This window comes from Siphateles boraxobius, unplaced genomic scaffold (genome assembly GCF_051911475.1).
Source record: "Siphateles boraxobius isolate OS27281-9 unplaced genomic scaffold, OSU_SipBor_1 48, whole genome shotgun sequence".
Classification (NCBI taxonomy): Eukaryota; Metazoa; Chordata; class Actinopteri; order Cypriniformes; family Leuciscidae; genus Siphateles; species Siphateles boraxobius.
In genome coordinates, this window is record NW_027509119.1 from 926,170 (window position 1) to 989,888 (window position 63,719).

General features: G+C 42.8%; 1 protein-coding gene and 1 long non-coding RNA gene across 2 annotated transcripts in view; both read right to left on the minus strand.

Annotated features, from left to right (window-relative positions):
• Nucleotides 1-13,080: 13,080 nt before the first annotated feature.
• On the minus strand, nt 13,081-59,142 carry LOC143710808 (cadherin-1-like). The gene is made up of 12 exons (XM_077202000.1): nt 59,091-59,142; nt 43,368-43,387; nt 24,003-24,117; nt 22,846-23,096; nt 15,437-15,577; nt 15,183-15,338; nt 14,704-14,848; nt 14,429-14,601; nt 14,218-14,346; nt 13,945-14,130; nt 13,616-13,860; nt 13,081-13,261 (listed from the first exon to the last, which is right to left on the minus strand). The coding sequence occupies exons 1-12, from the start codon at nt 59,140-59,142 to the stop codon at nt 13,096-13,098; spliced, it is 1,779 nt and encodes a 592-aa protein (XP_077058115.1). The 3' UTR covers nt 13,081-13,095.
• Nucleotides 59,143-63,473: 4,331 nt separating this feature from the next.
• LOC143710610 (uncharacterized) overlaps nt 63,474-63,719 on the minus strand; it is an 862-nt gene continuing 616 nt past the window's right edge. The window contains exons 3-4 of the long non-coding RNA XR_013194602.1: nt 63,706-63,719; nt 63,474-63,621 (exon numbers count right to left, since the gene is read on the minus strand). The exon at nt 63,706-63,719 is cut by the window's right edge and continues 172 nt beyond it. This is a non-coding gene — a long non-coding RNA (uncharacterized LOC143710610). The remainder of the gene's footprint in view (nt 63,622-63,705) is intronic.

A 63,719-nucleotide genomic window follows, 5' to 3' on the forward strand; every position in this document is an offset into this window, starting at 1 on the left:
AGCAAGCCAACACTTCGAACCGGGGTTACAGTGAAACTGGCTTCATGTGTAGGGAGCCTAGGGCTGTAGTCAAGACCACTTTTGTCGAGTCCAAGACAAGTCCAAGACCAGTACTAGTCGAGGTCGCGGCTCATACCAGAGCAAATAAACGGCGCACAAATAAACAATTTTTATGTGTGCTTACTGGGAACATAATGAAGACACCTGGACTCGGTTGAGACCAAAAGCCATATTTGGCAAGTCCAGTGGCCGAGACCGAGACAAGTCTGAGTCCGAATACCAGCGTGTCCGAGACAAGTCCGAGACCATAGAAAAACATTCTCTAGTCCGGACTCGAGTCCAAGACCGGACTCGAGTACTACAGCCCTAAGGGAGCCGACGGGAAGCAGCGGTTTGACACATAGACTAGTTCTCTAGCGAACATGATAGGTGTCGCCCAGCCCCCAACTCTATTAACATCTGATCAGTGAGGTACTCTGTGTCAACGTCTAGGAGGGAGCAATACTCTCACTTTGGAGGAGCTCACCACCCAGGTGGGCACATGCATCCTGGAAAATCACCAAGATGAAGGCAACTACATGTAGTGGGCCAACCTCTACCTGGAAACAGCCTTCCCTTCTGCTGGTCTCCATAACAGACAAGAGCTGGTTTGAGGTCCAGGCTTTGCATTCTGAGCACGTATTACCGCAATGGAGTGGACGGACAGAGAAAAGCCAGGGCTGGGTCTGCTTCCTCTGGGGCAGCGCTTGCAGGCTCATCACCTGGTCCCGTAGAAGAGGTAGGAGCCTTGGGCACATATCCAGGCCGGGGTCTCAGATTTGATGAGAGATAGCCGGCCCGAATTCCAGGCAGGATTCGTTGACTGAAAATAGCCTCGTAACCCACCACCACTCCTCCGTCAAGGAAAGTGAGGGGAGAGGAGCTACTCAGGCCGTTTCTGGCAGAGAAAAGTGCCGTCCCCGACCTGGTAAGTTCTCCATGCACTTTGGGAAAGAAAGGCACTGGGGCGCGGAGCTGAAAACCAGCACGCTCCGAGGTACCAATCATCCAACCGAGAATGTTCGGGACACGGTGGAGGATTCCACTCAAGCCCGACAGCCTCAGTGGCCCGTTTCAGCAAAGCTGACATTTCTGGATCTGGCTCAGGCAATGTTACACTCCCAGAGGGAGATAACGCAGCCGAGTCATCATTTCCAGAGGTCAACTCAACCTTCGATGCTGCAATTGGCATCCTGTCCTCTGGAGGGGCCCCAAATTAAATGGCTGGTTGGTCAATTACAGAGGGAGCAGCTCGATCAACGGGGGCTCCAACGGCTGATTTGTAAAAGAGGAGTGAGGGGCCCACAGGGATCGGTTACCGGGCGGGGAAGCCTCACTATGATCCTCTGAACACCCATCCCACACGGCCCCATAGGGGGGCGTGGTAATGGGGAGTCTCGATCTCAACACCGCAATAGTCATGTTCCGCAATGAGAACATGAAGTATCCACAAAAGCTGCTTCAGCGTGCTGAATATATAAATATATATATATATATATATATATATATATATATATATATATATATATATTATATACATATATATAAATACATTCTTTTTTTTATGTGATGCAACCATTGACCATCAGACGGGGACAGGGAACAACTGCATCCAGAAACGCATGGATGGAATGATACCTTGAAAAATACGCAAACGCACCTGTGTTGCTCTTTCAAATGGGACCCGTCACCAGTGCTGAAGCACACAGGGGAATGAACGCGGCAACACTGAACAGTGAACTGAAACAGTGAAGCACTCACTTCTTTGCCCTCTAACCAACCGTCAACAAACATGTGATAATGTTAAAACAGCAGTTGAGAGCACAGAAGCTCGCAATCACCGCTGCACTTGTGACACACTCGCTCGTTGTAATATAACACTTCAGAGACATCGACATAAAGACCGATCGGCTCCGAAGCGTACGTGAGTGACTACGTCGAACGTGAGTGACTGAAAGGGGACTCACACTAACACATCAGACATTAACGAGAACGGACAAAGACCGAGGGCACGTTTACACGACAACAATATGCTTAAAAGGGGATTTTTTCTTCCTTGGAGTTTTTTGTGTACAGACGATAGCAATGTCAAAATGATCCCCATTCACACAGATCCGTGAAAATGACTAAAAATGCTGTATGATGCTGCCAGGCCATTAGATGGCGATGAAACAAAATAGACTGAACACGTAATACACGTGCATGACGTCATCGTCACGTTTTTGTTATTTTACACGGAGACCGTTTTCAAAAACTTGCACTTTGAAACGCGTTTTCAAAACTTTGCATTTTCAGGCACCCAAAACGCTGTTGTCGTGTAAACAAACGGCCACGACCAACGCATAAAGAGTTTTACGTTGTTAGTTAAAAAATGGTGTCATGTAAACAACCCCTGAGGGAGAACACAGGGTCTAAATACACAGAGCAAACAAAGGACCTTAATTAGATAATGAACAGGACACAGGTGAAAGAAATGGCTAATCGAACAGATTGGGGAAAATTAGGTCACAGAGAAACACGACACAGAGCATACATGTTACAGTACCCCCCCTCCCAATAAGGCGCGTCCTCACGCAGTAAATTGTCCAACTGAGAAGAGAGGGAGGGGGCTCTGGAGGAGGGCGTGGAGCAGGCAAAAAAACAAAAAGAGTTCAGGTTATAAAACAAAAGGATAAAGTAAGGATGATTCTAAGGGCCCCCAAAGAGATCGATTTTATTAATGGAATGGGTGCGGCAGGGGCCCAACATTATATTCTTTCATAGGACCTAAAATTTCTAGCGGCACCCCTGCTGTAGGCACTGGAGCCCGAGGTGTCCTAAGTACAGAGGCTGAGCCGGTGGGACAGAGGACGGAGGCGGAGACGGGGGGAAGATGGAGCCAGACGGAGCCGAAGGTGCAGGTAGGTCGATGGCTGACCAATGCAGAGCTGAGGGAGCCTGGAGGAGCCGTATGGCCAATGGTTTCCATTGGAACTGAGGGAGGGAGAAGACAGGGTGGAGCTGATGGGTTGACAGGCCGAAGTGGAGAGATGGGCCCGGAGGATGGAGGCAGAGACAGGGGATCCTCTGTTCTGGATGGAGCTGGTGGCCTGAAGACAATGGGCAGGTCTTCACAGTATGTAGGAGATGCCAAGGGGAAGAAGGACAGCAGCAGAGGCAGGGCTGAGGAACTGGCTGATTGAGGAGGTGGGAGAGATAGGTTAGGTGGGTATTCTGGAGATTCAAGGGACACTGGAGATATAGGGGATGCTGAAGATACGGGGAAACTGGGAATAATAACTTGGAATAACGGGGAAAAAGGAAACTGTCAATAAGATCTACCTCCTTGAGTTCCTCAACATAAGAGCCAGAGGCCTTGATTAGCTCAGACACAGCAGCAGAATTGTAGACGGGGCTATCATTCCAGCCCTCAAGCTCCAAAAGCACTCCCTCAGCGACGCACGATGTTGCCAGCTCGATGTTGTTAGACTCATGATGACGGAAAGGCTTTGGCGCGTTGACTTCTAACCTTAACTTATCCTCAATTCGGGCTTGTCCATCCCGGCAGGCCTATCTCCATGGTCTCCGGTGGGCACATGCAACTGTGTTGCGTCACTTGCTGGTGGTGGTGGAGTGGGGCTGGTAATGCTGTCATCCGCAGCAGGGCCGATGTTAAATGGCGAGTTGTTGTTTACCAGCACCCACTCCACGAATGCGGCTGGAACACGTGCCTTCGACCGCTCGATCACTCTTACATGGTAAGATATACAGAGCAAACAGTCTGGGTAGTGCGTCTGGCACTCAAGCTGGATAAAATCCTGTGTGTGTTCTTCCAGCGGGAGGTCTTACTGCTCCAGGCACAAAAGCTGGACTGTGGGAAGGGCCTTTGGGAAAAAAACAAAAAATAAACAAAGAAAAAACGCTGCAAAATAATTTTAGATCCGTTCTTCTGTTAGAATACGTGTAGTGAAAAAAGCACGAAGACGAAGGAGAACAATTATAATAGTATTTAATGAATTATCTCGGAATCAGGAACAGAAAAGTCACACTAACAAATCAGACATTAATGAGAACGGACAAAGACTGAGGGAGAACACAGGGTCTAAATACACAGAGCAAACAAAGGAACCTAATTAGATAATGAACAGGACACAGGTGAAAGAAATGGATACATTTCGACACAGAGCTTACATGTTACAATACTGTATCACATTCATGTTATTACACAGTGTATGATTAACCATTTTGAAAATATAAAATATTTCTACAGAAATCTGTAGGTGTACCAAATGATTAATTGATTAGCCATTAAGAACAGATGGATTAAATTATAGAAAAGATATTATACTGATTGGTGCAAATGAAAAGTTTGATAGTAATAGTATTATGGAAGGCAGTTACTGTGAATGAAAAGTATACTGTGTATTGCACAGATATAATTTAAAATATGCTGAAATGTTTGAGTGAAAAAACTGACTTGACCTGCCATGAGAAATATCAGCTATGGTGAAAAAGTAAAAAGTGTCTTTTATTTAGGGTATGAAATCATATGAAGTGTAATGGCTTTCTCATATAACTTCGCTAAACAAGCTTTATGAATATAGGATATTTGTAATAAACCTGGTGTAATTTACATACATAATGGTGTGTAATTTACACACATAATTTTAAAACTTTAGTATGAAAAACACTAAGTTTGACAAAAGTAGGCTGCTGGTAGTGTTTGAAGCTTTTACAGAAATGAATAGGTGTTGTATTTAATGTCAAGTCTGCCCTCTTCTGGTAGTTTTGAAGAATTATATCAAACACACATTGGTATTCCTATCATTACAATGACATTCCATTTTCATAATGGTTTACATACTGAGCTAATGACATTTTCTACCCCCTAAACCTAACCCTAAACCTACCTATCACAGAAAACGTCTCGGGTTATGACTATAACCCTTGTTCCCTGAGAAGGGAACGAGACACTGCGTCGAGAATCGACTCTTTGCGGACGCTCCCTTAGCGTGCGCCTCTGAAGTATGAATGAAACTATTCCAATCCTGATTGGTGTTGCGTCATGACGTAACATGTGACGGCATAACCGGATGCATAAAAGCGACGCCGGCACACACACACACTAGCCTAGCGATGAAGCAAGACGCTCTAAGGCCTCGAGGGGCGTGGCAGGACGACGCAGTGTCTCGTTCCCTTCTCAGGGAACAAGGGTTATAGTCATAACCCGAGACGTTCCCTTTCGAGGGAACTCTACACTGCGTCGAGAATCGACTCTTTGGGGAACGAGTGCTCACTAGGCCACGCACCGAAATAGGCCTGTCCCGGAGTGAAACTGTTTAGGCACTCAGCAAGGACTGAGCACGTGTGCACCAGGCGTACAAGGAAGGTTGAGACTGTAGAACCTAATAAAAGTATGTGGAGTAGCCCAACCGGCTGCCTCACAGATCTCCTGTAGAGGTACTCCCGAAATAAAGGCCCTAGAGGAAGCTATGCCTCTAGTTGAATGGGCCCTCACGGCTAAAGGTGAAGGCAAGTCGCGCAGCTTGTAAGCCTCAGTAATAGCCTGAACAATCCAATTACTAATAGTCTGCTTGGATGCCGGGAGCCCCTTCTTAGGTGACCCAAAAACATACTAATAATTGGTCCGACCTTCTCCAAGAAGAGGACCTCTCAAGGTACATGCTCAAAGCTCTGACGGGGCAGAGCAAATGAAGCTTCTCTTCTTCTGCCGACACATGAGGCGGAGGATGGAATGCCTGAAGGACTGTAGACCGAGCCGCATTAGATGGAACTTTAGGCACATAGCCGGGACTCGGGTGCAAAAAAGCTTTTACTCTGCCTGGGGCAAACTCCAAGCAAGCTGGTGTCACTGCCAGGGCTTGGAGATCTCCCACCCTCTTAAGTGAGGTAATAGCCAAGAGAAATACCAATTTTAGCGTTAAGTCCTTAGGCGAAGCCGACTGCAAAGGTTCGAAGGGGGCCAGGGATAACCCTTCAAGAACTATTGCCAGGTCCCAGGCAGGAACCCTGGACCTGGTTGCCGGTCTCATCCTCCGAGTACCACGGAGAAAACGAATGACCAACTTTTGCCTCCCCAGAGGCCCATCACTCAATGGCGCATGGAAAGCCGCAATGGCAGCCACGTACACCTTAAGTGTGGAAGGGGAGAGACCCGCAGAGAAACGATTTTGAAGAAACTCCAGAACTGAAGCCACTGGGCAGTTAACTGGATCTAACTCCTGTTTTCTACACCAAGTGGAAAATACATTCCACTTGAGGCCATATAATCTCCTAGTAGACGGAGCCCTAGAGCTAAGTATGGTTTCAACCACTCCAGCTGACAGACCAGCATCTAGGTACTGAACCCCCTCAGAGGCCAGACCCACAGCTTCCACAGCTCTGGGTGAGGGTGGAAGACTGTGCCCTCCGCTTGAGACAACAGATCCCTCCTCAGAGGAATCTGCCATGGCGGAGCTATCAGGAGTGATATTATGTCTGAAAACCATACTCGGGTCGGCCACAATGGGGCAACCAGAAGTAGACTGATGCCCTCTTGACGGACCCTCTCCAGGACTGCTGGAAGCAGAGCGATCGGGGGAAATGCGTACAGGCGAAGCCTCGGCCAGGCCTGTACCATGGCATCCAACCCCAGTTGAGCTGGATGCGAGAGGGAGAACCAAAGTGGACAGATGGACGTCTCTCGAGACGCAAACAGATCCACTTCCATCGGTCCAAACCTCTCCCATATTAGCTTCACCACCTCTGGGTGAAGTCTCCATTCCCCGGGCCTCAGCCCCTGCCTCGACAGGATGTCTGCTCCCTGATTCTGAACCCCCGGAATATACATTGCTCTGATAGACAGTATTTTCCCCTGGGACCAAAGAATAATCTGATGCGCCAGTCTGCACAGAGGGCGCGATCTGAGTCCCCCTTGTCGGTTCAGATAGACTACCACAGACGTATTGTCTGATCGTACTAAGACATGGCAACCTTTGATGTCTGGGAGGAAGCTCCTCAAAGCCCTGAACACAGCCATCATCTCTAGGCAGTTTATATGCCACGAATGATGATGGTCCTGCCACAGACCCCTGGCAAAGCGGACGTCAATGACCGCGCCCCAGCCAGTGAGGGAGGCGTCTGTCGAAACGGTTTTCCGGCGACCTGACACTCCCAACACTGGCCCTTGGGATAGGAACCAAGGTTTCTTCCATATTTGTAGAGAATGAAGGCATCTGCGCGTTACTCTGATTATACGAAATGGATTCCCCTTGGGAGAAAACCCCTTGGTTTTTAACCACCACTGAAGGGGCCTCATGTGTAGAAGGCCCAAAGGAATGATGTTGGATGCCGCTGCCATGAGGCCCAGCATTCTTTGAAATTGCTTTACAGTGATGGCCTGGCCTAGCTTTAACCTGGATACCATCGTCAGAATCGACTCGATACGTGCGGGAGACATTCGTGCCTGCATCGTAATCGAGTTCCACACGACTCCCAAAAACATCGTGCACTGGGATGGTTCTAGCACACTCTTCTTTGTATTGAGTCTTAACCCCAATTTCTGAATGTGGCCAAGGACGACATCTCGATGCCGAACTGCCACCTCCCGAGACTGGGCCAGAAGGAGCCAGTCGTCGAGATAATTCAATGTACGGATGTCTTGAAGTCTCAGTGGAGCAAGGGCTACATCCATACATTTGGTGAATGTGCGGGGAGAGAGTGCTAGGCCGAACGGAAGAACCCGATATTGGTAAGCTTCGCCCCCGAAAGCGAACCTCAGGTATCTCCTGTGACATGTAAGGATGGAGATGTGAAAATAAGCGTCCTTTAGATCTATCGTGACAAACCAGTCCTCGGATCTGATCTGACTCACGATTGCAGGAATGGTTAGCATTTTGAACCTGAACCTCCTCAGAGACCGGTTCAAAACCCTGAGATCTAAAATTGGCCTTAACCCCCCATCCTTCTTTGGAACTATAAAGTACCGGCTGTAAAACCCGGACTCCCTGTCTAAAGGATGAACACGTTCTATGGCTTCCTTTAGCAGCAGAGTCTGTACTTCTTGTTCCATCACCTGAGCCTGCTCTGGAACCACTGTAGTCTGCACCACCCCCGAAAACCTGGGGGGGCAGCGCGCGAACTGCAGTCTGTACCCTGATTTTATTATATGCAGGACCCATGCAGATATGTTGGGAAGATGATACCATGCCTCTACAAAATCTACTAAGGGTACCAGCCTCTCGAGACTGGCCTCTGGTGTTTTTCGAGCATTTTTCTCGACTCCCTGAAGCGGAATACCGGCAGGGTGTAGTCGAAACGGTTTTTGTGACCACAATTGATGCTCTTTCTTTGTTATAATATTTTCGCTGGAAAGAGATGCGGCCCGAAGCGTCGTTGATGGCGGGCAACCTACATCGTTTCCTAGAGGGCTCCGCTGCGAGAACAACCTCGGTTGCTCTACAGCGGAGTGGACAGCCTTCAGAGGTCCTACCACTTCGGTTAGGACCTCTTTCCCGAAGCCCTCGTAGCCTGAATGACGTCCCTCAGGTCGCCTTTCTGGCTGGAGGACTTCGATTTCTGAGAGTGTTTCCTCTGTTGCCAAGCTCCAGGAGGAGGGGCTCTAGAGGAAACGCTCTCTCTTTGCTCTGCTCGGTGTGAGGAGCTGGCTGATGGCTGGGGCTGATCTCTTGGCCCCACCCTACTAGATTTAGACTTCGCCTTACGGGGGAGGTACTGCTGGAACGCCGCAGATTGTTTCTTCGCCTCCTGAAACCTGTCGACGACCGATGTAACGGCGTCACCGAACAGGCCAGAAGGCGAAAGCGGCGCATCCAGCAGAAAGGATCTATCTTTTTCCTTCATACCAGATAGATTTAGCCACAGATGTCTCTCCGTGGCCACCATAGCTGCCATAGAGCGGCCAATGGCGCGGGCCGTCTCTTTTGTGGCCCGGAGAGACAGATCTGTGGCTCTTCTCAACTCCGCAATATCCTCAGGAGTTGGCCCCTTCCCCTCATCTAAATCTTTCAGGAGGTCGGCCTGGTATGCCTGCAAGAGTGCCATAGAGTGCAGACATGAACCAGCCCGACCTGCCGCCATGTAAGCCCTGCCTATTAATGCAGATGTATCTCTGCAGGGCTTACTAGGCAGCGCCGGGGTTTTTAGGGAAGATGCAGACTCAGGGGAAAGATAACCCGCTAGAGCCTCCTCCACTTTAGGCATCTTCCCATAACCCAAATCCCGTGCCCCCACTACATTGCTGTAATCCACCACACTGGGATTGGAGACACGGGATGAGTGCGGTTTATCCCACGATCTCGAGATCTCTTTGTGGAGATCGGGGAAAAACGGCAAACCCCGGCGCTGAGGTTGTGATCTGTGCTGCAGGAAACGCTCATCAAGCTTGCTTCTCACTTGCGTTCCCTGCTCATCATGTGGCCAGCTAATGTTGAGTCTGGCCACAGCATGAGTCACAACCTCTACCAGCTCCTCATAACCTTGGCCGTGAACTGGCGCGCCTAGATCACGGTCATCCGCTTCAATACTGAGCACATCCACTTCCTCGGAAGCAGAGAGCTCAAGCATTGGGACCTGATCATGGGCAGGAGGAGCTGCGATGCGGGCTCCTGCACCACTCTCAGGGGCCACGAGATCCTCAGATGAAGAATGAGAAGGTGCCTCAGCAGTCTCAATTTCATCTAAAAGATCCCGCTGCGAACCCCACGATCTCAATCGCCGCGCCGCCTCAACAGACGCGGGACCAGAACCATGGGGAACGCGAGCCTGACCGTGCTTATCAAAGCACGCCAGCCGGGAGCGCAGCACTCTAATGGGAAGTGCTTCACAGTCTACACAAGCAGCCCCCTCGAGAGCTGCTCGTGCATGCTGCGCTCCCAAACAATTCACACATAAAGCATGTGTGTCCCCACCCGTGATAAAACGAGGGAGAGGGTGCACACAAGCTTTAAATTGTTCGCTGGCCATTTAATCAAACATAAGAGCGGAAATAATAATCAACAACAGAAGCAACAATAACAGCATCAGCAACAACAGCATCAGCAACAATAACAGCAGCACTAATAGCAGTGTCAGCAGCAGCAACAATAACAGCCGCAGCAACAATAACAGCAGCAGCAGCAATAGCAGTGTCAGCAGCAGCAACAATAACAGCAGCAGCAGCAATAACATCATTCAGCAGTAATAACACCAGCAACAATAACAGCAGCAGCAATAACAGCAGCAAAAACAACAGCAGCAGCAATAATAGCAGCAGCATTAACAATAGTAGCAATAACAGCATTCAGCAGTAAAAACAGCAGCAGCAACATTAACAGCAGAAGCAGCTGCAATAACAGCAGCAGCAGCGGCAATAACAGCAGCAGCAACAACAATGACAGCAGCAGCAACAACAACAATAACCGCAACATCAGCCACAGTAACAACAGCAGCAGCAACAACAATAACAGCAGCAGCAACAACAATAACCGCAACAGCAGCAGCAATAACAGCAGCAGCAATAACAGCAGCAGCAACAACAACAATAACCGCAACAGCAGCAGCAATAACAGCAGCAGCAACAACAATAACAGCAGCAGCAACAACAATAACCGCAACAGCAGCAGCAATAACAGCAGCAGCAATAACAGCAGCAGCAACAACAACAATAACCGCAACAGCAGCAGCAATAACAGCAGCAGCAACAATAACAATAACCGCAACAGCAGCAGCAATAACAGCAGCAGCAACAACAATAACCGCAACAGCAGCAGCAATAACAGCAGCAATAACAGCAGCAGCAGCAATAACAGCAGCAGCAGCAATAACAGAAGAAACAACAATAACATAAGCAGCAACAACAATAATAACCGCAACAGCAGCAGCAGTAACAGCACCAGCAGCAACAACAACAATAACTGCAACAGCAGCAGCAATAACAGCAGCAGCAGCAGCAGCAGCAGCAGCAATAACAGCAGCAGCAACAACAATAACAGCAGCAGCAATAACAGCAACATCAATAACAGCAGCAGCAGCAACAATAACAGCAGCAGCAGCGGCAATAACAGCAGCAGCAACAACAATAACAGCAGCAGCAACAACAACAATAACCGCAACAGCAGCACCAATAACAGCAGCAGCAGTAACAGCAGCAGCAACAACAATAACAACAGCAGCAATAACAACAATATCTGCAACAGCAGCAGCAATAACAGCAGCAGCAGCAATACCAGCAGCAGCAATAACAGCAGCAGCAGCAATAACAGAAGCAGCAACAACAATAACAGCAGCAGCAATAGCAGTAGCATCAATAACAATAGCAGCAACAACAACAATAACAGCAGCAGCAGCAGCAATAGCAGCAGCATCAATAACAGCAGCAGCAGCGGCAATAACAGCAGCAGCAACAACAATAACAGCAGCAGCAACAACAACAATAACCGCAACAGCAGCACCAATAACAGCAGCAGCAGTAACAGCAGCAGCAACAACAATAACAGCAGCAGCAATAACAACAATAACTGCAACAGCAGCAGCAATAACAGCAGCAGCAGCAATACAAGCAGCAGCAATAACAGCAGCAGCAGCAATAACAGCAGCAGCAACAACAATAACAGCAGCAGCAATAGCAGTAGCATCAATAACAATAGCAGCAACAACAACAATAACAGCAGCAGCAGCGGCAATAGCAGCAGCAACAATAACAGCAGCAGCAGGGGCAATAACACCAGCAGCAACAACAATAACAGCAGCAGCAACAACAACAATAACCAGAACAGCAGCAACATTAACAGCAACAGCAACAACAATAACCGCAACAGCAGCAATAACTGTAGTAGCAGATTTATTCTGCCAGACCTAATATATCAACATTGTCATAATCCATTACATGGCAAACACTCAGAGAGTTGTCATGACAGAAATTCGGTTATCTGTTTCAGAAATTGCAAATCAATTGTATAAAAAAATCTATATCTATAGTATCTGTAGTATAAATGTACTGAACGAGTTACTGATTAAATGTTAAGATCACTTGGATGAATTGTTGGTCAAATGTATTCAAATGATAAACAACAGATGCAAATTAGAAAGTTTAATGTTCATAACATTTTTTAAAAAAAGCAATTGCAATTGCTTTATAAGAAAGGTAAATAAAGATTAAATTTATAAGAAAATAGTTAAAAAGTTACGTTGTAATTTTAAATCTTGTAATACATCAACAGAAAATAATGAAATTACATTTATTTATATTAAAAAAAACCAAGGTAAAGTTAAACAAATTAGTTAAAATTCAACAAAAAAAAAAACCTAAAAAAAAAACATCACAATGGTAATTATAATCACCTGAACTGAATGAAAACAGAATTTGGTGTTTCGTAATTTTAACACTTACTTTAGCCAATTATCTTTGACAAAATTCTGTAACTTTATTATGTATCTAAAAAGCAGACAATGTGTTCACAGCAGAAGTGGGAAAAAGGTTGATGAATGTATCATTGCAGACAGAATGGATTGAATATTAGGCAAGAAGTGTTGTCACAGTCAGCACAACGCACTGTTTCTCCTTCGCAGTGACACACAGTTGCTTGAATGGTGTTTTTCTGATCCAACCCACCCTGATCAATAACTTTCAGGACAACATTATAGTCACCCTGCTCCAATGCAGACTTTGGTGTCAGAAAGACACCGGTTGCTAAAATGGGCACATTATAATAGTTAGACATGTATACCAAGCCAGCCAGATATTTCAATGTGAAACTTATGAAAGAATGAGATTAATTTATCTTTAAAACATTAGTAATTGCTCACATGTGCCATTCATCGAGGTGGACCAATCTTTACTGGTTTCTCCGTGGGTCTCAACTCTAAAAGGCCCAGCGAAAGGAGGTCCATCTTTGTCCATTATAGAGAGAAGCACTGGGGCTGAACCACGATTGCACATTTTTATATTCCTTTCACTGATGACAGGAGCGTTGTCATTTACATCCTCCAATTCAATTATCAGTGTTCCTGTGCCAGTTGCTTGAGGAGTACCTGCACACAAGCACAGACATCAGAAAAAGGCCAGCAAGAATTATTCTCTTAAAAAAGAAAACACAAATTACCATCATCCAGCGCCCAAATGATAGCTCTGTATTTGCCATCTTTGACTAAGTGAGATTCTCTATCCATGAGGCTCTTGACTGTAATAATTCCAGTGTCTGGAGTAACACTCAGCCAGCCGGCAGGATCACTGCCAATTTTATACCTGAAAGGAACCAAACATACAGGTTTAAACTAGAAATGTTCAGCAAGAACAACTTAAGTCTTGCCTGGAAGTTTAAAATCTTTTGCAGTTCAAAGGATATACAGGCATGCTATTATTTGAATTCTTGGAAGAGATATAGGCCTTAATAGGTAGACAAGGTGGTTCTCAGTGGTTAATATTGCTAGTGAGACTGTTTGACAAAAAAAAATCATTAAAAGTCTATCAATCGAAGACTATGTGATTTTTATTGCTCTACAAGATCTTAATCTTTAGAGAAATCAGTCAGAATTTCAAATGGAATCATGACACTTTAGTGGTTTGATCGTCTCAGAGAATGTTTGCAAAATTTCTTACGTTATCTTCTGTGATTTTCCAATGTCTGGATCAGTGGCTTTATAAGTAACCAGTTCACTATCAACTGGTGAATCTTCAGGTTTGTTAATAACCTTCTCCTTTGGATTAAACTCTGGAGGCTCATTAACATCTTCTACATTCACCGTGACTGTGGCAGTGGAAGTGGCCAAAGAACCGACAAATGGATCATCGTTCTCAACAATCACAGACAGAATGAATTGCTTGTTCTTCTCAAAGTCCAGGGGCTGAAAGGAAAAGAAAGCATCTTTTACTAAAGGAACATGATCACAACCAATTGCCTGTGGAAACACATGAGCAACACACAGTACCTTTACAATGGTGATGATGCCCTCTAGCTGGCTGGGTCCAGTACTGACACTGAAAAACCCACTCCTGTCACCGCTAATAATCTTATATTTGATTGACCAGGCAGGAGATCCAGGTTCATCTTCATCAGTAACTGCAAGTCTGGCCACTTCAGCCCCAACTTTATTCTCTGGGACAGATACAGTGTGCTAAAACAAAGAGATGCATGGTGTAAATAAGTATTAATAAAGTTAAAATGCTTATTATAAAATTCTGAATTTATTAATATACATTACCGTGGATTGCTCAAACTGAGGTGCGTTATCATTGCTGTCAGTCACAGTAATAACAGCTGTGCCAGTGGTTGCATAACCATTTCCTTCCATGTCAGTAGCCGTAATTAACAAAGTATATCTGGTAAGTGTCTGAAAAGAAAGATGTTTTGAAGTGAGTTTGTTCACATGAAATTATTCTTCACCAATACGAGATCAATTCATCATTTCTCACCTCTCTGTCCAAGCCTAAAGCATTCACACGAATTCCTCCGGTAACAGAGTTGACTGTAAACAGGTTTGGTTTTGGCAGTTCTGGATCTTGCTTGACGATTAAATAAGTGAAAATACCATTGTGAGTGTTTGGATCATCTGCATCAGTGGCTGTGACTGTCATAAACTCATGACCTTCAGTGAGAGAAGAAGAAAGACTGATTCGGTGGAAAAACTGAAGAGGCATTTGAAAAGAAAAAAAAAACATTTCATTGAGAAACTGCATCATACGCCTACCTATTTCAGAAGCTTCAGGAACATTTCCATTGAATGGATTTTGTGTAAAAATAGGCTTATTATCATTTTGGTCCATCACATTTACAATAATTTCCATTGGATTTTCCCTGATATTCTGACCAACTGCAGTCGCATCAGATATAAGCTAAAGACAGGAGAAGAAATACAGGCACGTTAAGAGAATATCTGAGGTTGTTTGAAAACACAAATAAATTAGAGTTGTATTTTTTATTCCATGTCTGTTATATTTGACGTGTATATTTGCAAGTGTACTTATAATTAAATTTTTAGTTGATATACAAAAATAAAAATATATAAATAAAAAGTATAGTCTCTTTAAACATGAAAAGTAAATTGTGTGTCAAGCTATTTCATGGGGCCTTTTTATCTGAATCTTTATACTTTTTTCTATTTTAACTTTCAAAGAATTAAGTACGAGCAGACAATCCATTGCTGAAATGCACTAAAAATCAACTTACTCTATATGAAGCTTTTTTTTCTCTGTCGAGTGGCCGAGTCACATACAGAATCCCTGTTAATTTGTCTATAGTAAAAGTTCCCTTAGGCTCCAGATTCGCTCCTTCACCTGTGATACTGTAAACCATCTTAACTTCCTTAGAACAGTCCGACTTGATCTGAATACAGAAAGCAATATCAAGAGAACAAAGTCAATATCAGAAAAAACGCTTTCTCATCCATCTAATTTTAAACATTCCCTTCATAACTTTCTCACCTGGACCAGAAACTCTGGGAAAGGACCTCTGCTATTCTCAGGTACATTGAATGGAGGAATAACCCAACCTCTCTTTGCTCTCTTCAGACCCGTTGAAGACTTTGGAAACATCAGAACCTGATCATCAGAGGGAGATTCCATCTGAAAAAGTTAGTAAAATACACTGAGCAACAACACATTTTTTTTTACAATTAAACACAGCACAAAAACCATTAAATAATTGCATCTTTAGAATCAGAATGAACTTTATTGCCAAGTTTGCTTACAGCACAAGGAATTTGTCTTCATCACAGAAGCTTCCAGTGCACAGACAGAAGACAGTGACAAGACATAGGCTATAATAAAAGTAAAATAAGAGAATAAAAATAATATAAAAATCAGTGCTGTCAGCGTAAACACATTAAATAATCATTTCAAAATCCTTAACACATACAAATAATTTAATGCAATTTACCAAAATAACTGACAAGTATGTGAAGCTGTGTCATTAACGTTATATTCGTCACACAGTTAGATCACACTGAGTATCTACAAATTTCTGTAATCCTGGTAGGAGGAAATTTCTATTCTAACCCTTTACACCGATTCTGCATCTGTGTTTGATCAGATCATTTTAAGCCGTTAAACTCAAGTTTTCAGTGATCCAGTAATCAAATTCATTCAAACAAATCAGTCCAAAACAGTGCTAATGTACAGAAGGCCAGGCTGATTACATCAGAGATATCAGAGAGAATACAGACTTACATTGCGTTTTTAGTGAATTATTATTTCCAGTGTGAGCTTTGCTTTAAAACACGAGCTCTGTCATATTCTGTGATTGTTTCTGAAGAGCGCAGTTTTGGTGACATACAGGAATCGTACAGTAAGCGCGTGAGACACTCTGTTATACTGATGCACAAACAACAAACCGCGTGTGTGTGTGTGTTCTCGATACCTGATCGCATGCTGGATTTATGTACAGACACATTTCAGTTTACACACACACTCAGGATAATGTTTGATTTGTCATGTCTGCATTGCTGTGTTTAGTAATTGTATGTTAACTTTACACAGTCAAGGCAAGGCAGTTGATTTAGGATTTTTTTAGCTTCTCCATTCACTCATTTAAAATAAAAACAAGCTCTTTGCTGTTGCTCTGTACTATACATTGTGAATTCTTTAAATGTTTTCTTTTTCTGTAATGTTTTTTTTTTCATGGGTGCTTTGGTGTGCATATTCTTTTTATATAATAAAGTTATATGGAGTTCTTATATGATTTGGTTATGTCCCTTTGGAGTCTCCAATGGTCCTCGAAGCTTGCAGAAAATAGTTTTGTGAGAATCAACCTTCAATCTGATTGTTTACTTAGCTGGATATATAGATATAGCACATTATGACAAAAGGAATGTTAAACAAAATAAATGGCATGTGCTTTATTTCATGATACGTGTGTGATTAATTAGATTAAAAATACAAAATAGACAATATGTGTATGTACAGGTGTTATGTACAAATGCAAGGGAATGTAAATAAAAGGTATTATATGCTTAATAAATATAAGTATAAATAGTGTTGTGCAGTGACGTGCGGTCTGGTAATGCAAAATTCAAAAATAAAAATGTTTATTAAATAATAAACTTGTATTTGTATTGGAGACCGGGTATGGTTGTAACACGGGGAGAGTTGTAACACCACCATTTCTACCACTTAGGGATAAGATAGGAGTCATGTGATCATTTCAGTATGTACCTAGTTCCCCAAAGGTACATGGGACCCTATGCAGTCTCTGGGCCCACAAAGCTTGCACTCCAGGGTTACCGGCATTCATTTGTAAGCACTGTGACTCTGATTAAGAACACACACACACACACACACACACACACACACACACACACACACACACACACACACACACACACACACACACACACACACACACACACACACACACACACACACACACACACACACACACACACGACGCACGCACGCACGCACGCACGCACGCACGCACGCACGCACACACACACACACACACATTGTTTTTTGTTATAAATTATATGTTTAACAAGTATGTAGTTCGTTCAAGTAGACACAATTACATAGACTGTCTGATTAACGTGTGTGTGTGTGTGTGTGTGTGTGTATGTTCCATAGAGGGAGTGAGACTGTTCTTTTATGTCAATAAACCTGTTTTTGAAGCATATCATATAATGTGGCATCCATTTTAGCTTCTTTTGTGTAATTGTTACAACTTACCCCAGCATGTGTTACAACCTACCCCGGTATTGGGGTAGGTTGTAACAAAGGTACAGTATGTATTTGACACCAACTCACGAGGTCTGTGATATTCTTGGAGGGGATTGAATTGGTGCCATTTTTAGTGAACACATGTGGGTACTTTGTATAAAAATTTGAGAACTCTAGCTATAAAATTCAGTGAGTTACAGTTACCGAAGCAAAAAGTGTTACAACCATACTCGGTCTCCCCTACTGTTTATTCTTGTGATGTATGCAATAAGTGTGTTATTTCAATTGTTTAGACGTTATGATGACAAATGTAGCAGTTACGCATAATCAAAAAAAAAAAGGGTAGAATAAGCAGTGCTTTTACTGTCCATTCATTGCAGATGACAAGCGAAAAACCCATGTTGCGCATGCGCACTTCGATCCTGTATTCTTCAACATGTACGGCAAAAAGCACAAATCTGCTGTGCCTTTAGACGTAAATATGTTTTGCCAGTAATCATCTCCGTTACGTATCAGACATGGACCAATTAAAATCGAGATGTTACTGGACATTTGCGCAGCTAACGTCATTACAACACAGCTAGCCTACATGCCTATAGGCTAATCCCCGCCAAATTCAAAGTCAAAATGACAGCACCGGCCGTGATCACAGAGTAAAGAAATTTTTCATTTTTATTTTAATTCATAATCTGAGTTAATAGCAAGAGGGAGGTCTATGCCAGCCTTAAGGCTGATTTATACTTCTGCGTCGGACATAAGCCGAAGCCTCTACGCTATAGAGTACGTGTTGGTTTTCATTTATACTTCTGCGTCGTTGTCCGCGTTGACGCGCAATTACACATGCAGAGGGAACATGTGAAACCCGAGGGAGCGGTTCTAGCAGACCAATCACAGCGATTGCGTCCGCGTAGAATTGACGCGTTAAGGCCTCATTATGCTTCTGCGTCAACTCCACGGCGTAGCTACGCCGTCACTCCTACGGCGTCGTGGCTGTTTTATGTTTCTGCATCAGGTTGCTTGCATCGCGGTGCATCTGACCAATCACAGCCCCTGTGGTCTGCGTCGCCTCGACGCGTAGTTACAATTTTTTGGAGGTGCACGTCGAGCTACGGCGGAGGGGTTGGAGGGGGGTTTCGCGGAGACGCAGAGGGGTCTGCGGGGGTACGCCGTCGATTCGACGCAGAAGCATAAAACAGGCTTTACATTTTTGGAGAGGTGCACGTCAGGTTACGCCGAAGGGTACGCGCGCTACACACAGCCTACGACGTAGCTACGGCGTGAGTTCGACGCAGAAGTATAAATTGGGCTTTAGATGGACTAGTGCAGCAAAACGGCCCAAAAATTTGGGCCCAAAAAACGGCCCAAATCCGATTGTTTCAGACAGACTGGTATGAAAGAAAAGATTGGCTATGTGGCTGTCCTAACAATCAGCGGCTGTACTGCTATCCCTGCCTGCTTTTTTCAACGAGTCAGACTATTTGGACTTCAGCGGGATAATGTGATTTGAACAACCTGCCGATTAATCTACCGATTGGTGAGTCAAAAACTATTTTGGGCTTAATATTGAATTGATAAATGTGGTTGAATTAAGGCAAGCCATTTGCCTTCTTATTCAACTGAGCCGTGTGTGATTTTACTTTTGGTGACTGACAAACATAATTGGCCGCTATGCAACAATTAAAGGGATCGTTCACCCAAAAATGTAAATTCTGTCAGTAATTACTCTCCCTCATGTTGTTCAACCCCGTAAGTTCATATTCAGAACACAAATTAAGATATTTTTGATTAAATCTGAGAGCTGGATCACTCCTCCATAGGCTTCTATAGGGATTGACACTTGCCAGCCCCGAAAAGTTATTAAAGACATTGTTAAAATAGTCCAAGTGACTACAGTGGCTCAATCTTAACCCTTTAAAGTCCGCACCAAGAAAAAAGTGATGTAAAAATGTTTTGTTTGCATTTCTTATCTCATTATGTCGCTAGTAACCACATTCAATGTATTTTTTTTTTGTTCAAATTATTAAAAATATACTTACGTTTTTTCATGGCACCAAGTAACATAATTTTGTAAAGTTAGGGCTCTTTTAGTGTAATATGTAAAAAAAAAATATGCTTAGCTTGCAAAATTTCACCAAAAACAGTTCACATGGCTGGGGTGATTTATTTGTTTCTGACATCCATGTTAAAGAGTTAGTTCACCCAAAAATGAAAATTCTGTCAGTATTTACTCACCCTCGTGTTGTTCAACCCCGTAAGACCTTCGTTCATCTTCGGAACACGAATTAAGATATTTTTGATGAAATCTGAGAGCTGGATCACTCCTCCATAGGCTTCTAAGGGATTGACACTTGCCAGCCCCGAAAAGTTATTAAAGACATTGTTAAAATAGTCCAAGTGACTACAGTGGCTCAATCTTAAGTTTATCAAACGACGAGAATACTTTTTGTGAGCAAAAAAACAAAAATAACGACTTTATTTCAACTATTAATTTCCTTCTCTGTGGGCCTCGAGTCAGTTCACTAGTGTAACAGCGCAGCGCTTCTGTGTTGTACGTCACACACTTCACACACATGACCAGCGGCGGCCAATAGTGAGCCTACGTGTGACGTAGCTCTACGCTATTACACTAAGCTAACTGACTAGAGGCCAATAGAGAAAGAATTGTATAGTTGAAACAAAGTCGTTATTTTTGTTTGTTTTTGCGCACAAAAAGTATTCTCGTCGCTTGATAAACTTAAGATTGAGCCACTGTAGTCACTTGGACTATTTTAACGATGTCTTTAACAACTTTTCGAGGACAGCAAGTTCAATCCCTGAAGAAGCCTATGGAGGAGTAATCCAGCTCTCAGATTTCATCAAAAATATCTTAATTCGTGTTCCGAAGATGAACGAAGGACTTACGGGGTTGGAACAACATCAGGGTGAGTGAATACTGACAGAATTTTCATTTTTGGGTGAACTATCCCTTTAAGCCTGGTTCACACGGCAGGATAATTAGGCCAATTTTAGCCCCGATTTACCCCTTCCGACAATCTTAATGAAGCTCCGACTATGGTATAAAAGGTATGATATGCTACATAGAGGCGGTGAGGTGGATGTGAGGAATCCAAAGTGATTTTGCCAGCCCTTTTACTCACTCTGGATGAGTACAGTTCTTGGAGAGTGGGAAGGGGTGTAGCGATGATTATCTCGGCAGTGCGGACTATCCTCTGTAGTCTTCTGAGATCTGATTTGTTAGCTGAGCTGAACCAGACAGTTAAAGAAGTGCAGAGGACAGACTCTATGGGCCCAATCATACACCCGGCTAATTTCAGCCCAACGCAGTTTTCATTTTCTCGTCCTGCGCCACGTTGTTTGAATAGCAAATGCATTTGAGCCCATCTATTCGCCCATGGGCTGCTGGTCTGAAAACGAGGTGTGTTCAGGCGCATTGTTGGCGCGTTGCTATTTTGAGGTTACTTAAATAGACTGAGCCATTGACCAACTGAAACCTGGTCTAAAGTCAATAGCGTAGTATTTTTTTGTTATTTAAAGGTGGCATTAGTAATATGAGTCTATAGGCGGGTCCACAACGCGCTTACACTCTGCTTATTACACACATGTGCATCAGCACACAAACATGCCAAATATTAAAAGGATTACAATGTGAAAGATTATTATTGTGTACATAAAGATATGGTGGAATCCAGCTTGTCCCGTAGATGGTCTGCTTGCACGCTTTAACCTTTGCACAAATTAAGATATTTTAAGATATTTAAGATATTCTAACAACTGCAGATTAGAACTGCAGAATCAGGTTGAACTTTCTCAGGTCATCTGCAAACTTCAGGAACTTGACTGAGGAGTATTTGGTGCTGCAGTCGTTGGTGAACAGGGAAAAGAGCAGTGGGGACACATCCCTGGGGGGCACCAGTACTGATTGTACAGATGTTGATGTGAATTTTCCCAGTCTCACTAGCTAGCCGTCAGAAAGCTGTTGATTCATTGACAGATTGAGCTAGGAACAGAGAACTGGGTTAATTTGGTCTGGAGGATATCTGGGATGAAGGTGTTGAAAGCCGAGCTGAAGTCCATAAATAGGATCCTCACATAAGTCCCCGGTCTGTCAAGATGTTGCCGGATGTAGTGTAGTCCCATGTTGACTGCATCATCCACAGACACGTTTGCTCGACAAGAGAAAAACTGAAGGGGGTCCAGCAAGGGTTCTGTGATGTGATGTTAGGTAGGCCAACACCAGTCTTTAAAATTAATTAATGACCACACACGTTAACAACTGGTCTGTAGTCATTCAGTCCTGTGATTTTGGAATTTATTTGGGATGGGGATGATGGTGAGACATTTGAAGCAGGAAGAGGCTTTGCACAGCTCCAGAGATCTGGTGAAGATCTTGGTGAAAATAGGGGCCAGCTGGTCAGCACAGGATTTCAGACAAGCTGGTGAAACACCTGTTCATCATATAAAGTAATTGTGTCTTCATAAAATTTGGACTAATCTCTTCGTGAAATTTTTGTGGTGACATAGTGGTAGTTGCAGGGACTGTCAATGGAGGGACAGAAAGCTCTCAGATTTAATTTAAGATATCTTCTCTTGTGTTTCGAATATGAACAAAAGTTTTACAGGTTTGGAATGACATGAGGGTGAGTAACTGACTTTTTTTGTTTTGGGTGAATAACCATTTACTAGATGTCATAATTTATCAAGCACATTTTCTATCCATTTTCTATAGCCGGAAAGAAGAAGAGGAGTGGATGGGTGAATGGTGGTAGGGATAAAAAACAGAGGAAGAGATAGAAGAGGCCAATAACACAGGCACATTTCCAAATGAAATAAAGCCACTACTGTTGACTATGTTTTCAATCATGCCCTTACAGTAACGCTGGGTGAACTCAGAAATGAGCGAGACCTGGATCCAAATGCAGAGTAAGATTTAATGAAAATAAGAGTCAAAATAATAATAAAAACAACAGAGAACACCAAACAAACAGACATACAAGGACAAGACCTAACAATCAACACAAGAAACACTGAGGTTTATATAAACAAGATAACAAGAAGCTAATGAGGAACAGGTGTGAGTAATGAATCACTATGGCAACAAACAAGGCAGCAATGGACACAAAAGCAAACAGGTCAGGCTTGTACTGTACTGACAGCGGTTTCTTGTAGGAACTTGTTTGTACCTGTGGAGAGGAGATGTTCATGACCGTGTCCATGTGATGGTCCTCATGATGATGATGGACACGCTCAACTCTGACAGATACCGTGTGCTTCTTTCCACTGGAGTCCCAAGCGTCCACAGAAAACACATTGTGGCCTTCATGAAGAGTCACTTGTCTCTTCAGTATTACAGTCCCATCCGTGTCCACATCAAACCGCTTGTCAGCGGACTGGAAGAGCGTTCTTGTTCTCCCATCACATGCATTAAAAATTACTGTCAGAAAAGAGATTCAATTGGCACATTTGTAAACCTGGTTCCCTGAGCTGGGAAAAAGATGCTGTGTCAGTAGGTGATACTTTGGAAACACCCTCCAGGTGTGATAATGGTCTGTAATAGTGTTGTCAAAAGTACCAGTAGGTCACCTTTGCAATAAGTCAGGGAATCAGGGTTAGCAAGTCAATACTTTATTTTTCAAAATGTAATGATACCAATCTTATCATACATAAGGGTCAATCCAGTACCCTCTGATAGGCCGTGATCTCGGCTTCATTGTTTATAAAGGGAGCACTCTTTGCTTGCTTCATGTATTTAACCCATTCATAATTTTAATAAAAGTTTGAATAAAAGTGCAACACTGCAAAGTTTTAGGAGTGATAACTGTATTAAAATGCAGAACTTAATCTGAAATTATGATGTTTGACATTGTGATAACCATAGCAACCCTATGGGCTATCTAATTTTAAATAAAGCAACTATTAAAATAAAATAGTTATAATAGTTATTGCTATGGTTCAAAAACTGGTCCAGAGAAGCGTAAAAGTTTACCGTTATTGGTATTGATTACTGAAATTTTACTGAAAAAGACAAGCAAGCTTCCAGTCTTTGTCATAGTTCCTCGTGTAAACTCCATCGAGAAATACACTTCAAACAGTCAGACGAGAACAAGAGAGAAAGGGAGAAATCCATCTACTCGTTCTCTATAGTCTCTTTAGTCTCAAGCTCAACATCAGATCCCTAGGATCCTGGGTTATGTCACGCCTCACAGCCACAGAACTAGTGTGACAATGGCTGATTTTTCACATTTTCATAGATTATTTAGCCTAATACTAAACATATTGAAACAAAAACTGTTCAGTTACTTCAGTGTTATATTTAAAGATATTTGTGAACAGAGCTTACCTCTTCCTAGTCTTTTCCCTTTGTGAAGGTCATCTCTGTGTACTTTAAAAACCAGCAACTCCGACTCAAAGCCTGGAGAACATGAAGACTCCTGCGCAGATTCACACAAAATGACCTAATTTGAAACATATTCAATATTTTAACATACATTTTAATGAAAAAATTCCAGCACAACAACAGTAAATGCGGGCATAACTGTGGGTCATTTTCCATTGCTTTGGCACAAATTGTATTAAATTACAACATCTTTCAAATTACATGAATTATTTTCTCAGTCAGACACAACCTGGATCAGATTATATGTTTGTTGGAGGATTATATGTTTGTTGGGAGCATTTTGTTTCGTAAATGAGGCACAGTCTACATGGAGAGTTCACAAATAAACTTTTGTTGACAGATGAAGCATCATGTCTAGGAAAACTTTCCAATAGAATTTAAATTAATTAGATGTTTCATGTGTAAAATGTAAAGTTGCGTATTATTGGTGTTGAAACTGCACTGCACATTTTTTTTTTATATTTGTAAAACGTAATCTACCCATAGAGTTCCGAAGTTATGACGTCACTTTGTAGGCCAAAACGCGGAAGTGAGTTAGCATTTTAGCACTTCCGGTTCCCTCGCCCTAAAGTCTATGGGTTTTTTGAATGGGTTTTTGCAAAATCGCCTGAAATAAGGTCTGTGGTTAACAAAACCCAAACAAATCTTTAGAATGTACTGGTAACTTCCTTATCATTGTGGCAAAGTTTTACTTTCACAAACAATGGTTTCTTAAGAACATTCCTTTTAAAGATTTCTTATGTGAAGTAAAATATTTAATCAAATCACTAAGAATAATTGATAATAGAAAATTTACTTCTTTTTTGAGGAAATATGATGAGATATTTTATGTACCATGCATAATATCTGTTTGCTGTTTATTTATTTATTTATTTTTATTCTTTGTTTAGCTCTTTCCATTTTTGTGCTATGATTGTGCACAAATGAGTTTACTTGTTTAATATATACATTGTTGGAAATGTTTTAGATTTCTAAAAGATGTGTGTTGAACAGGTTTGTTATTTCAAACAAACTGCAACTTGACACAACAAACAAATGAATGTTACAGTATGAATAATAACAGTGTAATGCAGCCTTTTAAACTTGCCGGGGCAGTGAAGCGCCTCTCACTGCACTGCTCCTCCGAGAGACGCTGGCTCTGAACGAAAACGCGTTGTGGAAAAGCGTTGGCCTAGTTCTTTTTGACCCTCTCTGCTATTATAGTTTTTCAAGATGGCGGAACGACATGGAAGCCTCCGTGGACCTACCCGTCACATGTATATAAAGATAATAAATTCTTCGTTTACGAGGATAAGTCAGATAATTGGCAGAGGTATTTGTACACCATTGAGGACATATTTATGAATAAAAATATTGATTTTAGATAATAAAATACCTAAAAAAACTACACATGAGGTGAGGCACAGACCACGTTCAGTCAGCAGCTGAGCTTTTCTTTTAGACAGTATACGCTCCGTTTTGGACATAGGATGCAAATATTGTAATGCCAATCGGCTGAGGGTGGGTACCAATGATGGTGAATTAAAATTTTACTGAAACTGTAATCATAGCCCTAAGCCACGACCCGTGAGAATGAGACAGATGATTTACAGGATGATAGTGGAGGCAATTAAAGTCAATGAAATAATTTTCAATGCAGTGTCATATTGAAAGTTCGATATGAAAAATGCCAAAATGTTCGAGCTCATGCTTAATTGTTTGCCTTACTGTCCTTGGAATTAACACATTTAAAGCAGTTATTAGTAAAAATGGAGGAAACTGGATCTAGTCCCGTTGGACTTGGGCGTCACCCATGAGTGATATTCCTATGGGCCATGCCCCCCTTGCCCCAGGTGCTTAAACCTCCCCTAAGTACTATAATATGAAAGTCTCCAATTTAGAGAGGCAACGCAATTATGCGTATTATGTACTTGAAGCAACGTTAAGTCACAGCGTGCAGCGCTGAGTAACCCCAGAGTGCAGTCTGGATGATGGGGCGGGGCGACACCTTTAGGCGTGGTGACACGTGTCGCTCCGCCCACACTCGATTTTATTGGTTTAAAATACAGCAATACTCTGGTGCTGTAATCTAACTGACACCAAGGAGAAAGGAATATGATTTATAAAGCGCAATAAACTCCAGCAAGATAGTAATTTTATGCAAACCATAGACCTTCTTGAAGAGAGTGTCATCGTGTTAGTTAGCCTACTGTCGTAACCGAACGCGACGCACTGTTTGAATGCTGATAATTTTTACCTCACATTATGCTATCGAATGACTTTAGAAGTCTTGAAATATAGTGCTTGAAAACTTTATTGTGCTTTACAATGTTTTTTATGCCTTTAGTAGGTCTTAAAAATAACACAATAGTATGCACAGTAACGGCTCTACCTGAGAAGTGATTTTGGCCTCACTGATTTTTGGTGTGGCGGACGACCACGACAGAATGAATGTAGCGGAAACACTGCACTTCAAAAAACAGCCTCTGAACTTGCAATGTAAATTCACAGTGCCTCATTTGAGCTGCATTAAACAGTGTGTAATGTAAGCCAGGTCAGATGCTGATTCTGTGCCAGCTTTACTGCAAAGCTGGGTGTTTACAGATTTCATCAGACTGTCACGGATGGAACAGGAGTCAGACTGGTGGTGGTAAGTGAATAGGTTTATTTCACAGGTTTTGCAGAAGCAGACAGAGATATGGTGAGTATGAAGACAGATGATACTTTGTGTGGTAACTTAGCTGAGGAATTAACAAGTGTCTCTTTTGCAGATGCAGGCGGAAGGTCCCAGGAACGGATGCAGATGAAAGGCAGTAGACTGATGATGAAGGCTGAAGGCAAGGCTTGTATGATGTCCAACGGAAGGCAGGTAAGTATAGCAGGAGAATCTGTGGGTCATGCGTAGACGAGACCAGACGATGAGTGTGTGAAAGGGAGCTGAATATAAAGGGAGTTGTAATGATGAAGTGCAGGTGATGGTGATCAGTACTCAGGGGATAGTGAACGAGAGGGAGGAGTGAGTGAATGAGTGGGAGGAGTGAATGGAGCTGGTGGAATCCTGACACAGACAGCCTAAAGCCTCTTACGTTGTTGATTTAAATAATAATTTAAAAAAAAGAAAATGACATTTGCTCGCAACGTTTTTCTTACAAAAACCTCATCATTTCGCAGGACAATTGTTTATTAAAGTACAACACAGAAAGAAGGGTGCCAGTAAATCAGTGGTTATACAACACGCTTTAAGAAAACTTTATTTTCATCACAAAGTGATCTAGGCAAGGCAAGGCAAGGCATGGCAAGTTTATTTATATAGCACATTTCATACACAATGGTAATTCAAAGTGCTTTACATAGAAGAAATTAAAATAATCAAAAGAAATCAGAGTAATTAAAACAGTTTAGAATAAAAGATAAAATACAGAATAATTAAAACAGTTTAGAATAAAAGATAAAATACAGAAATAATCAAATGAAATCAGAATAATTAAAACATAAAATAGAATACAGTGCAAACAGTCGGAGGAACAGTGGTACAGTGCTCATTCAGTAAATGCACAGTTAAACAGATGTGTTTTGAGTCTGGATTTGAATGTGACTACTGTAGGAGCACATCTGATCTCTTCTGGAAGCTGGTTCCAGCTGCGGCTGGCATAATAGCTAAAAGCAGACTCGCCATGCTTAGAGTGAACCCTTGGCATTTCTAGCTGATGTGATCCTAATGATCTGAGTGATCTGTTGGGTTTATATTCAGTGAGCATATCTGCAATGTATTGAGGTCCTAAGCCATTGAATGATTTATATACCAGTAATAATACTTTAAAATCAATTCTAAATGTAACTGGCAGCCAGTGTAAAGACCTGAGGACTGGTGTGATGTGTTCATATTTTCTGGTTCTGCTCAGAATCCTAGCAGCAGCGTTCTGTATGAGCTGCAACTGTCTTATGGTGTTTTTGGGAAGGCCAGTGAGAAGTCCATTACAATAATCCACCCTACTGGTGATGAAAGCATGAACAAGTTTCTCTAAGTCTTGACTGGAAACAAAGCATCTAATTCTTGCAATATTTTTCAGGTGATAGTATGCTGATTTAGTTATTGCTTTGACATGACTACTGAAACTAAGGTCTGACTCTAGAGTCACACCCAGATTCCTGACTTGATTTTTAGTTGTTTGACCCCTAGACTGAAGGTATGCGTTCACCTTGAGAACTTCATCTTTGTTTCCAAACGCAATGACTTCAGTTTTGTCTTTGTTTAACTGAGGAAAGTTTTGGCACATCCAATTGTTTACTTCATCAATGCATTGGAACAGAGAGTTAATCGGGGCTGTGTGTCGTTTGCATAGCTGTGGTAAGCGATTTGGTTATTTCTCATTATTTGGCTCATTGGGAGCATGTACAGGTTGAATAGGAGTGGCGCAAGAATTGAGCCTTGAGGGACTCCGCATGTCATGGGTGTCCACTCAGACTTATGATCTCCAATACTCACATAATAACCTCTCCCTCCTAAGTATGACCTGAACCATTTTAGGACTATCCCAGAAAGCCCGACCCAGTTTTCCAGCCTGTCAAGAAGTATGTTGTGATCGACAGTGTCAAATGCAGCACTGAGGTCGAGTAGTACCAGCACTGATAGTTTGCTTGTATCAGTATTTAAGCGAATATTGTTTAAGTGTTCTGTTATGTTATGTTTTTAGATGACTAGCCTACTGTAACAGTAACATTAGCTAGATCTAATGTAACGTTAGTGACACTATTATATGAATAGGGTGGTAACTACTATTGCAGTTGTTCCCGGGCTCCATGTATGCCCTGTAATGTTATGGGGCTTTTACACTGGGCTCGTTTGCTGCGGTCCGAGCCCGGGGGCGATTGTTCCCGGCGCCCCCCACAGCGTTGGTGTGGTTTCCCACTCAACTTGATTCTATCGAACTCTGGTGCATTTGCGGTCATCTCACGTCATTGCAAACGTGCACAGCGCATGATAGAAAACACGACGTGGGTCAATATATTGTGGTTTTTTTTATTAATTTGGTGCTATTATTCATAGCTGAGTAAACAACGCAGGTTAACTGTGTGTGTTTCACATAATCTGTCTTTCCGCTGCTTGCAAATGGACTCTTTTGAGGAGACAGTGGATTTCCATTAATTTGTTGCCCTGATTGCACGCACTATGCGCGAATACACTGCAGACTCACTCTTGCTCGTATCCAGGGTAAATCTTCATCCCTTACGTGTGTTTTATTTAGATACATCATAATCGGGTAAAACGCATGCGCAGGATACTTTACTTCCTGAACAAGTGCGCATCCGAGTCCGTGTTGTTTTCACATACACGCGAATCGCAGCACGGTTCGGGAGCAACCGAACTCAGACCACCTCCTCCAGGCAGTCTCGAGTTCGATACCCCAGTGCGCACCTGGGTCCCATGACAGCGTTCACATTAGCGATTTTTCATGCGAACCGTGCCGCGTTCCGAACTAAACTGCCAGTGTGAAAGTCCCCTTAGTATTGTGTTGTCACAAACACGCTCTATTGCCCCAGTAACAAATGAGTGGAGCTAGAGGTAAACTTAGTCACGTTGGTTTTGTTGACGTTAAAAACAACTGTGTCTCAGGTGCTGCGGTTATCACTCCGCCCAAGTAGCAGTGCTTCGCCTTCTGAGATTATAGCTCCCAGTATTTAAACGGTTAAAAGATGTCTGTGTTTCACATGACCTTGTTATTTGTACACTCTGTGACTAAACAAATCACAACATGTAAATAGGAAAATGTTTGCGTTATTTTGTCACTTATTGGGATTAGTATGCTAGCTGTAGCCATTTACATCCAGTCTTTGTGCTAAGCTAGGCTAGCGGTGGGTGCGTCAAACAGAGTTACAGCACGCACAGAGATGAAAAAGGTATGTATGGACTTATCCAACTCTGGGGGATACGGCGAATAAGCTAAAGTCCAAAAAAGTCGGCGTGTTCCTTTAAATCTAATTTAAAAGCAACCAGTGAAACCGGCTCCTGAAGATTCAGGACATTTTGGAGCTGATTCCAAGCACAGAGGCCGCATACTTAAACGCCCCTTTTCCCAGTTCAGTCCGGACTTGAGGGACAGATAACAGTAATAAGTCCTCAGAACGAAGAAAATATCTTCCTGTGCCTTTCTTTGTGATGTAGGTTTGAAGGTATGGGGGAAGCAGATCAAGAATAGCCTTGTAAATAAGAATGTGCCAATGATTACGTCTACCCGATCATACAAAGAACAGGGATGAGTAAGAGCTCTAAAGTTTGTGATCTCGGAGCCCTGAGAAGTAGTTATGGATAGAAGGTTCTGTGACTTTGATTTTGCACTGGAAAACAAAATTTTCCGGTTATGCCGGTGAGGAAATTTCCCACTGATTAGTTAACTTATGACAACACCAGTGTTATTTGTTAATGTCTTCTGTAGATGTTGATCTTTATAAGTTGTTATGATATAGTTTTAATGAAAACACAATTAAAAACAACAACAACAACAAATTACCAAATATAGCCTACTATTACCAAACTAATACCCAAAGTAAAATACCCATATTATAACAAATAAATAAAAGATATTTGGAAATTGCCCTTTAAAAAGACAAAGTCACTTATATTAAACACTTTTTTTTGTTGTTAACAGAAGTTATCTTGCGCCTTTAATTGTCTCATTCTCGCGGGTGTGGTTTAGGTCTATGAATACAGTTTCAGTAAAATTTGATTTCACCATCATCAGTACCCACCTGGCTAGTTTGTTTTCCAATTTGAAACGAAATAAGCAGAAAAGAGAAAACGGCGCCTTAATTCGTTTTTTCGTTTAAAAAAAAAAACAAACTAAAAAACTTAGTTATTTAAAAAAAATAAACCCAATTAAAAAGCTAAACAATTCTAAGCATGACCTCTAGCAAGATCAAATAAGATTTTCATTTGGGTTTATGAAGTGCCTCGGTAAATATACATAGGCTACACATTAATTTATTTATGGGTATAGAGTGGTAGCCTACTAATTGCATAAGCTCCTGTGGTTTTGATGCAATACATTTTATTGACGCATGCATGTTTCTCATATTTTTTGATTATACAGCCATGATTATGATGGGCCGACAGTAATGCAACCAAATTTAAAGAAACTGAGACCAATGCAACTGAGTTAATGTATCGTATTTTCATGATATAATTATGTAATTGGCTTATGGCTGACTTGGTGCCACCTACGGCGGTCTTTCATATTGAAAGTATTGTTACATGTAACTTCATATTTTTCACTGTGGCATTTAATAGTCTCTTAGCATGCAATTGAAATTTATATGTAAATGCACTTACTGTGCCACATTTGAGCTGCATAAAACTGTGTAAATACATCTAAATTCCATGTCAGATACAGATTTCATCAGACAGCCTATATATTAGGCTACTGCAATTGGTGTTGATTAAATATTAAGAAAGTGATGACATTTACAGGTTTAAAAAAAAAAACAATTCTACACTTGCTTACAACATTTTTCTTACAAAAACCCAATTTCGCTGGACAATGTCTATTACAGTATAGAACATAGACATAAGGGTGCTAATAGAGTGATACAACATTCTTTAAGAAATGTTTATTTTCATCACACTGTAAAGTGATTTAGAGGAAAATAATTGAAAAAATTCAAATTCCAAAGATTTAAACTATGTATGCAACACAGCATACTGTACATTAGTTAATACCGCGGGGAGTATGGGTGCTGAGGGTGACCTATGTTGCCAATAAAGGACATAAAAGCTGTCACAAAGAACCGGCAAAATAAATTATTATTAATATGTCAAATACAGTAAGAAGACATTTTAATTGTGTACATTTAAAAAAAAAACAGCGCTAAAATATCTATTAAGGAGTCTTAGACCTTTCCAACGATAAATAGTTTGTCGTGATTAAATTAGGATTTAATAGTAATATTTTGAAGTAAATTTCGGTTGCCCGTATACAGGCAGGTGACAGTTAAGGGGTTAATAAGCAAGTGTTTTTTGTGTCAGTGTTGGCTGCAAAAATGAAGTTGACGATGCTGACTCGCGATCTTCGCAGTAGTTAAAGCGCCAGAGAGAAATGCATATTTCATACTACATAAGCAGATAGTCTGTTTTCTTTCGTTTTGTATTGTCCTGTTTAAAAGTAGATATTTCAATATAGATATATTTCTCAGGTCTGTGAGGCAAGTACGCTACCTTATAAGCTGAATTTCGGTTCATTTATGAGACGAGCTGCAGTTCACGCGCCGGCGCCTCCTGGTCGTGATTATCTATTGTCTGCTATATTTACTTCTTATTTATTAAATCCAGGTAATTGGTTGATGAAACATTGATTAAAATTAAGATACAATTAATACAAAACGAAATTCCCTTTAAAGAAAGGCTTTGTGCTTTCTGTTTGAGGTCTCTGTGAAAGTTTTAAAGTCGCCTTTCAGAGCGGTCACGTCCGTAACGGAGAACTGTCACGTCCGTAACATTGTTTTTTCCTCTTAATGTGAACACGAAAAATTAAATAAAATGAATATTTTATGTTCTGTGGAGGGCCAACCCTTCTTCATCCGGTGGGTAGTATTGCACATTGTAAATAACAGAATTACTAAAACATATTTTGCCACCTAAAAGTTAAAGATTTTTTCTGTCACGTCCCACATGTGTATTTCCCTCATATTAAATATAAAACGCATGTACTGATATTTTTCTAATGTCTGGACTCCTTTATTAAGGAGTAATAAAGTAATAAACATTTTTTGTTTTGTTTTATTTGTAGGCTACTACAAAGAGTGTATATATTTGTTATTTCTTTTTGGTGTTTAACAAGCATAATTTAATTTTACCCAGTTGTGGTCTGTTGAGGGGCAATAGATATCAAATGTCTCAAAACATCTATTGTGTTATTTGTATCGATCCACTATATAAACATAATATCTACATGGCATTTGATTGGAGGCCAGTCTCACTTTGCCCCACGGTAACATTAAAATAGTTTAGATTTGTGTACATTGTTTCTGTTAATAATGTATTGAATTAAGTGTGTATTTCATTATAATATTCAGGTTTATCGTTAATAATTGAACATGCACATGTATGTTAAGTTCCGTTAAAGAGGGGTGGAGGTGGGGTTACATTAGAGCATTTAAAAATGTACTTGAAAGTAACGCAATAGTTACTTTCTGAATTAACTAGTTACTTTTATAATTTGTAACTGAGTAATTAATTTAGTTACTTTTTGGAAGTAGTGACTAGTAACTGTAAGTAATTACTTTTTTAAATTAACTCGCCCAACACTGATCATAACAAATAAATAAAAGATATTTGGAAATGTTGCTTTAAATGAACGCACAGCTCAGTTTGTGGTCCACACTGTTATTTGATTGTTTCTTTGTTGTTGTTGTTTTCAAATACAAACTCACTTATATTAAATAACAAATAAATATTTTTTTACTAACACATGTTAGGCTATCTCGAGTTTTTTCCTCCGCTATTGTCCTGTCAATAATCTCGCTGTCTCACTCTCGCGGCTATGATTAGTTACATATTAATTTACTATCATCGGTAGGAACCACCACCTACCGTCAGCAGTTTTGCATTACAGTATTTACAATGACCACCCCTTGTCAAAAACTGAAGAAGAGTCAAGAAGAGTTAATAGGTTTGTTCGACTTGAACTGGCGCTGCACAGACCGATCGGTTGATGACATCAAAGTACCGCGAGAGCGATTAGAGAGCAGACGGCTCCTTATGCTTTTGAATCGCTCTCGCAGTACTTTGATGTCATCAACCGATCGGTCTGTGCAGCGCCGGTTCAAGTCGAACAAGCCTATTATGACTGCTGCGTATTTACACTTGACAGAACATTGGTCTGTGCTTCACCCGCTCTGCGCGGTCTGTGCAGCACCATACAGATTTAACTCTGCACAGCTAAATAAAACCGTCTGGGTGCAGATTAATATTTAATATTTCTGAAATAAATATTCCTGTGAAACACGTTAAGTTGCACAGCCCTGTATAGTTTAAGAAGCGGTACGCAGAGCCATAGGACTATTATTTTGTTGAAAAGACTTGGGGAATTACTGATGACGTCACAGGCTCAGATTTTGTCACGGTAGACACATTCACTGTCCCTTCTAGTCTTGTGTTTCTGTTGTTGTATGAGTGCACGTGTGTAGTGGGTGTGAATGTATGTCATTACCTGATCCGCTCTAGCTGATCATCATTACATCACCAGCTGCAAGCACTCTCACCATGCTTTATATGCTCACCGCTGTTTTCTCATCCTTGTCAGATCGCTGTATGATGTTGTCGGTGTTGGTGACCCAGTCTTCGTGTTCCTGCCTTGTGTTCCTGTTGCTCGTCGTTCTGTGGATTATTCGTCACCTTGTGGATTATTGTTGTCTCACCGTCATCTCATTACAGCACTTCTTCACGGACCTGACCATCGTCAAGTCCCTGAGTCACCTACCTCCATCGGCTTGTACTATTTCCACCGTTTGTTCTTGTAACTGTTCATTTTCTCTATTAAAAGATGTTACTCGCATTTGCTTCCTGTTATCCCTTGGGTCGCCATGACAGAACGATCTGACCATGGAACAAAAGCAGCGAGCGCGCATTCATCAACCCTGGAGGATTTCATTCACCACAGTATTTGGAGACTGGACTCACAAGAAAGAGAGATCGGCGGCACGGGTCGCACAGTACAAGCCCCGGTGACGCAGGTGTCCGAGCTCACCCAGCAGATCCAACGCCTACGTGCTCCCTCTGCGCCACCCGCACCAGCCGTTCCCCCCACACCATCAGAGAACCCCTCCCAGTCGGAGCCTCGCCTACCCATCCCAGAAGCCAACTCTGGAGAACCGGCTCATTGCAGAGCGTTTTTGACCCGCTGCGCCATGCACTTCGCACTGCAACCTCGCACTTTCAACACTGAACCAGCCAAGGTAGCTTTTGTTTTGACTTTGCTGACTGGGAAGGCGGCACTATGGGGAACGGCGGTGTGGGAGAGCCAGCACACGTGCTGTAACTCGTTCCTGACACTCTCCGCCGAGATGAAACAGGTCTTCGACTGGGCCATGTCGGGAAGAGAAGCAGCCAGAACATTGGCAGTTACGTCAAGGAGAGAGATCTGTTTCTGATTTCTCGATTGAATTCCGGACCCTGGCGGCGGAGTGTGGATGGAACGAGGAGGCGCAGTGGGACATGTTCCTGCATGGGTTGGCTGACCGCGTCCAAAAGGAGATCTACGCCCTGGTTCCCACCACACTGAACGGACTGATCGACCACGCACTGCGGGTGGACGCTCGGTTGTCAAGGGCCGAGCGTCGAGCTCCGTCCACCCGCACGCTTTTAGGATTCGACGGTCCACGATCCAGTGGCAGTGACGTGGTCAGCCCAGTTGTCGATCACAAACCCATGCAGGTTGGTTGAGCTCGGCTTTCCCGGGAGGAGAGGGAGAGGCGGAGATCCCAGGGCCTTTGCCTGCATTGTGGAGGAGCGGGACACTATGCATATAACTGCCCGGTAAAAGGCCAAGCCCGATAGTAAATCTGAGGCTACTATCGGGTGGGATCTCCGCCAGGAAGTCCTCATCTACATCTACCTCCACGCTCCTCCCGGTAAGACTAAGATGGTCAGTCCACAAGCACGACTGTCAAGCACTTCTGGACTCGGGGGCGTAAGGTAATTTTATGGACCACACTTTGCACAGAAATTCCTGATTCCCCTCAAACCCCTCACACACAGAATCGTGGTTCACGCACTAAATGGCCAAGAACTCCCCACCATTTCCTTTTCCACTGAAGATATCACCCTCATCACATCCGGCAACCATTCTGAGACTATTTCATTCTATATACTGGACTCACCCCTGGCACCCATCGTCCTTGGTCACCCTTGCCTCATCCGACACAACCCCCGAGTGGACTGGCATCATAAAGCTGTGCTGGAGTGGAGCAAGGAATGTCATAAGTCTTGTCTTGTGTCTGCCTGTTCGTCTGTGCCTGTTTCTGTGTTTCAGGAGGAGACAGGGGATTTGTCTAACGTGCCCGCGGAGTATCTGGACCTGAAGGAGGTGTTCAGTAAGTCTCAGGCTGCTTCTTTCCCTCCGCATCGTCCCTATGACTGTGCTATAGATTTACTGCCAGGTAAGTCTCCGCCTAAAGGCAAGTTATATTCACTCTCTATTCCTGAGAGGGAGGCTATGGAGAAATATATTTCTGATTCTCTAGCAACCAAGTTCATTCGCCCTTCCTCTTCTCCGGCGGGGGCGGGGTTCTTTTTTGTTGGGAAGAAGGATGGTTCTCTGCGACCTTGCATTGATTACCGAGGGCTGAATAACATCACGGTAAAGAATACTTATCCTTTACCGTTGATGTCTTCAGCTTTCGAGAGGTTACAGGGAGCATCCATCTTCACAAAACTGGATTTGCGTAACGCTTATCATTTGGTCCGCATCAGGGAGGGGGATGAGTGGAAAACTGCGTTTAACATCCCCAGGGGGCACTTTGAATACTTGGTCATGCCGTTCGGGCTGTCCAACTCCCCAGCAGTTTTCCAGGCACTAGTCAATGACCTGTTGCGAGGTATGATCGATCAGTTCATATATGTCCACCTGGATGACATATTGATTTTTCCTTCTTCTCTCCAGGAACATGTGCAACACGTCCGACAGGGTGCTTCAGAAGTTGCTAGAGAATGGGCTTTTTGTCAAGGCGGAGAAATGCGATCTTCATGCACAGTCTGTTTCCTTTCTAGGGTACATCGTCTCGTCTGAGAGAATGCGGATGGATCCTGAGAAGATTAAGGCTGTGGTGGATTGGCCAAGCCCAGATTCCCGCAAGGCCCTGCAGAGGTTTCTGGGGTTCGGCAATTTCTACTGGCGTTGTATTCGCAACCTCAGCCAACTAGTCGCGGCTCTGACTGCCTTGACCTCCCCCAGAACTACGTTCAGGTGGTCAGACACAGCCGAGGCTGTGTTTGCCAAACTTAAAGGCCACTTCGTTTCGGCCCCCATCCTCGTCGCCCCTGATTCTTCACGTCAGTTCGTGGTGGAGGTCGACGCGTCAGAGGTGGGAGTAGGTGCAGTGTTATCCCAATGCTCTTCCACAGACGACAAGATGCATCCCTGCGCGTTTTTGTCTCATCGTCTATCCCATGCCGAACGTAATTACGACATTGGTAACAGGGAGTAGTTGGCAGTCAAGTTAGCATTGGAGGAATGGTGCCACTGGTTAGAAGGGTCGGGGGTACCTTTTATCGTCTGGACCGATCACAAGAACCTAGAATACATTAGGACCGCCAAAAGATTGAACGCCAGGCAGGCTCGGTGAGCACTTTTTTTCGGTCGTTTTGATTTTTCTCTCTCATACCGTCCGGGTTCGAAGAACATCAAGCCCAACGCTTTATCTCGTATATTTGATTTTTCCGAATGCCCGTCCACTCCAGAGTGTATTTTACCCGAAACCCTATATGTTTCCACACTCACATGTGAGGTCGAATCGAGGGTCAAGAAGACCTTAGAAGGGGTAACGCCTCCGCCCGATTGCCAGCCGAATCGTTTATTTGTACCGGAGGGATTACGGTCGGACGTCATCCAGTCGGGTCATAGCTCCAACGTGGCTTCCCATCCAGGAGTTAATCGCACTAGTTTTTTAGTCAAGCAATGGTTCTGGTGGCCACTTATGGCTCGCGACATTCCCGATTTTTTTTTGGCTTGCTCGATCTGTGCCACTGGTAAGACTTCCAATCGACCTCCAGACGGGTTACTTCAGCCGCTGCCGGTTCCTTTGAGACCTTGGTCCCAAATGGCTCTAGATTTTATCACCGCCCTCCCACCCTCCCAGGGTAACACAGTAGTCTTGAATGTGGTGGACCGATTCTCGAAGGCGGCCCATTTTATTCCCTTGCCCAAATTACCCTCAGCCAAGGAGACAGCGGTGACGATCGTTGACCACGTCTTTCAGTTACATGGCCTCCCGAGAGACGTGGTTTCCTACAGGGGACCCCAGTTCGTGTCCAAATTTTGGCAAGAGTTTTGTAGGTTACTGGGGGCGACGGTTAGTCTGTCCTCAGGGTTCCATCCCCAGAGCAATGGCCAGACCGAAAGAGCCAACCAAGATTTGGAGAGGGTGTTGCGATGTTTGGTCTCCAAGCATCCTTCCTCTTAGAGCCAACAACTGTCTAAGGTGGAGTACGTATACGTCTCCCGTATACGTCGTTGGTCAAAAAGTGTGGCTTTCAACCAGGAACATTCCTCTTCGCACTGTCTCTAATAAACTTGCACCCAAATTTATCAGCCCATTTCCTGTCACCAAGATCATTAGTCCGGTGGCAGTCCGCCTCAAGTTACCCCCTGCGTACAGGAGGGTCCATTCCCTCTTTCATGTTTCAAAGATCAAACCCGTGTTTCATCGTCACATTAATCCGCCTACACCGGTTCCTCCCCCACCGCGACTAGTAGATGTGGAGACCACATATTTGGTTAACCGCATTTTGGACTCCAGGCATGGATTTTAGTACTTGGTGGACTGGGAAGGTTACGGTCCGGAGGAGAGAAGTTGGGTGCCTGCCAGAGACATCCTGGATCACTCCCTTATCGATGATTACAATCGACAGGTAAGGGAGCCTGGGAACGCCAGGAGGCGTTCTTAGGAGGAGGGGTACTGTCACGGTAGATACATTCACTGTCCCTTCTAGTCTTGTGTTTATGTTGTTGTATGAGTGCACGTGTGTAGTGGGCGTGAATGTATGTCATTACCTGATCCGCTCTAGCTGATCATCATTACATCACCAGCTGCAAGCACTCTCACCACACTTTATATGCTCACCGCTGTTTTCTCATCCTTGTCAGATCGTTGTTTGATGTTGTCGGTGTTGGTGACCCAGTCTTCGTGTTCCTGCCTTGTGTTCCTGTTGCTCGTCGTTCTGTGGATTATTCGTCACCTTGTGGATTATTGTTGTCTCACCGTCATCTCATCACAGCACTTCTTCACGGACCTGACAATCGAAATTCCTGCGTCACCTACCTCCATCGGCTTGTACTGTTTCCATCCTTTGTTCTCGTGACTGTTCATTTTCTCTATTAAAAGTTGTTACTCGCATTTGCTTCCTGTTATCCTTTGGGTCGCCATGACAGATTCACTTCCGGTTGAGTGAACGCTGGCACGTTTTGGCTGCCGCTACTCACCGGTTATTTTGTTGTTTTTGTTTTATATCTGAATGTTTTAAGTCAGGAAATTTTATCCAGCCTTTGCCTCATTACTGCAACCTTGGACCTCGGAAATCTGATTGAAGTCTGACTATTTCTGACTTTGTGGCGGAGGATTGGCGTTTGCAGCTCAGCCTTCATCTCTGTCATAACTCAACAAGATTTCATCATGTGGTTCTTCAAGCTGCTGATGTTGATTATTTTCTCCTCCGTGGTGTTTAGCGCTGCTCCTCGACTGGTGTACTCGGTGGCAGATCTGTACAAACTCAGATCTGTAATTACAACTCCGCTGACGCTGCATAATCATCCGGATCTACTACGCCAACCGAAATACACTCATCGCGGGTCTCATCGGAATATCAAAATCAACTCTGCCAATCCTGAACGTGGTGGACAAATTCTGTCTTTTTGGTCTTTAAATCCAAGACTGCCTAAAAATGCTAAAAAATGAGGTCTGTTGATTATGAAATGCTCGCTCTGGTGCCCAGGTCAGATTTCAAGCCTTCCCCACTCTGCTTTACTCTTTTTAACGTTCGGTCACTCAACAACAAGATATCTGTTATTCACAAATTTATTAAAGACCAAAACACTGATTTTATGTCCTTAACTGAGACTTGGCAGAAGCCTAATGACTTTTTTCATCTAAATCAAGCAACACCTCATGGATATTCCTATGCAAACCTCGATGCTCTGGTAAAGGGGGTGGTCTTGCACTTATTCATCGTGACTGCTATAAAGTTTGTCCGATTTCTATATCAGAGCGATCATCATTTGAAATTTTGGCCGTACAACTCAAAGGTTCAACTCCCACTATTGTTGTCACAATTTATAGACCACCAAAGGCATCTACTATGAACTTATTCTTTACAGAATTTTCAACCATCTTAACACATCTGTGTACCCTGTCTCCGAACATCGTGTTGATGGGAGATTTTAACATTCATTTTGACAACACTACTAATACTCAATATAATGATTTTAAATCAATTCTGGATTGTGCTGACTTTGTGCAGTATGTTAATTTTCCAACACATAGCAAGGGACATATTTTAGATCTTGTATGTTGTTCAGGTGTCAAACCTTTTAATTTTACTTATTCTGAATCTTCTATCTCAGATCATAAGCCCATTTTATTTAATATCTCAATTCCATTGTCTAAAGTTAAGCCACAACGCTCTGTTTCATTTCGTAATATTAAGAATATTGATCTTGATGTTCTGGATGGAATGATTGATTACTCTGTAAACAGATGTTGTTTTAATTATCCTACATCTGACTTGGTAAATTTTTATAATAACAGTTTGTCTCAAATACTTGACAATGTGGCTCCTGTGAGAACTCGTACTGTATCTTTTGTCAACTCTTCTCCTTGGTATTCTTCTGAGCTCCGTCACCAAAAGGCTTTAGGCCGTCGACTGGAGAGACTATGCAAACGAACCGGTCTTGAAATACACAAACAGATGTATTCTGAGCATCTGGTTTCATATAAGGCTGAATTGGAAAGAGCAAAACCATCTTTTTATGCGAATATCATTGCCAATGGACAAAGTAATACAAGGACCTTATTCAGTACTATTAACAAACTGTTGAAACCTCACAATTCTGTTTCACTTTCTCCTTGTCAATGTGAATCTGTTTCAATTTTTTTTAGATCTAAGATTGAGAGTATACATCAAGAAGTACTTCATTCTAACTTAATGTCTAGTGATTACCAAAATGTTTGTAATAATCATATCAGTTGGTCTGCAAGTACTTTCTCTAATTTTGAGCTGCCTTCAGTTGATTCCATTACTAAGCTGATCATTAAGTCTAAGTCATCTACTTGCTCACTGGATCCTTTACCTACCGTTTTAGTTAAGTCTAGTATTCATTCAATCTCTCCGATTATTACAGCTATAGTATGTTCATCATAATCTACTGCTACTGTTCCTTCGTCATTAAAAATGGCTTCTATTACTCCAATTCTCAAAAAACCTGGCGCTGATCCTAATAATCTAAAGAATTATAGGCCCATTTCTAATCTTCCTTTTATATCTAAAATACTTGAAAGAATAGTAGCAACTCAACTTGAGTCATACTTGCAAGATAATGACATTTTTGAGCATTTTCAGTCGGGATTTAGATCGAACCATAGTACTGAAACTGCTCTTGTTAAAGTTACAAATGATCTTCTCTTGGCTGCTGATTCTGGTTTCTTGTCTATTTTGATTCTTTTGGATATTAGTGCTGCCTTTGACACTATTAGTCATTCAGTATTACTGGAACGATTGGCTTGTATTGGAGTAGCTAGTAATGTTCTTCTTTGGTTTTCCTCATATTTATGCGACAGGAAACAGTTCGTACAGATTAAGACTGCTCATTCAGAGCCTGTCTCAGTCACTCACGGTGTTCCGCAGGGGTCACTGTTGGGTCCCCTTTTATTTATTCTTTATATTCTACCCCTTGGTCATATTTTTAATTCTTATGGTATTCATTTTCATTTTTATGCTGACGACACACAAGTATATATATCCACAAAACCTAATGCTTCTCATCCCCCATCTAACCTTACTAAATGTTTGCAGGATGTTAATATATGGATGACTAATAATTTTCTAAAGTTAAATTCTAATAAAACCGAAGCCCTCCTTGTTGGGTCTAGGTCTGTTCTATCTAAAGCTCAACCCTTCACTTTGCATATTAATAATTGCTCAGTTAACTTTTCCACTCAGGTGAAAAGTCTTGGGGTCATATTTGATGGTTTGCTTTCTTTTAGTTCTCATATTAATACAATTTCACGTGCTGCATCTTTTCATTTACGTAATATTGCTAGACTTCGTTCTTCACTTTCTCAACACTGTACCGAAGTACTCATTCATGCCCTGGTTACATCTCGGATCGATTACTGCAATTCCCTTTTATTTGATATTCCCGAAAAACAACTACATAGACTACAGTTAATCCAGAACTCAGCAGCCAGGATTGTTACTCCCTCACGTATTTTTGATCATATAACTCCAACTCTTTACCAACTGCACTGGCTCCCTGTTCGTTATCGTGTACATTACAAAATATTGCTCCTTACATATAAAGCTCTTCATAATTTGGCACCTCAAAATCTGTTAGATCTTTTTCATTTGTATAGACCATCGCGTTCTTTGAGATCCTCTTCTGCAGAATTATTGTCTGTTCCAAACTTCAAGATGAGTTCCTATGGTGGTAGAGCTTTTAGTTGTGTGGCGCCTAAACTATGGAATGCTTTACCACTGCACTTTCGCCAAATGGATTCAACTTCCCATTTTAAAGCTCAGATAAAAACGTATTTGTTTAGATCAGCTTTTAATGATATGATTGTTTGATGTAGAGTTGTAGTGCAGTGCATTGTTTGTTTTGTATTATGCCTTGTTTTATATTGCCCTGTATATATAGTGCCCTTTATACTGCCCTCTATATATAGTGCCCTGAAAGGCGCCTTTTAAATAAAAGGTATTATTATTATTATTATTATTATTTATTCGTTTTTTGCCTGTGAAGTAAAAAACGTTTTTTTGAAAAAAATTAATAAAGGCGCCGTTTTCTCGTTTCTGCTTATTTCGTTTCAAATTGGAAAACAAACTATCAAAATGTACACGGACCAAAGCCCATTATGGACCTCCCCTGTACTGTTACTGGAAAACGAATTTTGAAGTCATTTATTTATTTTTGTGCCTGTGAATTAAAAACTAAAAAACAAGCCGAAATGTCTAAAATGAATAAAGGCGCCGTTTTCTCGTTTCGGCTTATTTCATTTCAAATTGGAAATGAAATGATCAGATGATACACAATGCAGATGACATTTTATTTTTGTCTCTTAAACCTTTGGTACCTTTTTAATACTAGCACTAAATTTCATTAAACATATTAAAGAAACTGCATTTATAATGTCAAATAAAATCATCTTCTCAAGAAATAAAGATATTATATATATATATATATGTATATATATATATATATATATATATATATATATATATATATATATATATATATATATATATATATATATATATATATATATATTCTCCGAACATGATGAGCACTATCAGACACTAATAAAAACATCCAAAGGTTTTGGAACACATCCTGGATAAAATCCTACCTTACAGAGGAAAATAATAACTCCCAATCAAATCTTCATTGTCTCCATTGGAAACAAAATGTCTCAAAATGTCCTTCAGGTCCTACTTTCTAGTTGGCTTGTAAAAGTTCGCTGCTACATACAGTACATACAGTGTTCATTGGGTTTGCTGGTCGTGGGTATATTTGTATATTTCCTGTTTTGAGTGTGAATGGTGTCAGGTTAAAAAAAAAGATTAAACTCAAAATTTAAACTTCCTTCATTTGTTAGTGTATATAAGGTCCAGTATATCAGTATTTCACAATTTAGTGCAGTATTCAAATTACTTGGCTAGTGCCAAAGAGGTCTGTATTCTCTAAGAAAGATATATTTGTGAACAATATAACATCAAGGGCAGTTTCTAGGCTAACATACTTTCAGCTAGAAACCTGGTGAAAAATATCTCCACATAGTGATTTTTTTAAAGTACTTTTTAACAGTGTTGTACTAATGTTGACAAAGCAGAAAAAAGAAGAATATTTGCAGGAGTAAAACCTTTACACTATTATACATTTTATTTTTTATTATATTATTTTTTATTATATTATAAACATATTATATACATTTTATATTGCACATAAGCCTATGCAAAAGATTCTGGTCAAAATAGCAGTTTTTCATTTTTTTTCATTCAAAATAGCACTTTTTTCATTTTCCTATTATCACTGTAGCTGCTTTGAAATAGTCTGTATTAAAGTGCTATATAAAGATGGCTTGCCTTTTTTCAAAATTGCTAACAAGAATCATTCAATATAGAAGTCATCTTTTAAAAAAAATCTTCATACTGTCTGCATCATGATATGAATCTTAACCCACACTGTTATTCTCATCTTTTTTTTCAATTGCTAACACACATCGGTCAAAACTGAAGCCACTGTGAAAACTCTTCATACAGTCAGCGAAACAGAAGTCTGTGAGGACTAAACAGTGAATAATTTTTCATTTCATTTAATGACGACATCTTCCAAAATCCATAAACCTAAAAATCGTGAAACACACTACTTTCCAAACTGATAAAACACATGCGAAATAGAATTATAGCATATTTTGTGCGTTTCTGCGGTATCTTGAAATATATAGAAAACTGTAGCAGTAAAATCTTTATAATAAAATGAGCAGTGGTGGGCCGTCAGGGTCAGCAAGACCTCTGCTGGCCTAAGCACTATCAGAATCACTGACTTGCCCTTTAATATATTTCCATGAATGAGTATTAAATTATTCCCAATAGTCCCTTCTCTTAATCTCACAGCATTTCTCTTGGTTGCGCTGCTTCCAGAATTGTATATTTATTTTAGCGCTTTTATCCAATTATATTTCATCCATCATGTGTTGCCAGGGTAAAATAAATCTGCCTTGAGGCCTTCAGAATCGACAGTGCGGGCGCCTGTAGCTTAAAATGAATGGAAATGAAACCGTTGCTTTAACCAATCAGATAATCAGTCAGATTTAATCAGCCAATCAGATTTCGATTTGACTGCACCGGGGCCATCTAGCAGGCGTACGATAACGTCGGCATTTTCACGTCCTTTGATTGGCTGGTCAGAGCGCGTACTATTACTGGTAGTCAGAGGCTGAGCTAGCTAACGCATCTGTAGCTAACTGCAGAAACTAAAATACATTCCTGTAGATTTAATAGTTTTTCAACCCACAAATTAATGTTTCTTTCCCTCCTCGACCCCCAGCAGGTTCAATACTACCGGACAAAATCCCTTATTCAGCTTTATTAGGATGTAATGCTTTTTTTGTCCCCGTTTTTTCCGTGATGAATATGATATTCTTCTTTATTTTTCTTGTAAGATCTAATGTTTTTTTCAAACATTCAAACTATTGTAATGTCTGACAAGGGACTATTGTAGCCCTTGAAGGACAAGACAAGGGAGGCTCCGTTTCTGAACTTATAATCGGAACGCAAGAATCACTGTAGCCTACACTAACGCACACGCCAAACTCACTCGCTTGTCTCTCTCTACCGGTCTTTTCCCAACTCACTGCATTAACCCTATAACTGCTGGTGCAAAATAAAAACAGCAATTTCACAACACTTATAAAGAGTCTGTGCGCTGCCACGCCATTAAAAGTTATTAATTCATTGAAGGCCTAGGTGTGAAATGCACGGCCCGCCACTGAAAATGAGCAATCATTCCAAACACACTGCATTTCAGCTGAAAGCATACTCAAACTGTCCTGTTTTAGTCTTGTCTTCTTCTACTACCACTTTTTCCCCCTCCTTGGTACTATTTTTCGAAGTACTATTTTCTCTTAGTACACAAAACCAAACTGATCACACTAGTCACTCTTTCAAAACCTCATGCTTATCTTTTGTACTTGATTTTGCTCTGTGTTCACAAATTGCAAACAATGTCTCACGCACACAAGAGGTGTTAGTGATGTCAGCAGAGGGTGTTTACCCTGTGTTCAAGTTCAGCCCAGAGTTTGTCACCAAAAAAAATGAAAACTGTGGCAAATAAACAGACAAAACTGGTTGTCGTTTTCCTTTTCAGAGAGTGCAACAACTAGAATCCTCACATTACTGTACATGGCCTACAGCATGATGATTTTTGTTTTTGTAATTATCTTTGCAGCCCTGGAATTTCAGGATTTTTTTCCACAAATAAATTACTATTGTCACCCCAGTCTGTCTGTGTTGTCTTAGTTTCACCTTCACAGACTCTTAGTTCCCATTCAGTCAGTCACTTTCAACGTTACGTTGATACTGATGTATTGGGGTCTCGCCTGGGAGCCCAATCACCTCCAAGTAACAAAACGAGCCAATGAACATTGGCCAGTGAGATTTCTGTTTGTTTTTCTTTCAGCTCGTTGTGGGTTCTACTCGGCTGGTATGAAGGCGCATTCCAGTGGTGTGTGTGTTCAGCGTGCTGGGTGCAGACAATGCAACATTCATCTCTGGGAGCTTTAGCTACAAGAGCAGTTCCACTAAAAAAGCAGCACAGGCGATCAGCATCTTTTTCAAGATGTCTTTTCATCCATGTGTTTCTGAATGTGCTCGTTTCCTGACCTCATCTGACACCCAGTGTTGTTCCTGAACGCATTCATTGAACGATAGTTCATGAACTCGTTCATATTTTGGGGCGAACGTGAACTAAACGTACTGTATTACTGCCTGATGAACGTTACTGTGAACTAGTTCATTCTGGTGTCTGTGAACGGCATGCTCTCTCAGTTTAACTTTGTTCAATAGGGTGTCAGAATTCTATAGAGCTTACCAGGCGAAAACCCGGCTAAAACACACGTAAACAGGCCTTAATATGTAGCGGAAAAACACCCAATCTGGCAACACCAGCACCAGTGTCGCACCTCCGCATGCGTCATCAACACAAAATGCAGCAAGGAGGCGTCATATGATCATTTAAACAAGTTTTATGACAAGGTCCGTGAGGATGGGAAAAATCTTAAATTTCTGTTCAAACTTTGCCCACCGATAAAATAATTGCTGTGTGTAGTTCTATATGGGTTAGCTGTGGCAATAATTTTGAAAAATACTAGCTTGCAGCAACGTATGGAAAAAAAGAACTATGAATGAACTAGTTCAAAATTTTAAAGTATGAACTGAACTTTGAACTAGTTCATGTAAAAAGTGCACTTTCCCTATGGAATGAATATAGTATCAAAATGATTAACACGTGCAAGCACGCTTATCAATGAACTTGATACATGTTGCAGAAATGTTTTATCCATGCCTTTCAACTTGCGTGTGCAAAATTTAAAAAAATGAATGAATGTGTAGCAATTTGTACAAATAGAGACATTTTTGTGAATACAAATGTTTTTCCACAAATAAATAGTAATTTAAGTGTGTGCAAAATCCAGAATCACATGAATGTGCAGCATTTTGTACAAATAGAGACAGTTGTTAATACAAAACCTCAATTTTGTATTAATGTAGGCCAGAATTTGTGCATGCAACAAGTAAGATGTGCATTTGTGGATGAGGTGACACGCGTGCATTCATTGACTCGTTTCTGAGTCGATCCTATTTGATTCATTTGGATTTTGAGACTTTCATTTCGCCGGTTTCGCCTTGCACGATCCACACACACACTGTCTGATAAAACCTGCTACCACTAGATGGCAGTATTCTGCTAAAACAGACAACGGCAGCGTAATCAAGCGTGATCCCCATTTAAAACGCATTAATGTGAGTGATATTAAATTGAAGCACCAAATTTAGTACACAATATAGGCCTACTACCTTATTAATAAAGCATACTTTATAGAGGCAATCAGATTATGAACAGCTCACAAAGAAAACCATTATAAAACGCTTCACGTGCAATAGCGCATTGCATGATCAATAAAGTGTATCGGCTACTGAGTTTTAATATCACCGTCTTACTGCATTGACGTTAAGCTTTTTCGTAATAATAGGCTCTATGGGAGGAAAACTATATAGCCTACAGACAAGATCCTATATGAACTCGACGCGCAACGTTTCACGTTCCCCTTCAGGGACTACCGCTGCGTGTAATCGCAATGGGAACGCCCCCCAGCGTAGCGCGTCTGAAGCATGAATGAAATCAGTCAATGGAGCGTCACAGCGGGTGACGTCACCGACCAGGAAGCTATAAATATCCCCTGAATACACAAGCCACCAGCTTCTGTTACTTCAGCAGCGCTCTGTGTGTGTCTGATATCTTTCGATTGTGTTTGTCTGATTTTGTCAGGAGTTTTCACTATATATATATATATATATATATATATAAAAAAACCAAAATGAGCGAGCAGTATAGAAAGTGTGTTCCCCCTGTACACGTTACATCACGGGTAGGGATTCTCACGAGTTATGTGTAGCTTGTTTGGGAGTTCAGCATGCTCAGTCGGCTCTCGAGGGAGTCGATTGTGAGCATTGCGAGCGTTTTCCTTTGAGAACTCTGCGCTCGCGGCGATCGCTCTTTGAGGAGAGTGGTTTGTTGCGAGCTCCCCAGGGCTCGGGTCCCGCTTCTGTTGAGGCAGAGCGGCGGCGCTTGACTTGGGGTTCGCAGATGGATCTCACCGGCGACGCTGAGACGGGCCCCGCCCTATCTCAGCTTTCTCCGGCGGGATCCAGTGCCTCTCACCCGGCTCTGGAAGCACGCGCTGTGGCGGTTACTTCTGCCCGGGTGGAGGCACGCGATGATGTGGAACTTAGATTATCCAGTTCTGAGGATCTGGATGTCGAAAGTTTGGCATCAGAGGAAACTAGCTCACTTCATTATACTGCTGAAGAAGGTTTAATGGATGTGTTATCTCGGGCTGTTGAAAAACTCAGTATTGAATGGCCAACTGATAAACAAGAATCTAGAAATAAAAGCAAACTAAATGATAGATTTCTCTCTGCACGTCCTCAGCCTTCTCGCCGGTGCTTACCGTTCTTCCCAGACCTTCATGCTGAGGTTTCAAAGACCTGGGTTAGACCTTTTTCGAGCAGAATATATACCAATCAATCCAATGCTTATGGTAATATTTTTGGTGCAAAGTCTGCTGGATATGTGACGATGCCGAAGGCGGAGGAGACGCTCGCGAGCTATCTCTCTCCTGCCTCGGCATCTTCGCTTAAAGCACCGGCTCTTCCTTCTAGACCACTGAAAAATACTTCTGTGCTGGTGGGGAAGGCTTACTCGGCGGCTGGGCAGGCGGCTGCATGTTTGCATACAATGGCCATTATGCAGGCTTATCAGGCTGACCTGCTCAAAGATGTGTGTGAGGGGGGAGAAATTTCGGCAGATATGATCAATGAGCTCAGGCAGACTGCTGATCTCACTCTCCGGGCCACCAGGGAAACAGCTAAATCTGTTGGCCGGTCTATGGCAGCCATGGTGGCCACAGAAAGGCATTTATTGTTGAGTCAAACCTCTATGAAAGAAAAAGATAAATCTCTCCTATTAAATGCTCCTGTTTCGCCTGCGGGCCTCTTCGATGACGCTCTTCACTCTGTCACTGAGAGGTTCCAGGAAAAGAAAAAACAGGCGGCTGCTTTTCATAAGTTTATCCCTCTCAAAGTGCGCATCACTGGGGCTGCTGAGCGAGGGCAGTCCCAGCCGTCGAGTTCGTCTTCTAAAAGAGCACAGCAGAAGCGGAGTGTCGCGTCTCGTGCCCCCCGCAGACAAACTGGAGGGACGAGGCGGGGCGCTCTCCGGCGCGGCCTTCTCGGGGCAGGACTGATCTGAGGTCAGTCATTGTCGCCAGGAAGGCCGCGTCGAAAAAGTCCTGACGGGCTGAACGTCAGGACTCTGAGGGTGGTCCCCATCGGGAAAGACTTGAGTTCGCCGCTCAAAGACACGGCGCCCTGTCTTTCTCGATGCCCTCAGGGGTCTGTTCTACTGACCCTGCCTATACATGGCGTAGAGAGACTCGGCGAGCGATTTCCCGAGGGACGCTCGCCCCCTCCGAGGAGGGTTGTGGAGTGCTCAGACCAGCTGTTTCCTGCCAGTATGTTACAGGGCGCTGTGTCTGTCACTCGGGATGTTCATCCAGAGGCCAGCCTCGAGAGGCTGGTTCCCTTAGTAGAGTTCCTGGCGGAATGGGAAATGCTTCCCAATGTTTCTCAGTGGGTCCTGAATATTATAAAGAACGGGTACGCTATTCAGTTCAGAACGCGTCCACCTCGGTTCAGAGGGGTTCTGCCCACGGTGGTGGGCCCCGAGCAGGCTCTGGTATTAGAACAGGAGGTAGAAACTCTGCTGCACAAAGGGGCTATAGAACGGGTTCCTCCGCCCAGCAGGGAGTTAGGATACTACAGCCGGTACTTCATCGTTCCGAAAAAAGATGGAGGGCTGCGTCCCATTCTAGATCTGCGTTTCTTAAATCGCACTGTAGGGAAGCTCAAATTCAAGATGCTCACTCTCAAACAGATCGTGTCACAAATCAGATCCGAGGACTGGTTTGTCACGATAGACCTAAAGGACGCCTACTTCCATGTATCCATCCTCCCTCAACACAGGAAGTTCCTGAGGTTCGCTTTCGGGGGCGAAGCGTACCAATATCGGGTTCTTCCGTTTGGCCTAGCACTGTCACCCCGCACGTTCACGAAGTGTATGGATGCAGCTATAGCCCCGCTGAGGCTGCAGGGCATTCGTATTCTGAACTATATAGACGATTGGTTAATTCTAGCTCAATCAGAACAGCAGGCGGTTCGGCACCGAGATGTCGTTCTTGCTCACATCAAGAGGTTGGGGTTGAGGCTCAACGCCAAGAAGAGTGTTCTTTCTCCATTACAGAGAACCACTTTTCTCGGTGTAGTGTGGAATTCGACGACGATGCAGGCACAGTTGTCACCTGCTCGTGTTGCTTCGATTCTCGCCGCAGTAGATCAGGTCAAGCTAGGCCAGTCGTCCACTGTAAAACAGTTCCAGAGACTGTTAGGTCTCATGGCAGCTGCGTCCAACGTGATACCTTTTGGCCTCCTGCACATGAGACCGTTACAGTGGTGGCTCAGAACCAGGGGATTCTCCCAGAGGGGAAATCCGTTTCGCATGATCATGAGTTCGCGACGATGTCTTCGCGCCCTGGTTATGTGGAAAGATCCTCGGTTTCTGTCCCAAGGCCCGGTGTTGGGAGCTCCTTGTCGTCGCGTTATGCTAACGACAGATGCCTCTCTCACGGGGTGGGGGGCGATCATGAGTGGTCGCCCAGCTCGGGGTCTGTGGGGGGACCATCACCGTCTATGGCACATAAATTGTCTAGAGATGTTGGCAGTGTTTCAGGCTCTGAAACACTTCCTCCCAGACCTAAGGGGCCACCATGTTCTTGTTCGAACAGACAACACATCGGTGGTCTCTTATATCAACCATCAGGGGGGTCTGCGTTCTCGCCCACTTTACAAACTGGCACGTCAGATTCTCCTATGGTCCCAGGGGAGAATTCTTTCTTTGAGAGCTATTTATCTCCCAGGGTACTTAAATCAGGGGGCAGACATCCTGTCGAGGCAGGGGCCGAGGCCCGGGGAATGGAGTCTTCACCCCGAGGTGGTGGAGCTCCTATGGGAACATTTCGGTCGTGCCGAGGTAGATCTATTTGCTTCCAGAGAGACATCACATTGTCCACTGTGGTTCTCTCTCAGCCTGCCAGCCCCACTGGGGTTGGACGCGATGGTACATCCGTGGCCGAGGTCACGTCTGTACGCTTTTCCCCCGATCACTCTGCTCCCGGGAGTTCTGGAGAGGGTTCGCCGGGACGGGCTCAGTCTTCTGCTAATAGCCCCGTTCTGGCCGGCCCGAGTATGGTTTGCGGACCTAGTGTCTCTCCTCGACGGCTCTCCCCTAGAGATTCCGATCAGGAGAGATCTACTCTCTCAGGCGAGTGGGTCGATCTTTCACCCCCGCCCAGAACTATGGAGGCTGTGGGCTTGGCCTCTGAGGGGGCCCAGCTCATAGATTCTGGTCTCTCGACTGAGGTCGTTGAGACCATCCTCCAATCCAGAGCTCCCGCCACAAGGAAGTTATATGCCGCGGGGTGGAAACTTTTCACCTCTTGGTGTGGAGAGCGCCAGCAGGACCCAGTTAACTGCCCGGTTGGTACAGTGCTGGATTTCCTGCAGGACCGGCTCTCCACAGGGTTATCTCACTCCACACTGAAGGTGTATGTGGCGGCCTTAGCTGCTTACCAAAACCCTTCAAGTGGAGGTTCTCTCGGGAGACACCCACTTGTATCTCGCTTCCTTCGTGGCGCCTTGAGGCTGAGGCCTGCAGTCCGCACGAGGGTACCAGCTTGGGATCTGGCCATCGTCTTGGAAGGTCTCTCCCTAGCTCCTTTCGAGCCCATCGAGGAAGTTTCGGAAAAGTTCCTTACACTAAAGACTATCCTTCTTCTTGCTATCTCGTCTCTAAAAAGAATTGGAGATATTCAAGCACTTTCGGTGGCTCCCTCGTGCCTGGAATTTGCTCCTGGTATGGTAAAAGCTTTTCTCTGTCCGAGACCAGGGTATGTTCCTAAGGTACCAACCACTTCGGTTAGACCTATAGTTCTGCAGGCTTTCTGTCCTCCGCATTTTTTGACGTCAGACCAGGAGAAACTTAATTTGCTGTGTCCTGTTAGGGCTTTAGATGCGTATGTCCACAGAGCTGCCCTGTGGAGGAAATCAGAACAATTGTTTGTCTGTTTTGGGTCACCTAAGAAGGGGTGTCCAGCATCTAAGCAAAGGATGAGCAAGTGGGTGGTCGAGGCCATCTCGCTTGCTTACGGTTCGGCCCATCAGCCTTCACCTTTGGCTGTAAGGGCTCATTCCAACCGGAGTATGGCTGCTTCTACAGCTCTTCTTTCAGGAGCTTCTCTTCAGGACGTTTGTGATGCGGCAGGCTGGTCCTCACCGCACACTTTCGTCAGATTTTATTCCCTTGACCTTAGCTCCACTCCCGGGGCTCAGGTTCTCTCGTCGGCTTGTGTCTCCTTATGACACACGGCGGGGATTCGGTCGTATGGGGATGTGGGTATTGCGTTCCCACTGCGATTACACGCAGCGGTAGTCCCTGAAGGGGAACGTCCCGGGTTACGTATGTAACCCTAGTTCCCCGAAGGGACGGACGCTGCGTGTCCTGCCATACTCTCGGCATCCCCTTGGATCGCTTGCTTCAGTAACATTAGAAGCTGGTGGCTTGTGTATTCAGGGGATATTTATAGCTTCCTGGTCGGTGACGTCACCCGCTGTGACGCTCCATTGACTGATTTCATTCATGCTTCAGACGCGCTACGCTGGGGGGCGTTCCCACTGCGATTACACGCAGCGTCCGTCCCTTCGGGGAACTAGGGTTACATACGTAACCCGGGACGTTAATGGCATTTCCTTTCTGAGCCTTTTAAAAGGAAAAAACTTAACATGAAACTTCGCAGTTGCGTTCATATTATAGGCTAATTTTTTATGACTACACATTGTAGCAAACATTTTCAAAACAGAACAAAAGAGACATTTTTAAATGTTAAGAGATGATTTTCGCAGGACATTTGTTTTCCCTTTACCCTTGCCCTGCCACTGTTATATAGAGATTGCTAATGTGACGTCATCGTGACGTATTGCCAGTGGTGAACGCAAAGCATTTTGGGAATCCGCGGCACAAACAGAAGGCGCCAGATTTGATTGCATGGAGGGAAGAACGCAGTGTTCAAGATGCCGTCTACCTGCTGTGTTATAAATTGCAATAGTCCTTCTTGCACAGTTTTGAAAACGAACGCTAAGTGTTGTTTTAAGGACATGTTTGTGTATGCTCGTAGACAGCCACTCTGAAGCGGTCAGAGGCGATTCTAAAAGATTCAAAAAGTCGAGACAGGACCTATCCTCAAAATTCTACCCACCACTCTAACTTAGTTCATCCAAAACAAACTAGAAAATAGACTCAAAGTGCTAAATACCTGAATTATCCTTTAAGAACGGATCAATATATTTGTTTTCCTTAATTTTAATGAACCCTAACTTTATTCTCATCTGAATGGTAAATAATTGATTTTCGTATAAAATTATTCTACCATTAAAAACACATTTGATTTTTTTTAATCAATGTAGAATATGTAACTGCTCTGAAGAAAATAAATGAAAACCAATGCGATATGATTAATGTCCAAAAGATGTAACCCACAGACTGTTTTCAAATGGGGTTGGAAAAATATGTTGCTTTTAAAACTGTGTGTGTTTGGTTGGGTGACAGTTGTAGGTTACAAGAGTTTGACAAGAGTTTAGAGTGTGACAAAAGCACAATGTTGTGTTTTATTGCGAGTGTAAGTTACACAAATATAAGTAAACACTTTGCAGTTTGAATGATAACCTCTATGAACAAAATTACGGAGTATGTTTTTTATGTTTCCAACTTCCACTGTTCGACCGCGCCCCCCTCTCTCTCTCTCTCACACACACACACACACACACACACACACACACACACACACACACACACACACACACACACACACACACACACACACACACACACACACACACACACACACACACACACACACACACACACACACACACACACACACACACACACACACACACACACACACACACACACACACACACAGTTCGATCGCGTCTCTCTTGACATGAATTTTGACTGCATGCAGATAGATGAGAGAGAGCGAGGAGTGTGGTGCTTAAAACATTACATTTGAACGGACGACAGTTTTCTGGTATGGTCCGACAATGTTTTCTTTAGCCCGCTGCATTTTGTAGGATTAGCCTATATTCTGTTTTTCACGCTATTTTTTTTTCATGCCAGAACACTAGCCTGCTATGCCAGCCCATGTAAACGGGCCAAACATACCCATAATTCTTTGCGTTCTGATGACGTTGCCGCCCAGTTGGTCACATGTCTTAGCGATCTCTATAGTCTTACTATAGCACGAGGAGATTTAACAATATGCAACCATTGTATATCGACATTAAATATTACGTAGGCTACTACGTGTGAATAGCTCCATAGCCTACATGAGAATGCTTTGACGCGCTACCACAGCTCATGATGCACAAGGGAAAAAACAGACATTTTCAATTTCCAAAGCTCGTAGAAGGTTCCTGCTGACTTACAAGTCAAATTTGGACAATACTTCCCTTCATGTAGCCTATGTAGCCTGTATTCTGCAGAAAAATAATGTAATTCACCAAAAGGGTTTTTTTCAAGTTCAAAATGGTTGTAGTATGTTCCTAGTGACTAGACTGGCCTACTACAGGTGAAAATATCCCAATACCTCCCTTCATGTAGCCTATTTACAGTAAACAATTACTTTTTTATAAAAAAAATTACTGTAATTCACCAAAAGGGTTTTTGGTAGGCTACTACAGATCAATGATGCAAATACTCACCTGACTATCAATAGGAATGTACTACAACCTTTGTAACATGAATAGAAAAACATTTTACAGTAATTATTTTTTTGTTACTGTTCAATCGAGATATTGGCTGGACATACAGTAGGCTAAGTCAGTCTGTCCACTAGGCATTTACTATAACCTTGGTATCGTTCATTTGAATGAATGACTGGACGTTTATATATTTTTTTGACTGTGATGAGTGGATTTTGCAGATAGTCCCTTTAGAAAATGTAGCGAATATCAAACCTAAAACTTACTTTACTGCGCTCTCGGATCGGTTGCTCTCCCCTACCCATGCAAAGTTAAACGCAACTGCAGAATTTCATGTTAAGTTATTTATTTTTAACAGGCTCAGGAAGGAAAATGCCATTAACGTGAAACGTTGCGCGTCGAGTTCATATAGGCTCTTGTCTGTAGGCTATATAGTTTTCCTCCCATAGAGCCCATTTAGTACGAAAAAGCTTAACGTCAATGCAGTAAGACGGTGATATTAAAACTCAGTAGCCGATACACTTTATTGATCATGCAATGCGCTATTGCACGTGAAGCGTTTTATAATGGTTTTCTATTTGAGCTGTTCATAATCTGATTGCCTCTATAAAGTATGCTTTATTAATAAGGTAGTAGGCCTATATTGTGTACTAAATTTGGTGTTTCAATTTAATATCACTCACATTAATGCGTTTTAAATGGGGATCACGCTTGATTACGCTGCCGTTGTCTGTTTTAGCAGAATACTGCCATCTAGTGGTAGCAGGTTTTCTCAGACAGTGTGTGTGTGGATCGTGCAAGGCGAAACCGGCGAAATGAAAGTCTCAAAATCCAAATGAATCAAATAGGATCGACTCAGAAGCGAGTCAATGAATGCACGCGTGTCACCTCATCCACAAATGCACATCTTACTTGTTGCATGCAAAAATTCTGGCCTACATTAATACAAAATTGAGGTTTTGTATTAACAACTATGTCTCTATTTGTACAAAATGCTGCACATTCATGTGATTCTGGATTTTGCACACACAAGTTGTATTGTATTCGTTTAAATGTAGCGACGCACATTTGTGAATTTGTCAAATAAATGGGTAGTTGTGCACACATTAATAATTAGCACCAGACCTATTCATTTGTAGTTGTGTGTGGGTTGTGAAATGCTTAAAAACAGCGAAAAGAAAGTCTCAAAATCCAAATGAATTAAATGAGATCGAATCAGAAAAGAACTCAATGAATGGACAAGCGTCCCCTGATCCACACATGCACATCTTTGTTGCTTGCACAAATTATGATACACTAATACAAAAGAAAACATTTGTATTCACAAAAATGTCTCTATTTGTACAAATTGCTACACATTCATTCATTTTTGAATTTTGCACACGCAAGTTGAAAGGCATGGATAGAACATTTCTGCAACATGTATCAAGTTCATTGATAAGTGTGCTTGCACGTGTTAATCATTTTGATACTATATTCATCCCATATTTCCCAATACTGCTGACAGCCATGATTGCTGTCTCACATGCCTTGACAAACAGCATTTGTGGATGGTGCATGCTGCGAGGGCATGTCCATGTTAGCATTGCGGTCACGAGTCTCCTTCATGGAGGCATGAGTCCCCTCTGCTGCTACCCAGTCCCACGTCACTTCTCATAGTAGAGCAGTGGGTCTGGTAATCACTCTGGGAGACCTGAGGGTTACAGTAGGAGCTTCTTCGTCGGGTCCGCCCCCACGAACCTCCCACTCCTCTAGCATGCCATGTGCCATCGAGTTGCTGAATGTTTGTGCGGGTCCCTCATGTGAGGCACATTGTATCTCATTTGGTGCTCCGGATGAGGATCGGATGTCGATTGCTGCTTCGGGGATTGGGCTTTTGTCCTCCGGAGAGGAATGAGGAAGCCGAGCTGCTCCTCTCTGGAGTTGTAGCCCGTGCCAAATCGGATTCTGAGATGATTCATGCTTTCGAGTGAAACCCTCCACTGTGTCCTGAGCACTCACGGTTGGATGATTGGTTCTTGGGTGTGGCGCGGTTCACAGCCGCACGACGCTTAAGTGCCTTTCTTCCCGCATGAGGAGCTTCAGAAGACATGAAAGGCACCTTTTACTGCCCAAAACCATTTTTTAAGGCTTCTCAAAGGCTTCTAACGCTGGCATGGTGCCATGGCACGCTCGTTGTGGCCTTCACACTAAGCTGTCACCAAACGTTCAGCCCATGGTCAGACCTTGCCTTTTTATGGGCCGGGGTGCTTCTAGAACAAGTGTCCAGCTATGTTGTTGTCACGACAGATGCCTCCACCACTGGCTGGGGTGCCGTTTGCAACGGGCATGCTGCCTCGGGCTCCTGGACAGGACTTCGACTGCAGTGGCATATCAATTGCCACGAGTTGCTAGCAGCACTCCTTGTCCTGCTCCGGTTTCAACCATTGAGCATGGCAAGCATGTACTGGTCCGGACGGACAACACATCGACCATAGCGTACATCCTCTGTCAAGGTTGTCTAAACTGTCATCGCTTGTCGCAGCTCGACCGCCATCTCCTCCTCTGGAGTCAGCAGCGGCTTAGGTCGCTTAGCTCAATTGTGCAGCCGACATGCTCACAACAGCTCATGTTCCCTGAAGAATGGAGACTCCATCCCCAGGCGGTCCAGCTGATTTGGAGACGATTTGGGGACTGGCATACAGCTTCTCCTGGGGCCTATGCAAGCAGGCCTTTCCCCCAGTGAGCTTTCTCGCATAGACCCTTTGCAAGATCAGGGAGGACGAGGAGCAAGTCTTGTTAGTTGCTGCGTACTGGCCCAACCAGACCTGGTTTTCTTAACTGATGCTCCTCTTACGTGTGGTCTCTGGATGGGACTTAAGTGGCCTACCTCCAGCAGTAGTCAACACTTTCACTTCAGCTAGAGCCCCTTCCATGAGGCACGCTTATGCTTTGAAGTAGAGTGGTGAGTGATGTTCTTCTCGATGGGAAGACCCTTGGAAATGCCTGGTCGGCTCTGTGCTTTCCTTCCTTCAAGAGGGCTTGGAGCGGAGGCTGTCGCCCTCCACCTTGAAGTTCTATGTTTCCACCATCGCAGCTCATCACGATGTTGTTGATGGCAGGTCACTGGGAAAGCACGACCTGATCATCAGGTTCCTGAGAGGTGCCAGGAGGTTAAAGTGCCTCGCCTCATCCCCTCCTGGGACCTCTCTGTTGTCCTTTTAAAGAGAGCTCCTTCGAGTCCCTAGAGTAAGTTGAGCTCAAGTATCTGTCTCTAAAGACAGTGCTCCTGACTGCTTCAAGATGGAAGGGGACCTGCAAGCATTTTCAGTTAGCAAGTTGTGCCTTGAGTTCAGAACGGCCTTGTCTCACGCCATCCTGTGACCCCGGCCCGTATATGTGCCCTAAGTTCCCACCACTCCTTTTCGGGACCAGGTGGCCCCGGAGGAGGCAGACCCGGCCTTCGTGGTGCTTTGTCCCGTTCGCGCACTGCATGTTTACGTGGACCGCACACAGAGCTTCAGAAGCTCAGAGCAGCTCTTTGTCTGCTTTGGTGGTCAGCAGAAGGGAAAGGTTGTCTCCAGAGGTTGGCCCACTGGATAGTGGATGCCATCGCCTTGGCTTACCAGTCCCAAGGTGAGTTCCTAACCCGGTCCCCTCAGGGTAAGGGCTCACTCCACTCAGGGTTTTGCCTCGTCCTGGGAGTTGCCACGCGGCGCATCTCTGGCAGACATCTGCAGAGCTGCTGGTTGGCCATCACCCAACAGAATCTCAGAGTGGAGCCGGTCTCTTCCCGTGTGTTGAGCACAAACAGGTAATGTATGGGAAGACTGGCTCGGTACCTCGCTACAGGCTAGGTAGGATCTATCACAGAGACCTTTCATATGTAGCACTGCCCTATGGGTCAGTCCATATGTGTACTTCCACACGTTACCTACCTTCAGGCAAGGTGTGGTGTCCATAGTGTTCCCCTACTTTGGGATTGGGCATGCTTCCCCAGCATTTTGGTAATGGCTGAAAAACAATGGGAATTGAGTTCTGAAGCACTCTTTCCTGGGGTAGGAACAGCAGCTTTGTCCACCCCCAAAGTAAACCCTGTCCTTCCATCCCTCTTGGTATGGAGGACTACTCTGGCTTACATGGGGCGCTCTGTAGGTTATAGCATTGTGAAAGCAGTTTGCAAACTCGGCATGTGCCAGCTTGCCAGCATCTGCATTGTAGAACTTTCCAGTAGGTGTAACTAGTGTTTACACACACACACACACATATATATATATATATATACCCTGTATATATATATATACCCTGTATATATATATACACATATATATACATATACATACATACATATATATATATATATATATATTACAAGCGATGGATGCTATCATTATGTTCTATGGTATTTGAGGAAATAAGTGTGTACATTTACCGCCTTATTCCAAATGCAGGCATATTTATGTTATATTTCATATATGTTATAATCTTACTAGGTTACAGGTTTGTTTTATTATCATTCCTGGTCTCCAGATTGTGTGTCTGTGTATGGTTAATTAGTCACAGTGTGCAGTCGTCATCTTAAGGTTTCATTTTCATTCTATTGATAGTCAGGACTGGTAAGCCTTGCCGGTGAGTGACTATAAAACAAGCATTGCTAGTAAGTCAGATCAAGAATTAATATCACATGATTGTGTAATTTCATTAGTTAATTTTGGTATTTGTATTTGTGTTTTCATTGCAGGTTTACAACCTAACTAGCAAACTAACAGGCTAAATAACGTCACTAATATCCAGCTGACAGACTAGTGTAGCGGTAGCATTCAGGCTATCTAGTTTGTGGATGATTATTGTGTATGTGTGCGCAATAAAAGGGTCATAAAGTGACTCGAGCAGGTAACTTAGCAAAGAACTGGAAATGCATCTTACACTCATAACACAGTTCAGTGGTTTTGGCGCTTTCCAGTGGCTTTGACTGACTGAATGGGAACATTTAGGCTACTAATGTAAGCCCCGTTCCCTGAAGGAGGGAATGGACACGTTACGTCCTTCTCCCACAGCCCTGAAGCACCGCTGAATGGCCGGGCTCTTGTCTCAGCTCCTTAGCAAAACATTAATGAAGTGAGTAATGCCAGTCCTATTTATACCCGTATGTTCGGGTAGGTGTGACGAGGCATGCAAATCTCACTGGCCAATGTTCATTGGTTTGTCTTCCTTCACATGTATCTCTGAGTTAAATATAGCAGACTTAAATATAGCATAAATTCATTGTTAAATTTGTCCAGATTCTTTTTTTTTTTTACTTCTAGCAGCAAATTCACTTTTTGCATCATAACTTAAAATCAGATGAAAGGATGCCCTATGAGTGCTAAATAGATACATTAATAAACAGTACAATATTAATTGCATGTGCTTAAAGATAAAGCTCTGTTTTATGACCTGTATTTAAGATGTCTAAAACATCCATCCCATAATCACTGGGACACAGTTTGAAAACTGATCCATTGCAATTTAAGATTAAGAGGTTTGGTTTGTGTTAACTAAGATAACTTGTGAATTTTGTTATGTGATTTTTATTTGAACTTACATAAAATAGACATTTTACAATAATCCTAGAATATTGGTAAATGGACTTGATTTAATCATAAAAACAAAAGAAAACATAATACTTTGATGTTAATTGGAAAAGTTTTATACACCATTGCTACATTTATTTTTATGTATTTAGCAGATGCTTTTATTCAAAGCTACTTACAAGAGAGGAATTCGTTGAGCAACAAATTATTCATATTATACAATGCAAGGTTTACCGGACAACTAGATTAGGAAGAAAGCAGAAATGCAGTGAAGAAAAGTTTAAGTGCATGAGAGCCTTGGTTTAATGCTGTGGTTGCAGAAACTGTTTCTTAAGCTGCTTCTTGAAAGATGTGATGGTCTCAGCAGTTTGGGTAGAGGTTGCTAGCTCATCCCACCAGAGAGAAATAGACAGAGTGAAAAGTCTTTTGGGCTTGAACAGTCCCGTGCTTATAACACAGCGCTATTGGATTGCGTTTCCCATAGCGCCAAATATCGACGCAATGTGAGTAAACAGTTATCGAAAGAGGAACTTTTTGGTTACTAACGTAACCTCAATTCTCTGAGATAGAAGGGATCGAACATTGTAACATTGTAACATGTTTAACAAACTGTTATGCTTTTCATCCTAACCCCTAGAGGGCAACATGTAGTTTTACCATAAGGAAGTACTCTATTTTAAGTCAAAGAAGGAATGGCAGAGATGTGTGTTAGCAGACGCAGGGAGCGAGTGATGGGAGAAACAACGTTTTTCAAATCTTTGAATCAACAGACACAAATCACTCGCAAAATGATTCACTGTTTCGAAGCATTTTAAACCACATACTGGGGACGCCTGCTGGTCAAAACACTGTAAATGCAACAAACACGCAGCCCAAACATGCATGAAAACATCTTTTACAAACCCATTGCAAATGTTTTATTGAAAACATAATCTATCAAATGCAATTAACTAATCATCTAATACCATTAATGCAATTAAAGCCCCCCTAATAGTCAATTATATTATCCCATAAAACTCATCTTTGATCACCAAAATTACATATTTAAATGTTTTGTTTCCTGTGAAAAAAAAATGTCATGACTTACAATAGCTTGAACGTAACACCTCCACTCACGCCAGCTCACAGATTCACTCAGCTTACTTACTAAGGTAAATGCGTCACAATGGGATCGCTCTTTACAACGTCGGACACATAACGGTAATTAATATGATTAGCCTTTTGCTTGACTATGTTATCAAACAGCTAATAATGTGTTGCTAATGTTACACAAACCATTTTCCCGTTCGCCATCTCAGAGTTAGACAGCTGACTTCTAGAAATCAGCATCCTTACAAACGCTTGAACAAAGGCATATAGTTCATCATAACATCGTAATATACATCATATACAAAATTTACCTGCTATATTGCTAAAAGTACCCAATTTTTCATATCAACAGAAAAATATGCCAGTGTAATCTGGCTTTTCTTGAGACTCCCCTGCTTCACGTCATTGTAATGATATGCTAAAGCCTGCTCACGTGTTGACGTGATTGGTTCATGGTAGTTTGTGACGTCAGAAACACCAGCGATTTCATACCGTGTTTTAGAGACTGTCTTTGGTTCACTGTAGTTTTAAGGAGAAAATACTCAGCAATGCTGTCCCCTTATGAATTTTACACATTGTTTGTCTGAAAGCATGTTAAAAACACAGCAAACAAGAAGTATACAATACTCGGCAACAGAGAGAGGAAGTCCAACGCCGGGTTCACACCGGACGCTGAAGCGACGCTGAAGCGGCGCGGAACGAAGGCGGCTTCCTTTCTGCGCCCATGTTAACCTATGGTGTCATTCACACCAGATGCGGAGCGCACGCGCCGTGAAGCGGCAGTTTCTGCGTCTGGTCTATTTTTTCCGCGAGCCGCGAGTGATCCTCGTCAATTCCGGCAGGAAGTTACACCAAGAACACTCGACCATCCGGTCAATTGTCAAAATATAAGCAATTTTCAAATTAAAATACCCTATAATACCCTATAATCAAAAGATAAAGGGCAAGGGCTCTCCTCCTGTCTACTCGCACTGGGAAACAGGAAGAGGAAAATAGATGTAATAAATTTGAAGAGAGGATGTATATTTCAACGGTATATATACTACTATAACTGTCTACCATATTCTCTCTCTGGCTGCGTGTGTGTCTCGACAACGGATTAATAAAATAAGTGTACAAACTTCTTGGTTACAGAAATATGGTGTATTTATATTATGAGGTTATTTACTTACCCATGATGTAAAAAAATAGCTCTGAATAAACAACAACTGAGCAGAAGCGCTTGTCGATCTGCGCGAAGAATACGCGTCTGGTGTGAACAGGCAGGGGCCGGACCGCGCGTGATTTTTCGTTCCGCGTCGCTTCAGCGTCCGGTGTGAACCCGGCGTTAGGCTAATAAAGAGTGTGCAATAGTTCTCAGGTGTGAGCATGATTAGTGGAATCAGCTGTGTGTGTGTCGTCAATGCAATGAATGATGGGGATTGTAGTGAAGTGCAAGAATCCATACTGTGAGTGGGTGACCTCTGGTGGTGACCAACCAGAAGTGCATGGCCCAGATTCTTGACACAGGGAGTGCTGTGTTCTCTAATTCAATTATAAAATAAACTTCTCTTTAAGATGTAACCTTGTTTACTTCTTCACAGCAGAAGTGGGAAAAGGCTCGATAGATGAATCATTGCAGACAGAATGTATTGCTTGAATCTCCTTGAATCTCCTTCTCCTTTGGATTAAACTCTGGAGGCTCATTAACATCTTCTACATTCACCGTGACTGTGGCAGTGGAAGTGGCCAAAGAACCGACAAATGGATCATCGTTCTCAACAATCACAGACAGAATGAATTGCTTGTTCTTCTCAAAGTCCAGGGGCTGGATGGAAAAGAAAGCATCTTTTACTAAAGGAACATGATCACAACCAATTGCCTGTGGAAACACATGAGCAACAAACAGTACCTTTACAGTGGTGA

Bases quoted from the DNA above. Each gene is read 5' to 3' on its own strand.
- LOC143710808 (XM_077202000.1), bottom strand. From the start codon at position 59,142: ATGCCCAATCCCAAAGTAGGGGAACACTATGGACACCACACCTTGCCT. The intron at 15,339-15,436 runs GTGAGAAAGTTA...TTCTGTATTCAG, and splicing joins TCCCAGAGTTTCTGGTCCAG to ATCAAGTCGGACTGTTCTAA. The intron at 14,602-14,703 runs GTAGGCGTATGA...CTCTCACTGAAG, and splicing joins TCCTGAAGCTTCTGAAATAG to GTCATGAGTTTATGACAGTC.